The 72,089-nt window shown below is 36.1% G+C and overlaps 1 protein-coding gene and 1 pseudogene across 1 annotated transcript; both read left to right on the plus strand.

The window, feature by feature from the left end:
* The first annotated feature begins 9,184 nt into the window (after nt 1-9,184).
* On the plus strand, nt 9,185-28,494 carry LOC120084629 (uncharacterized; annotated as a pseudogene).
* Nucleotides 28,495-30,608: 2,114 nt separating this feature from the next.
* LOC120084476 (R3H domain protein) lies at nt 30,609-34,772 on the plus strand. Its single transcript, XM_039040264.2, has 7 exons — nt 30,609-31,074; nt 31,205-31,272; nt 31,915-32,023; nt 32,998-33,080; nt 33,220-33,378; nt 33,616-33,717; nt 34,367-34,772. Exons 1-7 carry the CDS (start codon nt 31,002-31,004, stop codon nt 34,517-34,519), a joined length of 747 nt encoding a protein of 248 aa, XP_038896192.2. The 5' UTR covers nt 30,609-31,001; the 3' UTR covers nt 34,520-34,772.
* The last annotated feature ends 37,317 nt before the right edge of the window (nt 34,773-72,089 follow it).

A 72,089-nucleotide genomic window follows, 5' to 3' on the forward strand; every position in this document is an offset into this window, starting at 1 on the left:
ATCACAAGGATTTGTTACACGATCAAGGAGATGCGATCTTCGCCTGGACGGTTCAAGACTCGATACACCTGTTTGAACCGGTAGACTTATTGCTCTTTGTAATAGTTAGCTTTGCTTTTTCTTGAGGATTTGAGGCTAATTATCCCAGTTCATCAACTTTTATTTAATGTACATGAGATGTATGTTTGTTTATATTCCATAGTGTATGATATATGGATTTAAAACCCACCTTAGGTTATGTATTTTATTCATGCATCATATATTATAAGTGTTATAATATAGTAAATGATATGATGAAATTACAAGAAAGCATGCTCATGCATCATAAAATGTAAGAGTTATATTTATGCATGTATTAAGCATATTCATGCACCATCTTTATATTATAAGAGTTATAGTATAAGGGTGTATGAGAGCATGTATGCTTGGTTTATTTCTTTGTTATATAAGTGTTATATACCAGTAGTAATGAATGAACAATGCATGAAGCATGACACTTAAGCTTATTTATAAGAGTTATGAATGCCTTGTATGTGTTGCTTTGCATTGGGGTTGGTTGAAGTTGTTTCCTGTTATAAGTGTTATAATGGAAATTAGAACTAAAATCAATAAGAAAGAGTTATATGTGAAATTAAGTGAACTCATGTTTTAAAAGGGTTTTAAAATTGGATTAAGATAGACCTAAGTTCATAGTTCTAATGAGATTAGATACTTAAGTTTAATCTTTTGAATCGGTTTAATAGGATTAAATTAATTTCCATAGAAGATTAAATTTGTATTAAATCTGTCTATAAAGGACATTTTGTCTAAGGGTAGTTCTGGCTAGGCTGAGGTATTTAAGCTGACGAAAACGGAACACCCCTACCTGGGAACCTACCTGGAAAGGTGAATTAGATAGATTTACTACAAGCATGCAACAGTTGATCAAAGACTTCGTTAAAGAGTTTAATGAATGATGATAAAAAGTTGTTCAACTTTCCAAAGTAAGAGTTACTTTTGGGCAAACCTAAAAAGTCACTTAGTTAAAATCCTTAGCCGTGTTTTTTCTAAGTAAACTAAACCCTAGGTTATAAAATACTCAGTGGGAGGAAAAGATATATATGATATGTCAATTCAACTCACGTTTCTCCCTGAATGTTCACGTCATAAGATTCATGCTTGGCCTCATGGTGCCCTAGGAGCATCCCCCTTCGTGTTTTCATGAGTCAATATCAAGATGGACGGAGAGAGTATTTATAGTAAGTGGGAGAAGGATGTGTGTCAACATGTCCTGCGGTCTCCTTCATTGGTTTGCACCATGAGATCTTCTTGCACGGCCTCGTGGCACCTTGGAAGCATCCCCCTTCAGATGGTTTGTGTGGTTAGTCAATATCAAGGTGAACTCCAGAAATGGATAGGGTCGCTTTAAATTTTGCCCTAATTGAATTTTTTCCCTTCGGAGTGGCTGCTTGGGGTGGAACTCTAAGATCTAAAATGAAAGGTCACATTTATGGGAAATTGTTAAGCAAGCTAATGATTTCTTGACCAAATCAATGATGACTAGTCATTATAAGAAGAGTTGTTCTGGTATTAATGACTGATTAAGAATGTCTCAGTTCAGAGAGGGATAAATTGACTACCCTTCAGTGGCTTTTGTCCTAAACCACTGAAGCGTCATTGAAAAACTAGATGTGACATAGGGTTCATTTAGATTTTGCTAAACCAAATTGGATTATGTTTAAAGAGTATTTGCTAAAATCTAATGTAGATCAATGTGTTCTTTTTTCAGCAACATGTATGATTTTTTGCAAGTTTCCTCTTTTAATTTTACCAATTACATACATTGGAAAGAGTCTCTTAAGACATGTTTCATGGTAAACGACCTCGAATTTGTCATGATTGAGGAGTGTCCTCAAGTCCGACCCTTGATGCATTGTGAAATGTTCATAATGAATATGAGGTATGGATGAAGGCTAACTCGTTAGCCCGACTTCACATCTTGGCTAGCATACCTGATGTATTGGCCAAAAGGGTTGAAAACATGGTCATTGCACGTGAGATCATGGAATCATTGCAAGAATTGTTTGAACGAAAGTTCTCATTTTTTGAGCAAAAGGGGATGGATGACAAAGAAAGCAGTAGTATCAGTTCCCAAGATAACCTCTAGTCTTTCTTGAATGTCAAGGGACTAAGAGAGAAAGCAAGTGTTGCTGACTCAGATAAAATTCATCGACGAGAATTATTTTCTGAAATGGAACTTGGAGCTTATTTGGGTTCTGATATTGATCCCACTACTCTTTAGAAGAGGAAGAAGTCTAAAGACAGTAAATGTGATTCATTTGTCTTGGAGACGTGTTTGGTGGAGAATGATGATTCTGCCTAGATACTTGATTCAGGTGCTACTAATCACGTAAGTTCTTCCTACCAAGGATTTAGTTCCTGGAAAACATTGGAAGATGGAGAGTTGACTCTTCGAGTCGGTACTGGTGAGGTTGTTTTAACTATTGCTGTAGGTAGGCTAAAATTATTTTAGGACAAGAAATGTTATCTATTACTGGATAATCTTTTTATAGTTCCTCATATCAAGAGGAACTTAATCTCGGTTTCTTGTATTATTGAACAAGGTTATATCGTCTTCTTTTCTGAGAGTAAAGTGGTTATTTTCAAGAATGGTATGGAGATTGGTTTTGGTTCAGTGGAAAATAACTTATATGTACCAAGGCTGTTAATCATAAAAGTCTTGCTTAATACTGAAATGTTCAAAAAGGCAACAACTGCAAAAAGACCGAAGGTTTCTCCTAAGGAAAATGCCCATCTTTGGAATCTAAGGTTAGGTCACATCAACCTCAATAGGATTGAGAAGTTGGTGAAATGTGGACTTCTAAAAGGTTTAGAAGAAAACTCCTTATCGGTATGTGAATCATGTCTTAAAGGCAAGATGGCCAAATGACCTTTTACTGGAAAAGGTTATAGAGCCAAGGAAACCTTGGAACTTGTACATCAGATCTCTATGGTCCGATGAGTGTTAGAACTCGAGGTGGGTATGAATATTTCATCTCTTTCATAAATGATTATTCAAGATACGGGTATCTATACCTAATGCAATGTAAGTCTGACATTCTTGAAAAATTCAAGGAGTATAAGGCTGAAGTTGAAAACTTGTTAGGTAAGTAGATAAAAACACTACGATCTGATCGTGGTAGAGAGTATATGAACTTAAAATTCCAGAACTATATGATAGAACATGGAATCACGTCCCAACTCTCGACTCTAGGTACACCTGAGCAAAATGGTGTATCAGAAAGGAGAAACAAAACCCTATTGGACATGGTTTGGTCTATGATGAGTTATGCTCATCTTCCAAACTCGTTTTGAGGATTTGCAGTGGAGACTACATGTTATATTTTGAACAACGTTCCCTCGAAAGTGTTTCTGAAACACCTTTTGAGCTGTGGAGAGGCCGTAAAGGTAGTTTACGCCACTTCAAAATTTGGGGATGTTCGGCCTACGTACTTGTGGCTAACCCTAAAAAGTTGGAACTGCATTCAAAAGTTAGCCTCTTTGTAGGCCACCCCAAGGAAACGAGGGGTGGATACTTCTATGATCCAAGTGAGAACAAAGTATTTGTGTCGACAAATGCTATCTCCTTGGAAGAAGACCACATCATGGATCATAAACCTTGAAGTCATCTTGTTTTACATGAGATTTCTAGTGAGACTACTGAGAGTTCAATAAGATTTGTTGAACAAACTGGTAGATCAACAAGAGTTGTTGATGTCGATTCATCTAGTTAACCATCTCAAGAGTTGAGACTACCTCGACGTAGTGGGAGGGTTGCGAACCCACCGAAACACTACATGGGTTTAACTGAATCCCAAAACATCATGTCTGATGATGGAGTTGAGGATCCATTGTCTTATAAGCAAGCAATGGAGGATGTTGACAAAGATGAGTGGATTAAAGCCATGAGTCAGGAAATGGAGTCTATATACTTCAATTCTGTCTGGGAACTTGTGGATCAGCCTGATGAGGCAAAACCTATAGGGTGTAAGTGGATCTACAAGAGAAAATGAGGTGTAGATGGAAATGTGCAGACCTTTAAGGCTAGACTCGTGGCAAAAGGTTATATCCAGGTTAAGGGAGTGGACTATGAGGAAACTTCCCCACTTGTTGTCATGTTGAAGTCTATTAGGATTCTCTTGTCCATAGCCACATTTTATGATTATGAGATATGTCAAATGGACGTCAAGACTTCCTTTCTGAATGGTAATATTGAGGAGACCATCTACATGGCTCAACCAGAGGGATTCATTGTTCTAGATCAAGAGCAAAGAGTTTCAAGCTTAATAGGTCCATTTATGAGCTGAAACAGACGTCTAGATCATGGAACATTAGATTTGATAGTGCAATCAAATCATTTGGCTTTGATCAGATTGTTGATGAACCTTGTGTTTACAAGAAAATCATCAAATCATCAACAGCTCAGTAGCTTTTCTAGTATTGTATGTAGATGATATTCTACTCATTGTGACTGATGTAGGTTTTCTAACTGACATTAAAAAGTGGCTAGCCGCCCAATTCCAAATGAAATGTTTAGGAGAGACACAGTATATTCTAGGGATCTAGATCATTTGGGATTGTAAGAACAAGAGGTTGGCCTTGTCTCAAGCATCATACATTGACAAGTTATTGATCGAGTACTCGATGCAGAATTTCAAGAGAGGTTTATTACCTAGGCATGGAATTATTTTGTCTAAGGAACAGTGTCCTAAGATACCTTAAGAGGTTGTGGAAATGAGAGGGATTCCCTATGCTTCGATTGTTGGAAGCCTCATGTATGCAATGTTATGTACTAGACCTGACATTTACTATGTAGTAGGGATTGTTAATCGATATCAGTCCAATCGAGGATTAGATCACTGGACGGCAGTAAAAAAGACTACATGTTCGTGTATGGATATAAGGATTTGATCCTTACAGGATACACAGACTCTGACTTTCAGACTGATGGAGATTTTCAAAAATTGACATCAGGGTCAGTGTTCACTCTGAATGGAGAGGTTGTAGTTTGGCGAAGTATCAAGTGAGGATGCATCGCGGACTCCACTATAGAAGTCAAATACATAGCTGCTTGTGAAGATGTTAAAAAGGCTGTTTGGTTTAAGAAGTTCCTTACAGATTTGAAAGTTGTTCCAAATATTTCTTTGTCGATTACTCTCTATTGTGATAACAGCGGGGCTATGGAAAATTCTAAGGAACCTCGAAGTCACCGAAGAGGCAAGCATATTGAACGAAAGTATCATTTGATCAAGGAGATTGTGCATCGCGGTGATGTGATAGTCACGAAAATCGCGTCAGAGCACAACGTTATTGATCCGTTTACAAAGGCTCTCACGGCTAGAGTGTTCGAGAGTCATCTGTAGAGTCTGGGTCTACGGGACATGCGGCACCTTGTCTAGGACAAGTGGGAGATGATACTGGGGTATAGAATATGCCCTAGTTTATTGTATATTGTATTATTTTATGTATTGTACATTAGTGTCTCGAGGCATTAGGACAAGTGGGAGATTGTTGGGACTGGTATTCTAATTCTCCTAGTGGTCTCGTAGTTTGTAAACACCTCTATAAACACATTGTTATTAATAAAATAAGTGTTATTTTATTTGTATTTACTCATATCTAATAAACTAAGATCCATGGTTATTTCATGTAACTTAAGCATGTATGTGAGACATAAAAGTCGATCATGCCTTAAGTAATAACCTAAATGGTCTGTAGTATAAGGATAAAGGAGGGATACTTTATCCTGGTGATACTATGGATATAACCCGCTTTGTAGATATTTACAAGTGTTGTAAAGTGCTACAAATGGTCTGATCTTGACCATTGATGTGGAGACATGCGAGTGGAGGTATCCTATACAAAGAGTTTGTATAAGACCGAACCACGAGATGATTAGTCTCTTTATATAACGTCGTTGATAATTGAGACTTACATTTCACTAATATGATCATAGGTGGCATGACTTTAATCCTGAGTATTTTGGGAACTCCTTCTTATGAAAGCGGTCCATTGATTAGTATGGGTGAGAATGGCCAGATTTCCAACTCAACAAGCCTGTTTTTTTGGGAATTCGTCTGATTGGAGAGCTGGAAACTCTGTTACACAAGACGGAATTCACTTATTTCCCAAAGTAGGGGTAAGTATATAAATTGCTCCCTTAAGGGCTAATTCCGAGTCTTAAACATAGTGGTCATACCCTCTCTTTGGAAGAGATGACTCAGTTATAGTAGGACTACGACTTATTGTTCATTAGAGAAATCAATTGTACTTAAGGAGTTAGATGAAACTATAGGGAAAAAATGGTAAATTGACCCAACTGTACTTATGAGCGATTTGTGAAGGGTTATCGCACTGTTGATTGGTTATATGGACACATAAATATATCTGTAGTGAGAAAAATGCAGTTGTCAGCCTTTAATGGAGTGCCCGGCAGTTAATGGATGGTGGATCTCGTGACTAAAAAGTTTAGTCAGTTATTCACATACCGTTAGAGCTTCAAGTTGCAGGTCCATGGGGTCTTATTGGTAGCTCAATGTGTTCAAGTTGAGAATCATATTTTAGGTTAGTTTGAATTGTTCAAATTAACAAGAGGAAATTCAATTATATGTGATATAATTAATATGATGTATTAGATACATTAATTGGAGAAATTAATATAAATATGATTTATATTAAGTACCATAAAATAGAAAAAGAATTATGGTTTATATGTTTCATATAATGAAATATTAAAACTATAGGTTATAAATATAATATGATAAGTTGGTTATCATATTTATTTATAATATATTGATTATATGATAATTAATTCTTTTTCTCTAATAACCGAATTGAGTGGGAGGCTATTGGAAGTTTATGGTAACCGTGAGATAAAAGAAAATTTGTTTTCCAAAATTAGAAGTTGGTTCCATTCAGAAAAATTCTCACGGGAAAAGGCTATCAAGTAAAAATTGTTTTTACTAAGCGATAGACGTTGAGAGCATACATGATCGCTTAGAATTGACTATACGATAGTTACTCGTTGATCGTTGCTACATGATCAAGTAGAAAAGTCTATGCGATAGGCTTCCGCTTACTAAATGATCGAGTACATCGTCTATGCAACAGACAGTGTTCATATCTCCCACTTACTCAATCATCTACTCGATCGTATACCTCTTGTCTTCCTCAAGCCAAGATCATATAGAGCTTACAACTTCTGGATTCTCACACCGAGAATACTAAGATAACACTTGTGGTGGTGTTCTAACTTAGTTCGTGAATCGAGTTGGACTTGATTGGGTTCGAGGAGCATTCAGACGTTCGTGGAGGTCGTGTGTTGTTCGTTGCGTTCGAGTGTTGATTTGGACGCATTGGATTCTAATCAAGGGATACTTGACGAATGGTTCTTCAAAGATATGCATACTCTATCCTATGTATCCCCTTGTAGCATGCTGTAATTTTTATTGATGCATAGTCTGTTCTTTTCTGGTTAGATTATAATTGTTGTGTTCAATCTGAATGGGATTTGGAACGATCCACTTCCGCTGCTCATGGAGATCTCTGGTTTAGATTTCCTTCAAATTCAACTTTGTACCCCAAACACAGACTTTCTGACTCAACTTAATTCAACTCAGCACCCCAAATACAAATATTTCAGCTTAACTCAATTCAACTCTGCACACCAAACACAGACAATCTAACTCCACAAATAATTTAACATCCCAGATAATAATTACCAATACAACTTTGTTTTGTTCGTCAAACGCCCCTTTAATGTGAAATCCCTAACATTTGAAAAGTAAGACTATGCTATCAAAGAAAATATGAATATGCCTTTAAAAGAAATATGCTCTTCATAAATACTTTTCTATTATAAATATGCTAAATTAGGTGTAATATAGATGACCATTATTAGTGTCTATTGGTCATGTGTCACTTATCCATTACACCATGTGTTGTCCATATATCTCAAGATTACACACTATTAGTATCCACATAATGCACCTTCTACTTGTCAACTTGCCTATAAATAATGACATTTGGTGGGTTTTGAAAGATACACACATATTGGTGATCAATCCAAAAAGACTGAAGAAAGTGAAGAAATTCATTCTTTGTTATTTTATTTACTTTTTGTTATTTATTTATTTATCTTATATATTTATAAATTATATTATATTATATTTATTTTATTATATTTTCTCCATATGCATTTTCTCCTTGTGCGCTGTTGTGTTCCTCAAATTCACATTACGTTATCACCATCAGCTCCTATCATTTTCCTCGCTAAAGATAGGTCCTAAATGTATGTCGATTTTTCTCTCTTCGTTATAATTAATAAATTTAATGTTATTTTTCATATTTAATATCTATTAAATTTCTAATATAAATAAAATATTTTATGATAATGCTGCCATGACAAATATCACAAAATTAGAATTTGTCGCCCTTGATATTAACGGCAGTAATTATTTGTCATGGGTACTTGATGTCGAAATTCACCTGAATGCTATGAATCTTAGAGTGACTATTAAAGAAGAAAATACGACATACAGTCGGGAAAAAACAAAAGCTATGATTTTCCTTTGTCATCATCTCCACGAGAGATTAAAAATCAAGTATCTTATAATAAAAGATCCTCGTTCTTGTGGAAAATTTTGACAAAGAGTTATGATCATAAAAAATCAGTTATTCTTTCTAAAGTTTATTATGAGTGGATACACTTGAGACTACAAGATTTCAAATCAGTAAGTGATTACAACTCAACATTATTTAAAATTAGTTCGAAATTGGAGAGAAAATTATTGATGCTAATATGTTAGAGAAGACATTTTCTACATTTCATGTAGCAGTAATATCGAGAAAAAGGTTTTAAACAATATTCTGAACTAATTTCATGTCTTCTCGTGACCGAACAAAATAATGAGTTATTAATGAAAAATCATGAATCTCGACCAACCAGGACGACATCATTACCTGAAGTGAATACTGTGAATTTTAATAATAATCGTCGAGGTCGTGGTCGTGGTCGAGGCTGTGACCGTGGTAGAGGAAGAAATAATTATTGTTTTCATGGTGGCACTACAAGCAAAGGGGATCTTTATAGCCTTTGAATATAACCTTTTTCATTTTAGGCTATAGAATAGAAAGGGGAAAAAAAATGAGAAGGCAGAGGCAGAAGATGGGAAAAAGAGATAGGCAGGATTTGAAAAGTGTCTTCCCCTCTTTTTCTTCATTTTCATTTTTCCATTTACTTTCTTACTCATTTCTTTCAATTTTCTTCCTCCTTCCCCGTTTCTTTTCTTTTCCTCTTGCTTTTCTTCCTTCACTTCTTTATCTATAGCCAAACACCACCTCAAGATTCTTAAGCTCGTTTGCAAAGAAAATGTTCTTCCTTCTTCCTCCGTTTGCAAAGATCGGTGGTAGAAAAGAAAATTGGCATTGAAATCTATATATTTGCACAAGCAGGACCGTAGCGGCAAAGCACGACTCCTGCAAGGGTGACTATTGATTCTGACTATTGCTTAATGTAGTGTTTTAAACTAGTTGATTCTGACTATTGCTTAATGTAGTGTTTATCTTTTGATCGTTGCTTTGATTTTCTTGTTAAATTTTCTTATTCCTTTGTAGGTTGACTGTTGATTCTAACTATTGCTTAGTGTAGTGTTTTAAACTAGTTTCTTAGTTTTGCTAATCTGTTTAGACATCGAATTGTTGATAGGACGTGTGCCAGAGAAGAGCTTAGACAGGAAAATGCAGAATTGGAGTCCAGAACTTTGAAACTGGAGAAAGAGAAAATTGAGTTGCAGGTAGGACTAGAGAAAGAACTAGACAGGTGGTCAAGTGACTGGTCATTCAAGCTTGAGAAATACCAATTAGAGGAGGAGAGGCTAAGGGGGCGAGTTAGAGAGCTAGCTGAACAGAGTGTCTCATTACAAAGAGAGGTTTCTTCTTTAAACAAGATGGAAGCAGAGAACAAAAGCATGACAACTAATCTCGAGCAAAATATCCTGGATCTAACAGCTAGAATTGATGAAAAAAATGAACAAAATAAATATTTACAGCTAAACCTTTCTAAATTAGAATAACATTATAGGGGAGCAATAGAAGGCATAGATTGCATCAGAAAGAATTTTGAGGAGAAAGAGGAGTGTGGAGGGTTACATAAATCAATCACAAGGTTATCGAGGACCTACAACGAACAATAGAAGACTATTGATGGTTTATGGGAAAGATTAAGTGAGCAATTTGGCAATATTCAACCAGTGGAGAAACTTAATAAGCAATTTGAAAGATTGAAGATGGAACAGGTGAGATTAACGGAAGTGGAACTGGCTTTGAGAAAAGAGTTGGAATCTTGTAGAGTTGAAGTTGATTCTCTTCGACATGAGAATATAAAAATATTAACTCGTTTAAAAGAACATGGAAATGATGTTAGGATTGGTGTCTTAATTCTCCCAGAATCTCATAGTTTGTAGTCTATACACATTGTTATGAATAAAATAAGAGTTAGTTTATTTGGTTTTTACTCATATCCATTAAACAAAGCTCCATGGTCATTGTATGTAAACTTAAGTATGTATATGAGATATACAAGTGGATCATGCCTTAAGTGATAACCTAAATAGGTTTGTAGTATAAGGATTAAGGAGAGATACCTGATCCTAGTGATACTACGGATACTGCCCGCTTTGTAGAGGTATGCAAGTGTTGTGAACTACTACAAATTGTAGATCCTGACCATTCATGTGAAGACATGCGAGCGAGGGTGTCCTATATAAAGAATTTGTATAAGACCGGACCATGAGATGACTAGTCTCTATATATAATGCCGTTGATACTGGAGACTTACATCTCATCTAAACGACCATAGGTGACATGACCTCAATCCTGAGTGTTTTGGAAACTTCTACCTTTGAGGGCGGTCCTTTGATTAGTATGGGTAAGAGTGGCCAGATTGCCAACTCAACATGCCTACCTTTCTGGAGATTTGTCTGATTTGGGAGCTGGGAACTCAGTTATACAAGATGGAATTCACTCATTCCACGAAGCAGGGGTAAGTAGATAGATTGCTCCCTTAAGGGTTGATTTTGGGTCTTGAATATAATGGCCACAGCTTTTCTTTGGAAGAGAGGACTCAGTTATAGTAGGACTATGACTTATGTGTTGGGGATGATGCCCTAAACTATCGTGTCCTGTAGTTTGTAAACACAGTTTTGAACAAACGCTTGTGATGTATAATATATGATATTTTCTTCACTTATTGTCTATAAACATTGGATGTTTTATTTGCTTCACCAAAACCAATAAAATAAGATCCCTGGTTGTCGTTTGTAACTTAAGCATGTATGTGGAGACATACAAGTGGATCGTGTCTTAAGTGATAACCAAAATGGTCTGCAGTATATGGATATAGGAGGGAAACCTTATCCTGGTAACACTATGGATGCGGCCTGCTTTGTAGAATAGTTATAAGTGTTGTGATTTGCTACAGATGGTATGATCCTAATCATTCATGTGGAGACATGCGAGCGGGGGCATCCTATACAAAGAGTTTGTATAAGACCGAACCACGAAGTGTTAACGTCTCGTTATATAACGTTGTTCATGACAGAGACTTCACTTCATTAGAATGACCATAGGTAACATGATCTTAATCCTGAGTGAGTTGGGAACTCCTACCTTTGAGGGTGGTCCTTTGATTTGCATGGGTGCGAGTGGCCAGATCGTTGATTCAAACCTACCACTTTGGAGATTTGTCTGATTTGGGAGCTGGGAACTCAGTTACACAAAATGAAATTCACTTCTTCCCCGAAGCAGAAGTAAGTAGATAGATTGCTCCCTTAAGAGTTGATTTCGGGGCTTGAACAATGTGGCGCCACACACCTTCTCATGGCCCAAGAGGTGTCCACACATAGTAGGACTATGTTGTATTGTTCATTAAAGGGATCAGTGGTACTTAAGGAGTTAGATGTAACTACAGGGGCAAAACGGTAAATTGGCCCAGCTGTACTTATGAGCATTTGTGAAGGGTTATCGTACTGTTGATTGGTTATATCTGATAGACATAGAAATATATCTGTGGTGAGAAGAGTGCAGCTGTCGGTCTCTAGTGGAATGTCTAATAGTTAACAGATGTTGGATCTCGTGGCTAAAGAGTTTAGTCATTCACGTACCGTTGGAGCTTCAAGCCATAGGTCCATAAGGTCCCCCTGGTAGCATAATGGATTCTTGACAAGAGGGAGTTCAATTATATATGATATGATTAAACTGGTTAATTATATATGATATGATTGACATTATGTATGAGATACATTATTTGGAGGAAAATTGATATAAATATGATTTATATCTAGTAGAGGAGAAAAGACTATGGATAATGTATTGCATATGATGTGATATTAAACCATAGGTTAATGAACATAATATGATTATATTTATTATTTTTTAGTTGGACAATTATGGGATAATTGTGCCGACATTTTCTCCGTAACCGTGTGATAGTGGGAGGTTGCTTTCAGTTTTCGCTAATTGAAGAATAAAATGAAAGTAGTTTTCATTTTGCAAGAGATCGGTCATTTGCTGACGTATTGTGTATACAGCCTATCGCATAGCAAACCAAGAGCCTACACAATAGCTCAAGGTTTCTACATGATCGTATACACGCACGCAACTTACTAAACGATCACATAGGATTTGCTAAATGATCGTCTAGCTTTTTCCTAAACGATCGGGTACCCGAGCGTTTATTAAACAATCCTCTATACGATTGTAGCCTATTTACTAAACAATCGTGTACCTCTTCCTAAACGATCAAGCATCGTCTATACAATAGACATCAGCCTTCTCCCACTTGCTTGGTCGTGGTATACGATCTTCTCTTCCTCCTTCTCTCTGCCAAATCCAACAGAGCCCACACCTCTTGGATTCTTACACAAGAATATTGAGGATTCTAAGTGTTGGTGTCCTCCCCGTTGTTGGTTTGTGTGGAGGCCGTTCGTGGGTAGACGACTGTGATTTGGTGAACGACTGAAGTGGACGTTTTCAGCAAGAGCGAGAGGAGCAGTTCATTTAGAGAGAACGAGTTTTCTATGAAGAAGGGTTCTTCAACTGGTACGTTTCTTGTTTTCTTTGTCATTTAAGTTTCAAAGCATGCCGGTAATTTGTTGTTAAATACATATCTATTATGTTTGATTGTGAATGCGTTAATTCTGTCACAATAAGTTTGGAACAATCTCGCTTCTGCTCAAAGGTACTCTTTGTAAAATAATTTTATTTATCTTACAGATTAGGGTAATTCTAGAAGTTTTTTTATTGAATTATGATACAAAGAGCAAAAAGAATCGAATAATTATTCTATGATTCATAAATTTTAACTAGATCTATGTATGGGATAAATTGTTGGTGAAAAATTGAAAATTGTAAAAGTCGAATTTTTATAAAAAAAATGGAATCATAAAGTTCCTTCATTATGTTCATTAGAGGGATCAGTGGTACTTAAGGAGTTAGATGTAACTACAGGGTCATAACGGCTATTGGCTCAGCTGTACTTACAAGTGATTTGTGAAGGGTTATCGCACTGTTAATTAGTTGATATGGACACAGAATATATCTGTAGTAAGGAGAGTTCAGCTGTCAATCTTTAATGGAGTGCCTGGTAGTTAACGGATGGTGGATCTCGTGACTAAAGAGTTTAGTCAGTTATTCATATACCGTTGGAGCTTCGAGCTACAGGTCCATAAGGTCCCCTTGGTAACACAATGGATTCAAGTTGAGAATCAATTCTTGGTGTTGATTTGAAATGTTCAAATTGACAAAAGAAAATTCGATTATATATGATATAATCGGTGTGATGTATGAGATACATCAAATGGAGGATTAATGTAAATAAGATTTACATTAAGTACCATGAAATAGAACAAAAACTATGGTTTATATGTTTCATGAGGTGAAATATTAAAACTATAGGTTATAAATATAATATGGTAAGTTGGTTATCATATATATTTATAATAATATTAATTATCGGATAATTATACATTTTTCTCTAATAACCAATTGAGTGGGAGGTTATGGTGGTTTCATGGTAACCGTGAGATAAAAGGAAAAATGTTTTCCTAAATTTAGTAGTTGTTGGATTGAGATTTTCTATTCTCGGAAAGACTCATGGTTGGCTGTCAAGTGAATAGGATTCACTAAATGATAGCTGAAGAGAGACTAAACGATCGTGGAGTGACACTACACGATAGTTCACTCAGTTGGCCATTAGCTAAACGATTGCGGAGTTTTTGCTAAACAGTCACATAACATTTGTTAAATGATTAGGTATCGTCTATACGATAGACCTTTGTCATCTCCCACTTGCTCAATCGTTTACACGATTGTTATTCCTCCGGTCTCTTCCTCTAACCAAGGCCATACAGAGTCCACACTTTTGGATTCTCACACCAAGAATACCAAGGTAGCCATTGTGGTGGTGTTGTACTCAACTCGACGTAGTTCGAGGATTTTGGAGGCCGTTCGTGTGGTGGTTTCTGATTGATCGTGCTGTGTTGCGGTCGCTGAGTTCGAGCATTCGTGTATTGCAATCTTGGAGATTGAACGAGCATTCGTGATCTAGGGAGTTTGAAAATGAGTCTTTAAAGGTATGTATATTTTATCCCTTGATCTTATTAAAAGCATGTTGTAATTTCGTATGTTGCATGACCAGTAAGTTTCCGTTTCTTGATTGTAATTGTGAATGTTCAAATACAAATGGAATTTGGAACGATCATTCCGTTGCTCATGAAAATCCTCATATCCGATTTCCTTCAAATGAGAGTGGTGCTATAACCTTCAAGTTGGATAATGAAATGTTAGCTCGTGTTTACCATCTTCAAAGTCAAGATTTGGTATTACTAAATGAGAGTACTCAATTTTGTTCCAAGTTATTTGAGTTCATTAAAGAGAAAGTTGGTGAGTTTCATCCAACTAAGCATAGAATGGAGCATATCAAGAATGGTTTAGATGGAAAATTTTATCTTGAACCTAAAATGAAAATTTGGGGCTTCAAGCATGGGATTGAGAGCCTGACAATGAGTTTAAAGAAAATATCTATGTTGTTGCAAGCAAAGTCTAACCCCACTTCTCAAAGTTCGTGTAGACAATGCACTACAACTCAATTGTCAATATCCAAAGGTGAGTAATTTCTGATTTTATCTCTGGAAATGGGACATTATACTGAATCCAAACTCTCGCCTTTGGTTTTCCTCCAAAAAACAAACAAAAAAACAAAAAAACAAAAACCTAAATGTAAACCATAGAGTTGATTTTTAGTTCTTCCCTTTTGTGGGGAAAATATTTCTAAATGATAAATCCATATGGCTTATTCTGGTTTTATAATTTGTTTTTTTTACTATGGCTGCGACGTTTACAGTTTTGTGTTACTTTGTAGGATGGTTTAAGATCTGAACTAAAAGCAGAAACTTTATTTTCAAGCCTATTGAGAGAGAAACTATACTCTAAGAGCTGGTAGTAGAGCAATTGCAAGCTGAACTGGTGACAGTAGTAAGAGGGAATGATATACTAAAATGCGAAGTCCAGAATGGAACGGATAGCCTTTCCTGCCTTACCCATAAAGATGAAAGATCTTGAACTTCAGTTAGTTTTTTTAATTTCAACTTGATCTTGAAGATAAATTTTGTTGAATATGATGGCTTCATCATCATTATGCATGACTGATACTTTATGAAATTTTAGGAATGTTCTAGCATGTGTTATTTTCAACCTATCATGTCTAATATCAGTTCTGTTTGATTATTATGGTTCCACATAACTACTTTTGACCATTAAAAATTTGGAAAATATATAATCTATTGTCTTTTTCTCTATATTTTTCTGCTTCTATCCCTTACATTCATCATCAATTTGTGGTCGATGTGCTCAGAATTATTTTTCACATTACAATTTCTTACAGTCTTCTACTTGATTTTATCCTAGTTTGTTTGAGATATGCAGCTTATAATGACATCAATTTGTGATGTCTTTTCGGCTTATTTTTAGTTTTAATTTATTCACATATCTGTCGGTATGTTCTTATATTTTGAACATTTTTTCGGTGGGTGTGAAAATGATTAGAGAGGAATAAATTGTAATGAAGCCTTGAGAAAACATAAAAATACAAAGAATATATACCATGTAAAGTAGAGGTAGGCTTCAATGGCCAAACTACTATAATCTTTCTTGTTCTTCTTCTTCTTACTTCTCTACTTCTTCTTCTGATATTGAATAATTTATATTTGGATATGTTAGCAATTTGAAAGAGTAAATATAGAGTTTTAGTAAAGAATACGTGTAAAGTCTGAAGTTCTGCCATTTACTTTCATTTAACAATTGTTTTGTTTGAAAAATGAGCTATTTGTGTTGAGTTTATCTCTATTTCTAAGACTTTTATAAATATTTAAAGTTATCTCTATTTCTAAGACTTTTATAAATGAGCTATCAAAATGTTTCAAGTTTGATAATAATAATTACAAATAGTCATTATTTGGTATTACTAGTCTAGATTAGGATTATTAAGGAAAATTTTCAATTTTGACTTTTGTCTCATTAAGTAACTTCATGAGACAAAGTTAAGGATCACGAGACAAAGTTTGTGAAGACATCTCATGAAGTTTGTCTTGTGAAATTACTTCACGATTAGCCATTTTTAATTCAATTATTAGGGGAAACGTGTTCCCTGTAAAGTAAATCTCAATAATAGTATAACATTGTTTACTTTTATTAATTTGTGGATTTCGTTACTAAATAACCTTTCATTATTTGTAGACTTTTTTCCTCGAACAATTTTAACCCTTTTTAATAAATGAGAAATATTTAGAGGTTGTTTGGGTAATATGCAGTTTGTGGTGTCAAATTGAATTAAGAATAGGATAGGAGCTTCTATCTTTTATTTATGAATCAATTATACTATTGTATGAAGTTAGTTGTCTGTCTAGAAGAAGTTTGTGGTGCTGTTGTTTCTAGTACTCGTTTCTTATATACTTATTTTGCTATATCTTTCTTATTATTAGTTAACTTTATTTTGTTTCATATGAAATTATCGTAGGTTGAACCAAGTGATGAACTTTCAAATGCTATTGCAAGTGATTATTGATATGTTATTTTATAAGCTTATTTATCTACATTTGTTAAAGATTTTCTATATTTGATTAATGTACACTATTATTGGTTTGTACAAAGTCATACATTGATATAAATTTTATAAATTTATGTAGGTGAATGAAATGATACCTTACCAGAGGAAAAGAGAACTAACGATAACAACTCAACTATGTGATAATATAATCTTGAATACTTGGTGAATTTTGTATTTCGAGGGCTAACTAATGTTGTTGGTACATTCACTAACTACTTTATCTAGCTTGTATCATTTAGATGACGACTTTATTCTAGAAAATTATTGAATACTTTATTTTGTAATATTAATAGATTATGAATGGAAGTTATTAGTATTTATTGTGCTATGAAGTATTTTATGTGTGTCGATTTTAATTGAAGTAAAAGTTATCAAAATCTAATTAATTCAAAAAATATTTTTGAGAAAAAAGTTACCTCTTTTGTAGCCATGAGTTAAAGCTATAGAAAGATTTATATAGTAAAAACGAAATGCTATCAAAAGGTTATTATAATAATTATAATAATTGAAAATGATTAAATAATATTGTTATAACATACAATTAAAGCTATAAATACTATATTATAGCGTTGAGAAAAAGTTATTATATGTTAAATATAACACATTATTTTAGCTATATAAACATATTATAACTTTAATTAAAAAAAACGCTATCAAATGCTTTTGTAGCAACGTATATAAACTATATCTTCATACTTTATAATAGCATCCATTATAGCTTTAGAAAAACACTATAAAAAGTCACATACGTTTAATAACATGGGTTGTCAGGACTTTTAAAAAATGCTATAAAAAGTCTACTATAGCTTTTTTCATTAGCTATCGTATATGTCATTTCTTATATTATGGTCATTCTAATCATTCAAATTTCAAAAGAACCACACAAAATGATGATCAAAAAAGAAAAGCTACATAAGAAAAAAGTTCAAAAAGTGTTGAAAATAAATGTTTCTGATACGGAATGACTAAGTATTGGTCACATACCTGTTGTACGTCAAACCACTTAGTTGATCTCTATATAGCATCCCTAAAGGAAAAAGAGAAAAATGTAGAAATAAATTTTTCATACCAAGATAATGACATATTTGACCCATCCCATATGACAAATTTGGATGTGGCAGACTTTTTTGAATCTCCTAAAGAGAAAATCGGCATAATTGATGGAACGTCAAGTGTTTCCTTTGACTTTGAAAATATCTAGACTTAATGTTTTTTTTTATTCATCTCCATGTTTTTTTTTCCTCGATGTTAACATTTGTATATTTCAAATATTGTTTTTCTCATTGTAATGATTTCTTTTAATAAAGAAATTTGGATCATTTTCATATGTCGGGTGACTAAAACATGAGTAAAGAATATCTATATTTGGCAAGCAGTGCAACTACACATACAATATTTACAAATAGAAAATATTTTTCCAAACAGACAATACTGGAAGCAAAAGTCAATACAATATAAGGTTCTACAAATCTAATTGAAGGGTTTGGAAAAACAAATATTATTTTTCCTAAAGGAACAAAATTTACAATTGACAATGCTTTGTTCTCTAGTCAATCAAAGAGAAATCTACTTAGTTTTAAAGATATAAGTCGCAATGGTTATTATATTGAGACTGAGAAAGAATAATATGGAGTATTTTTATATCATATCTACTGTCTCATATGAAAAACTTATACTAGAAGAGTTGTCTACTTTATTTTCTCGATTATAATATACTCATATACGAGTAATTGAAACATATGCAACAATGAACCTGAAGTTCATGAATCCTGACATATTTACAATTTGGCATAATAAATTAAGTCATCCAGGGTCGATAATGATGAGAAAAATTATTGAGAATTCAAATGGACATTCATTGAAGAGCCAGAAGATTCTTCAATCTAATGAATTATCATGTGATGCTTGCTCTCAAATCAAATTAATCATTAGACCATCACTTATTAAAGTGGAGACTAAATTGCCTACTTTTTTAGAATAAATTCATGGTGATATATGTGGATCTATTAACCCACAAAATGGATCATTTAGATATTTTATGGTATTAATAGACATATCTAGCAGATGGTCACACTGTACTTAGTATCAATTCGAAATCTTGTGTTTGCAAGATTTCTTACTCAAATAATTAAGTTTAGAGTACAATTTTCTGTTAACAATTAAGACTATTTGTCTTGATAAAGCTGGTGAATTTACATCCCAAGCTTTTGAAAATTATTGTATGTCAATTGGGATAAGTGTTGAACATCTTGTAGCTCATGTTCATACACAAAATAATTTAGCATAAACATTCATAAAACGTTTGCAGTTAATTTCTAGACCATTGCTTATGAGAGCTAAGCTTCCTACATCTATATGGAGACAAGCTATTTTGTATGCAGTGTCATTTGTACGCATTAGGCCAGTATTTTATCATATGTACTTGCCATTACAATTAACTTATGGCCATGAGCCAAATATTTCACATCTGAGAATTTTTGGATATGTAGTATATGTTCCAATTGCTCCACCACAACGTACTAAGATGAGTCCTCAAAAGAGATTAGAAATATATATTCATATGATTTCCCATCAATTATCAAATATCTTGAACCCCTGACGAGTGATGTATTTACTGCACGATTTGCTGATTGTCATTTTAATGAGACAAATTTTCCAACATTAGAGGGAGGAATTAAGAAGTTTGAAAAAGAAATTACATGAAATACATCGTTATTGTCTCATTTAGATTCCCGTATAGATCAATGTGAACTTAAAGTTCAGAAAATAATTCATTTGCAAAATATAGTAAATCAGTTACCAGATACATTTATAGATGCAAAGAAAGTAACTAAATCACATATATCAACTGCAAATGTTATAAAATTGATATCCTAACATAGCAAATTGTCACTAATAAGTCTGGAACATGTAGAAGCATGGTAGACCAATGTGTTCCGAAGATAAAAATCCTCGAAAAAGAAAAATAATTAATAGGTAAGAAGACTTGGTTGAGGATGTAAATACCATAAAGAAATTTATGACATGACTAATGAAAAAGGTGGAATACATAAATATAATAATAAGATTTCAATAAATTATGTCATGATAGAAAAAAGATGGAACCAAACTCATGTAGTTATTGACATCATTTTTGCGTATAATGTTACTTTTGATATTATATCTAAAAATGAGGATTCTGAACCAAAATCTATTGAAGAGTGTCAACATAGAAAAAATTGGCTTAAATGGAAAGAAGCGATCGAGGCAGTATTAAACTCACTTTGAAAATGTTAGGTTTTTGGACCAGTAGTCCAAACACCAGAAGATGTCAAATCTGTGGAATACAAATGGATATTTGTGAGGAAAAGAAACAAAAATAATGAAATCCCAAGATATAAAGCAAGACTAGTTGCATAAGGTTTTTCACAAACACCTGATATTGATTATGATGAGACGTATTCTCTGATGGTGGATGCAATTACACTAAGATATTTAATTGGTCCGATTATGTATGAAAGTCTGGACATGCATCTTATGGATGTAGTCACAATATATTTATATGGACCTCTTAATAATGATATTTATATGAGAATCCCATAAGGATTTAAGATACCTAAAATATAAACAAATTCCTGGGAATTGTAATCAATAAAGTTATAGAGATCGCTATATGGACTGAAACAATCAGGACGAATGTGATATAATCGCCTGAGTGGATATTTATTGAAAAAATGATATCAAAATAATTCAATATGTCCATATATTTTCATAAATAAATCATAGTAATGATATCAAAACAATTCAATATGTCCATATGTTTTCATAAATAAATCACAGTAAGGATTTGTTATTATAACTGTATATGTTGATGACTTAAATATGATTGGAACTCCTGAAGAGTTTTTAAAGACAATAGAATATCTTAAGAAAAAAAGTTGAGATGAAAGATCTTGGAAGAACAAAATTTTGCCTTGGTTTGCAAATTGAGCATTTAGCAGATGAGATCTTTGTTCATCGGTCAACTTATACAAGAAAATTTTTGAAAAGGTTCTATATGGACAAAACACATCCATTGAACATTCCAATGGAAGTTCGTTTACTAGATGTGAAGAAAGATATATTTCGACCTCGAGATGATGATAATGAAGAACTTCTTGACCCTGAAGTACTATATCTTACTATAATTGGTGCATTTATGTATCTTGCTAATAATACAAGACTAGATATTACATTTTCAGTAAATTTATTGGCAAGATATAGTTCTTTTTCAACAAAAAAAAAAACATTGGAATGGAATTAAGCATATACTCTATTATCTCCAATGAACGATCAACATGGGTTTGCTTTATTTAAATAAATCAAATTTTGATCTAGTTGGTTATGCAGATTTTGGATATTTATCTGATTTACACAAAGTCTCAAATAGGTTATTTGTTTCCATGTGGAGGAACTACTATATTATTACGATCGGTGAAACAAACCAAAACAACCACTTCCTCATATCATGCTGAAATTCTTGCAATTCACGATGCAAGTCGAGAATGTATATGGCCAAGATCAATGATTCAACACATTCGTGGAATATGTGATTTGTCTTCTAGTAAAAATATTCCAACGATATTATACGAAGACAACACAACATGTATATCCCAAATAAAAAGATGATATATTAAAGAAGATAGAACAAAACATATTTCATTGAAGCTTTTCTACATTCACGATCTTGAAGAAAATGATGACATCACTGTACAACAAATTTGTTCGAAAGATAACCTAGCATACTTATTTATAAAGATATTACCTACCGCAAACTTTGAAAAATTGGTGCATAACATTGAAATGCGGCGACTCAAAGATCTCAAGTGATGTTTCCATGAGTGAAAGTAAATATATTTTTTAAGAGTATTAGATTATGTGAAATATGTTTTTCCTTCACTAAGATTTTTTTCCAGTGGATTTTTTCCTAATAAGGTTTTAAGAAGCATATTTTATATATAATGGGCATCTAAGAGGGAGTATTATAAATATGTTAAATTAGATGTAAAAGTGTAATGACCATGTGTCACTTATCCATTATCTCATGTGTTGTCCATGTGTCTCAAGATTACATACTATTAGTGTCCATGTAATCCACCTCCTACTTGCTAAATTGCCATAAATCGTGAAATTTGGTGGATTTTGAAAGATACGCATATATTGGTGATCAATCTAAAAATATTGGAGAAAGTGGAGAAATCTTATTCTTTGTTATTTTATTTACTTTTTGTTATTTATTTATCTTATACATTAATATATTATCTTATATTTATTTTCTTATATATTATTATTAAATTATATTTTCTCTATACCCGTGTTCTTGTTGTGTGTCATTGTACTCCTCAAATTTACAACATTTTCAAAATATTACTTTTTACACCCCATTACTTTTTAATTAATAATTTTGAACAACCTATATTTGTTTTTTTTTTTTTTAGTATAACTAAGCATGAGGATATGAACTCATGATCTCAAAAGAATAAATTATGTCAATTACTAGTAAATACTCATGCTAATACTGAATTTTTTTACAAACTTGAAACTCGACGTATTATATGTGACGTTAAATTTTGATATTTTCATTATAATTATATTTTGTAACAACTAAACGTAACAAGTTGCCATTTTATAGGTGAAATTTTTCGATTTCTTTCAACAATATATGAGGTGGGATCAAACACTAGACTTCGAAATTGATAATATGCCGGTTGAGCTAAAGGCATTAGCTTAACTTTGAGTTCGGAATGAAAGTGATTTAATTTTAACGTGTTCTATGTTTCTTTCTCTCTGGCCTTCCAAAAAAGTATCCAAAATGGTGAATGATTTTTTTTTTTTAACCTAATGGAACTAAAAACTATCCAAAATGTGTGATAACCATTGTTTGGGTTTTTTTTTTAATTTTAATTTTTAAAAAATTAAATTTAGAAAGTATACATAAAATAGTTTTCTTGCTTTTTTTTTTTTTTAATAAAGCCGAATTTTAATTAAAAGCTACTTTGAACTAAACAAACTTTATACTTGGGACTATACACACCTTTTTTTTTTTTTTTTTTTAACTTCAGAACTAAAAAGCACATTTAAAAATTTAGGTATCAAATATACCTATTCATAAAATTTAGAGAATAAGAATATATATTTTGAAAATTCAGGAATGCAATATGTCGCAATTATAATTGAAGATAGTAGATTGTGACCCCGTTAGTACAGACAATGTAGTAGCGACACGCTATTGTCAACACATCAGATAAAGACAGAGGGATGAGAGAAATATCGTGATGTGACTGAAGAGGACGGTAGACCATTCAACACAGCAAGATAAGTTGGCAAGCAAGCCATGTTGAGCAACAAGCAAGAAGACAAACATTAATGCCATCAAAAGTGTTGGTGACAAGCTCATTGGGGGCCAGATAGATCCTCGGGCCATGGTTTTGAAAATTGGGGTTCTATCTGGAATTTGGATGAGCGACTCTGGAGTTTGGTGCATATTGATGAAATATGCAAACACGTCAAAATTTTGTATGAATCAAAGTTCAAACGAGCACTCTAAGCTGGCAAGGGACGTTTCGTCACATTCCATTTGTAAGGGTGTCAAAGAAGATTTTGCTTAGAATGTATTATAGGGGAAGGCATGGTGTCAACTTTTTACCACCCCTAGGCCTCATGAAGCTATCACATGGCACATGCGTGTGTCATGACGTGGGCAAGTATTACAAGACAAGTGTCTTGGACATCTTCCATCAAGAATGGGATCTCGTGAACAATGTTGGATGGCACTCGTGTACTGGGATGACACCCATGCCCATGGGTCGAAGGTTTTGGTATAGCACCGAACAAGCACATGGTATGTAGTTTTTTACTCAACATGGACAAAGGAAGGTGAAGGAAACTCGATATGAGGAGATCCTTGAGCAAAAGTGGATCGTCCAAATTTCATTAATTATTGAATACAAAATTTATAGTAAGCAATAAGAGATATGCATTCAATAATTAAATTACTACATGATTTTAGAAAGAAAATTAGGTTTCAAGAAACCTCACCTTTAAAGAACTTTTCTTCAAGTAATCCCCCGTACGAGCCACGTACAGACCTCCTTCCTCGCGAATCTCCTTCTTCACACACGGACGCTACCAAGCGAGAACCCTTTGTATCTCTTTTGGGATTCAAAGACTCAAGCAGAAGTTGTGGGTTTTGCTTGAGTCCTAGGAAGAGGGAAGGAGATGGAGAGGATGAGAGGGAAGATTTCTCAGAGAACTTTTCTCTTAGATTGTAAAATCGATAAAGAAGATGGCCCCCTTTAACTTCTTTTATCACTTGTTAGTTTTCTTTGAGAGAATGTGGGGAGAGAGTTATAACTCCATCACTTTTATTATTTCCAAATGAATTAATAAAATAGAATATATAATAACGTAGTTATTATATGTACACTATATGTTATATCAAATATAATATATAGCCTATAATTTTATATTGCATCATACAACATAAACTATAGATTTTATTCTCTCTTAACTATACATGACATTTAATATAAATCACATTTATATTAAATCCATTTATAGGAATTTCATCCATATAAATGATATTTGGACCATATCCAAATATTATATTCCTCTCAATATAAATCATATTTATATTTAATTACATGAATCTCATTCATATAATTGGTATTTGAATCATATTCAAATTCCTCTCATAATGTATCAAATATATTATAATTAATTATATCATATATAATTAATTCTCTCAATTAATTTGAACACTTCAAATTAATCCAAATAATAAATCTCTGTTGAGCTACAGTGGGGACCATATAGACCGATAGATTGAAGCTCCAACGATACTCAGATAATCAACTAAACTCTTTAATTAAATTACCCAACATCTGTTAACTACTGATCACTCCACTAAAGACCGACAACTGCACTCTATGCACTACAGATAAATTTCTATGTCCATTGGATATAATTAATCAATAGGGTGATGACCCTTCACAAATTGCTCTTAAATATAGCTGTGCCAAAATACCGTTTTGCCTCTGTAGTTACATCTAACTCCTTATGTACTACTGATTTCTCTAATGAACAATAAGTCATAGTCACACTATGACCAAGTCCTCTCAGACCAGGAGAGGGTGTGGCCACTATGTTCAAGACCTGGAATCAGCCTTTAAGGGAGCAATTTATCTACTTGTCCCTACATCGAGGAATGAGTGAATTCCGTCTTGTGTAGCTGAGTTCCCAGCTCCTTAGTTAGGAAAATCCTCAAAATGGTAAGCTTGTTGAGTTGACAATCTAGCTACTCTCACCCATACAAATCAAAGGGTCGTCTTCATGAGCAGGAGTTCACAACTCACTCAGGATTCAGGTCATGTCACCTATGGTCATCTTAGTGAAATGTAAGCTTCTATTATTAACGATGTTATATAAAGAGACTAATCATTTCGTGATCCGGTCTTATACAAACTCTTTGCATAGGATACCCTCGCTGGCATGTCTCCACATGAATGATCAAGATTAGATCATTTGTAGCACTTTACAACACTTATAACACCTACAAAGTGGGTCGTATCCGTAGTGTCACAAGGATAAGATACCTAACCTTATTCATCTACTACAAACCATTTAGTTTATTATTTAAACAAGATTCACTTGTATGTCCCTACATACTTGTTTAAATTACATGAAATAATCTCGGATCTTAGTTTATTGGATTGAGTATATCTTACAAAATAACACTTATTTTATTAACAACAATATGCTTATACAGAGTTTACAAACTACGAGATTACAAGGAGATTTAGGACACCATTCCTAACAGAAGGTTCATGCCTCAATATGTCTGGATGGATGGATGTCGGGGAAGTCTCGATTTAGAAAGTTGCCCATGGGTTAGTTTACGACGGTCCTCAATAAGTGTGTCTGAGTAGGAGAGAGAAAGCTGATGACATCCCGACACCCGGGATGACATCCAAAAGCATCAGTGAGACTTGATAGTTCCCAATTGGCGCAGTACTTATTCGAGTTATCCTAATAAGCATCATGTGGCCTGGTAAAGCTTGGTAGGCGAACATTTAGCCGATAGGAACCCGATAGACATGGAAATAGGTCGGTAGGGCCTGGTAAGCGTTATTATGCCCCGGCAAGTCCCGATAAGTGCTCAAATAACCTAAAAAGCCATGGTGAAGCATTTAAGCCTATTTTGACCCAACAGAGGGTCCGAACTCATTTCAATGAAGTATCGAAGTTATTTAAAGGTATGTGGGTCATGTTGTTGGGAATCAATATGGTAAAGAGAGATGCGACGTTGTATTTTGATGACCTTAGTCTCGCATATGGGTAAAGTCGAGTGCAGGACTTGGCCTAGAGTAAAGATAAGCTGATTAGAGTTGTATATGAGAGAAAATACACATATGGACAACATGTATGGCCGGATGAAGTTCAGTTCTACATGAATTTAGTTTAGTTGAGGATGAAAGAACCTTACCTAAGACTCGGCAAAAGTAGATCGGAACTTGAGTTTTTCTTAAGGCTAACCATGATCGTGTGTTAATCATGGTGTCGTACGGTTGGAGAAGTATATGACCGTGATAAGACATATCCTTCTTTCCACAAAACTTAGAGATAAAAAGGTAATTTTATTCTAAAATATAATATTTAACAGTTTAGAAATCAAAGTAAATTAAATTTATGATGGTCAATTTAGGATGGACGGCTTGGGCTCGGTTTTAATTGGATTATTTTAACTTTTAAAGTTGAGAATATAATAAAAACTGACTATTCGATTTAGAAAAAGAAAGAAACCGACTCTATTTATTTATTTATAATTTTTTGTAAAGGAAAACAACTTTACTCAATTGGTCAATTTTGATTATTAATTGAAAAGGCTTTACATTTGAAAACATACATATATATTAAAATATTACACAGATGCTTCTAAATCAAATCTAACTGATTTAAAATTCAAATGAATATTTAAATCAAATCCACACCCCTAATTAAAATCTAAACTAATGAGAGAAATATATTTAAATTTTAGGAAGAAAAAAACATTGAATGGAATTTTTCACTTAATTAAAATATTATTTATCTGTATAGATTTGAATGGCATATCTTCAAGATATGTTATATTATGTTTCATTTTAAAATATTGTGTAGTGTCTTCCAACAAACAAATGAGGGATAGTTCATTAAGGTTTAAAATATTGATTTGGACGACAAAAATGAGAGATAGTTTATTAAGGTTTAAAATATTGATTTGGACGAAAATATTAATATCATAATTTTATGAAAATTTAATTAGAAATATCGATAAAATATCGATTTTGATAAATATTTCTTAAAAACTATAAAAACAAAAATATTAAAAAAATTAAATTAATAAATAACCATTTATAATTTTTAAACAAGTTAACATGTTTATTATTTATATTATATTTACATTAATGATATTTTGTTGTTTATTTTCTTTTTATGTTTCATGTCGATATCAAACTTATATAAACATAGAAATATTGATGAAAATATTGATACGTTGATGAAAATCTAATCATATGTTGATAACATATGATACAAATGGAATATTTCATATTTAAAATATTGTTTTTATGATAAATTTGAATGACTTCGTTCAATATATATATATATCACCCATTTGAATATTTTAGATACGTAAATCACCATCTCAAAAGTTGATAGTTCAATTTTCTTACTTCACATGAATAAACACTTACGGGGTGTTAGGGGGTGTTTGACAATCAAGGAGAGTTGGTTTAGTTGGTATTTTTTACCAACTCAATGTTTGATAACCAACTTTAAATGTTGGTGGGGTTAAGTTGGTTATTTTACCAACTCACCCAAACTTATTAACTCTCCCCAATTCTCTCTCCGTCCAATGTTTTTAATGGTTCCACTCATCTGTCTCTGTTAGCGATTACCGCTACCACATTCTGACGACATACTCCGATGACCACCTTTACGTGGCAAACTCCGATGACCAACTTCGAGTTTCGGAAACCACCTCTGACAATACTCCGACAACCAATTCCGCCACCTCCGACAACACTCCGACAACCAATTCCGACAACCATCTTGGTAAAGAAAACTACTTCCAGATTCACACGACCAACTTCAACGAAGAAGTTTTGGCTCCACCAACCACCTCCGACGACAACTCTAGCGACTACCTTCGCACAAGCAACTTCGGCGACATACTCTGCCTACCACCTTCGTGTACCCAACTTCGACAACTACTGATAAAAATAAGACGGTGGGTTTAATTACCCACCATTTTATCACTCTCACTCTCACCCATTTTCCCACTTGTTTTCATTACTTTCCCAACTCCTTCAATTACTTTGTCGTTTTTCTCTCTCTCATGCTCACTTTACATTTACTCCCCTTCTCTCATCTTCTCTCTTCTTTCGCCGTCCGGTTCGTTCTCATTTTCTCTCTTCTTTCTCTGTTTCGCTCGTATGAGTTTTATTTTCTCTTTTCTTTCTCAACTCCTCCTTTCTCTTTTTTTTATTTTCTTTCTATGACTATTCTTTTAGATCTAATTATTCTTCTTCTATTTCATTTTTTTCTTAGATCTAAAAAAAATTACATACGACATCTTATTATTGTTTCACTAAACAAAAGTTCATCGATACGTTTTAAACAACTTATCCCTTGATTTTTTAAATATTAAATAATTCTAATGAAATAGTGGAATTTAAAATTATGGCTCAAGGGTTTATTTATTTATTTATTTTATTTTTATTAAAAAAAGATAGTTTGTACACTGATGCAACATAATAGTAGAAAAAAAGACATCAATATTTCTAGCATCATTTCACCGGATTTAGAAAAAAGGTAAATCCATATTCCACAAATTGATAAAAAAAGTATCTAATAGTTGATTTTATGATTTAAATTATAAGATTTGATTTTTTTTTTCAAGATTAACATTTAAGTGTCATCCCATCTATCTAAAATAATGTCAGTAGTTTCATTTGATGACACTAATCCTTTTTGTTCTTTTTAATTTTTACGGTAATTAATGATTAAGTTAGGTTTTTGAATTGAATAACCACTTCTATTTGAGTGTTTAAAAAATTGAATTCAAAATTTTGTATTTTGTATATGAGTACTTTGTAGAGAATTTATGTTTTGAGAATGGAAAAGAATTGAAAGTTTTTTTGTTTTTATCTTAGAAAAGTTAGAAAAATGTGTATAGTTGAAAATTATAATCAACAATAGAAAAAAAAAAAACAAATTCATTGACAAAAACAACACCAGATACCAACTTAACTCAACTCTGCATTCAAATACAAACAATAATTACCAACTCAACTTAACTTTACATACCAAACACAGACGATATAACTCTCTAGATAATTTAATTCTCTAGATAATAGTTATTAACTCAACTCAACACTTTGTTTTTATCGTGCGTCAAACGGTCCTTTATAAAAATTTATAACACCTCCAAAAATCAAATAGGGTGAAGAAATTTATAACATTACAATTTAAGAAGAGTAGAATATTTTGGGATTCTCAATAAAAAAAGAATACATCGATAGAATGACTTTAATAATATAATAATTTTTTCTCTAATAGCATATCAAATTACTATGAATTCGGAGACTTAAACTAATAAGTTACACTAAATTTAATGTGCTAACAATATCTGAACAATTATTAACCTCTTTTTTAATTATCCCATTTATTATTCAGGTCTTATTTAGTCTTATTTGATAACAATTTAGATTATTCTAATTTTTTATTATTTAATACAATGTCTTATTTCGAAATTACTGTCTAGTAATGATAAGTTTTAAAATTACTATATTATTAAGAAGAACATCCTTATAAACATTAATAAAAATTGTTGATACTAAAAAAAAAGTAATAAAAAAATAAAGGCTAAATTATAAAAAAAATGTTTCTAAACTTTTTACTTTAGGTAAAAAAAATATACCTGAACTTTAAAAGTTTTAAAAAATACCTTTAAACTTTCAACAAGAGTTTAAAAGGCTAAAAATAAGTTTTGGATGGAAATCGTAAAAGTTTTGTTTAAAAAATACCTTAAAACTTTAAAAAGATCCTTAACTTAAAAAGAAAATTTTAAAAAATACCTTTACCGTTAGTATATAAACAAAAATCATTAATATTTTGTTGGAAAAATAACTTTAAAATTAAACATTTTTAAAGTAAGAATATTTTAAAACATATTCAAAGTTTAAGAATATATTTTGATACAGAACACTAATTTCCGTATAAAATTAACGATAAAGTATTTTTAAATTTATTTTGGAATTTTAAGAATATTTTTAAAATTTTTAAAAATTCAAAAGTGTTTCTGACACAAAGTAGAACATTTAAGTGTATTTTATATAATTTAGGATAAAATAAAATTTGTTGAAGCTAAGGTCGGATGGGGTCGGGTCTCCAAGGGTAGTTTTGTCATTTCAGGAATCGGTCTCGGTGGCGGTGTGCTGCGGAGAAAGACGTCGTCTCTCAATCCCATCTGAAACAGAATATTCTTCCCAATCTAATCCTTCTCTCTGTTCCTCTTTGCAATTTCCAAGGTCCTGTTTCTTCCTTCTTTCCCAAGCCTTGGATTCGATTTTGCCCTACTTTTTCCGATCACCATCTCCCTCATCTTCACCTTTCGTCGATTCTCCCCTTTCCATCAGCTCAACCACCTCAAATCACCCTCCGATCAAGATTTCCAATCCCATCCATCCACAGGGAAAAACCACGACTGGGGCTTCGATCGGATTCTCTGTTTTCCTCTCCAATCATGGCGTCCACTGATGTTCTTAAACGAGAAGCGAATCGCTTCACCTTTTCCCCTCTCAACGATCCACTCAATGGTACTTCTTATCTTTTATTTAGATTTAGTAATACCTCATTTGAATGATTTTTCTGTTTCTGTTATAAGATTTTGAAAATTTCTTTTGGGATTTATATCTCTTGGTTGTCTTATTGGGTTAATTTCCACAGGTGATACAGATTCTCGGAGTATGTCAATCGAGAAGAAGATAGAATTTTTGGAGAGCTTGACTGGGAAGGTGGGGTGTTTGGAAATGTTATGTTCTTCTTGGGTCATTAATGGTTTCCATCAGGACTGGTCTGTGATCTGCTTACTTGTATTGATTGTAGTTCTGTTAATGCGATGCGATGCTTTTGCAATGTGCTTTGGACGAAATGGAAGTGTACCTTCTTAATTGGAATATTGGTAGTTTACTACTTGATTATCTGATGAGGAATAATTACTAAAACATATGGATGTCAATCTAGGTTTTTGTTTTGTTCTGATTTGTTTTGCATGCTAATGTCATTGGCTTCATTTTAATGGAGAACTAGTAACCATCTGGTCATTTTTTCAGTGCTCACCTTTTCAATATTATTTGGAGTAGTTTTGATGTGGTAAAGTTGTCTAGCATTTACTCTCTTTTCTCTAATTGGAAACTGGAATTCCATTGAGAATATCCATCTCAATGCTATAATGTGCTACCTGAGTGATACAAATGACTACTCTCTTATTATATGAATCACCTCCCAAAATTTTGCTCAAATGCTCCAGTTTAAGTAAATTAACTTTTCCTCGAGGATAAATTAATACTGTACTTTCCTATTTAATTTTTGCCAATATTTGTCCACGGCACTTCTCTTTTTTGTTAACTCTTAATTTTCTCCCCAACTCTTCTCAGGTTACCAATAGGAAGTCTCGCAGATGGTTAAATGATCGTCTTTTGATGGAGCTTGTTCCTCGTTTAAATGCTGAAGAAATTAGAGGCTTGTTTGCTCCACCACCTTGGGGTGTGATACTTCTAAAGACTTTGTCCTTTTTGTAATCATGCGAGCTATGATAAGAGTTATTTCTGAGTAATATAAATGCTAGATGTTTTAGAAGGTAGAGCCTTCTTGTGTTCATCATCTTGTGTTATGTTATGCTATACAACTCTAGGTAAGACATCAAAGTAGCTGTTCTTCTGATAAGCCCCCTAAAGAATGTATATTAGGAAAGGAAAGGAAAGGAGTGATTAGGGGAAAGAGAGAGCTGTGAGAGGTACATTTTAGAATAAGTCTGTAATTTGGGCGTCCTTGGGAGAGACGGAAGCTTTTCAAGTCTTCTCTCCATATTGTACCTTATTGATAAATAAAATCTAGCTCTTGTCATCTTTCATATGCCCTCAAGCATCTCCTTAAGACTGAGGAGAATTCAAGAGCTCCTCCTGTCTTTGAAGACCACCAGAACCTTTCTATCATATACTTTTTCTAATAGGAAATAGAAACCATTTCATTGATATGGTGAAATGCATTATAAAAACCCTATAATTATGGTGATCTAGACTATGATGTTTGGTGTAATTCGTTTTTTATTTCTTTTAGAAGAATGATGTTTAGGATGATTGGATACTGGAAAGTGATCTAGACTATAGTCTCATAGATATCTAAACCTAGGAGTTTGCTGTAAATGTCCAATTTATCGGTTATTAAACTTGGCACCAGTTAGAATTAGTAGCTTGTTTGAATTGTTTAGCAATCTAAGTTTTGCATTTGCCAAGTCATATGCTGTTTTAAATCAATTTATTTTTGGTGTTATTCTGGCCATGATCATGCTGTTTGTGCAAGGTTTTCTTCGGTTGTATCTAGTGGCTTTATTGTTCATTCTTAGAGGGATGACTATATCTGCCCATCTCTCATGCTAATGTTTACTGATCCTTTTACCCGAGCCTAGAAATTCCTCACACCGGTGAAAGGATTCATCATGGTTTGAGGTTTATTTGCAGGTGATGATGTACGGCCCACAACATTCTCCATGACTAATGCAGGAGACTGGGACAAGTTCAGGAGTATTGACATGGATAAAGAGGTCTTTCTACTTTTCACTTTAATGTTACCATTTTGGTATTTTTTGAACTTCAAGACAGCCAAATGTCTTGGACATTGAAGAATGGCAAAGCAGATGTCTAATTTAAGAACATAATCCAACTACGTAATTTTCTTGTTAGGCTAAGATCATTGGAGTCTTCGAGAACTCATCCGCTAAGAGAAAGGGTCATATTGATGCAGACAAAATGGCTTTCTTGAATGCCTGGCGCAGAATTGAGTGTCGAACGAGAGAGGCACTTCGCCGTAGCTTTCTTCCGGAGCTTATTGAAGGTTTTGAGGTATGTATGTGCAGAAAAATTCAGATCCATTCCGTTCATTTCCTAAATGTGGTTTAATTACAAGTTTCAAATCTCTTCCTCTGCATTTACTGGATGATTAACATGGTAGGTTAAGCTTTTCCTCCATCTGTAGAAGTAGATCATTGTTTTTACTTAATCACAAAGCTGAATGGCATCAATCAGCTTAACTTATATTATAACTTGATATGAAGTTTCTTTGCATTTGTGTTATTTCAGGAGTGCATAAGATCATTCATTTCAGAAACTGGTAAAGAAGATGTCTTAATGTTGCGGGTTCAAGATCCGTTTCACAGATTATTGCTACATGGAGTTTGTGAGGTATTTCCTCCGGTTTTAATTCAAGGAAATAAACTTGCTCAATCATAAACTTCTATAGTTTACACAACCTGCTTTTATATACATCAATACATTAAAGGAATAGGTTAAAATACCACTTTGGTTATTGTACTTTGGTCTTTTTAAATGTCTAAATTTAGCCATTGCACTTTCAATAAATCCTAGCATTAGTCCTTATAGTTTGTTTGAAGTTACTTTTTATTTATTTATTTATTTATTTTATTATTATTATCATCAAACTTAGTAAAATAATAACAATAATAATAATCTTCATTCAAGTAAAGATATAATGTGAGTATGTTTCTCAAATGTATAGATGCGAAACTAACAGAAATGAGATGTTTTTGAAGAAGTTAATGATAAACTAAGGGAATGAACTAATTTTATGACTTTTTGAAAGTATAAGGACTAAATTTAGACATTTAAAGGAACAGGACTAAAGTAGAACAATCCTTAAAATACAGGAATCAAAACCAATTCAATATATAAAGGTGAAATTGCAACTTTCACAAGAATAGAGATGAAATTGAAGTGACTCAAATATTAAAAACTAGATTGTACATTTTACTCAAAATTAAGCTGCATATTTTGCTGACTTCTTTTGACATCATACGAATTGTTTTCTTGGTAGTTCTACAATTTGGATTCTGTGACTGTTCCCGAGTCGAAGAACGGTGGCTCTATAAAGATGACTCGGATAACAAGGAAGAAGAAGGCCATGGTTGAGGTCCCAAATATAACTCTGACCCATTTCCTTAAAATGTCCAAAGAAGGAACATGGTAACTTCAATTCATTAGATGAAGAAACTTGATAGGACTATATTTCATTAATGTTCGTTACAATAATATCAAGGATTCAATATAGGGTAAAATATCTAGTGTGTAGGTACTGTACAGTTGCTCAAATCCGGCTGCTGGACTGATGTACTGTAAATTATTTTCTCGTTTCCTCCCTTTAGAACTAACTGTACCATTTGTATCATTTGAACAAGGAAATGCCCTGTTTACATTATTCAACAAATGTCTTCCTTTTCTAAGTTTGATTGGATTTCAACCGTGTATTATCGTGTTGATCAATAAGTCTCTTCTCGATCTGCTTGATCATGGTTAGGTGAAATTGTGGATAAATGATAAGTTTTTGTAATGAAAGATTGTAACAAATTTAGTAGACGAGATGGAATTGTCATGAAGTTTTATTTTTTCAAGCTAATCTAATTTACATGGCCAAAACGCTATTTATATAGTGGGAATGTGACATCAAATTTGTCAATTTATTTTGTTTCTCTTGATAAATATGACCATTAGATAGTTATTGATATCTTTCTGAGTGATTCTCGAGTATTTAAGGCCATTTTTTTTTTTTTGTTTTATAACAAAATGTCATTTGGGAAAAAATTGGTGAATACCTTTAGATCATGAGATTTTTTCGTGGTGAAGTGAGCAGAGCTCAGCTTTTCTATTGAGAGTTATTCACATCTATATTGTAAAATATGGTAAAAATGTGTATTCTTTAAAAGCCCTAGACTTTGCTCCTTTGAACAAATTTCAGCCTAAAATTGTGTGCAAATCAACCATCTGCCTTCTATTGTTTCCCTGTTCTTCTGAATAACTTTCGCTCACCCCTGTAACAAGTTATTATGTCATAATTTTATTCCACTTCGGCAACGCGTCGAGAATTCCTATTTTTACCAAGAAACAGTGCTTTCTTGGATAGAAATGAAAGAATGCAAAAGGGCCCACAAAAGGCTGGCCTACAAAAATGGAGGATCCAAATATCACCAAATAAGAGAGAGAGAAAAAAAAAGGCTCAATCCAAAAGAATAAGGCCTAACGAATACTTTCGAAGTCTTTAGGGACATGTCTCCAAAGAGAGCCATTAAATCGCTAGGAATCAAATCTCCTTCAAAGACCTCTTTAACACCAAAAGATTTTGTTGTTTCTCTTAATCATGATACTTGGTCGTGGCCGTTAGGACATTGTGAAAATCCCACGATTCGAATCAAATAAATTCTCTGTCTTACTTTACTAAATATAGTAAAGGAAAGTACAAAGTTTATCCACAGGGAGACGACAAGATTTCTAGACCACAAAGCTTGTCGGAAGTAACTCGGAGGGGGAAGGGGGGGGGGGGTTGTGATTGGTGATGCTAAATAAATGTAAATTGTACGAAATAAAATAATGTGGAGTAAATTAATGCATGGAGTGTGAGTTGAGTGAATTGAGTGTGAATTAATCAATTAAACAAACACCTAGCTTGGGTCGGTCTAGTTTTTCCCATTTCTTATAATTCTATCATAGACTTGATCATAGAATGAGCATGAGATCTTCCAATTAAAACTTAACCAACTCACTTAGAATCCTAAGTGATAGTCGGTAAGATCGAATTAATTTAAAGTTTAAGCAAGAATTCTCATCTAAACAATAAAATAACAAGCATAAGCTTAAGAGCATGCTAAGTTGAATAATCAATTTCCATCGTCTAATTGATCACTCAAGGTGAGATTCATCTAGATTAGAAAAAGAATGCTTATTAATTGGAACCCTAAATTAACATCACGACTTACTTAATCTTTGCTTCTATGTGATTAAGTAACTAACGATTACAAATTAGGGCTAATTGAAAGCAATCAATTAAACTAACACGACCAATTTGTTAGATATTCCCATGAAAGAAAGATTGAAGAATAATTGTAAGATGAATTCTCTTTTATATCAGAAAATCTCAGCAAAATACAAACCCAAGTCTCAAGAATCCTAAAGGAATGGACATAAACCAAAAGACCCAAGCTAAGTTCTTACCTCTTAGCCCTTAATCATCTTCAAAGTCAAGTTCTTCAAGTTCAATCTTCCCAAAAAATGGAATAAACTAACGTTTATAGTGAAGAGGTGGAGATTACAAGTGAAAAAAAATGGAAAAATGGCGTGTTAACACTTAAAATCGACCAAAATGATGATATAAAGCAACCCCACAGTGTAATGCTATGCAAGAGCGTTGCAATGCTGGGCGAGGAGTTGTCGTAGCGTTGCGGCACAACGTTGTGATGCTACCGCAACGTTTGCTTGTGCATGATGTTCCTTAAAATCCAAAACATCGCAATGTTGCATGCAACGTTGGGATGCTATCCTATTTTGCCTAAAAAGCATTACTTTTGTCTTCAAGCGTTGCACAACGCTTCTTTTGAGCGTTGCAATGCTACACCTAGGGGCAGAATGGTAATTTTCTTGATCTTCTTTCATCCTTAATGCATTTTAGCTCCAAACTCGGCCATTTTGACATCTTTTTGCACCGAACGCCTCACTCTACCTCTTATGCGTCCAAGACTTATAAAAACATCAATTAAACTCATTAAAATGAACTAACGATCTCGAATTAGGAAGAGAAAGATAACACATTTTTGGTGCTATCAAACACCCCCAACTTAATTCTTGATCATCCTCGAGCAAGGTAGAACATGCAATCACTCAAATATTAGCTTGCTAAGTTGCCTAGTTCCCTACTCAAGCCTTAATGGTCAAGCAAAGTTATGCACACAATCGAATGGATAATCGAAAAGCATTCAACCAATTTAAGGCAAATTTGAAGATTCTATTCAAATTTTATCATGCATGGATGAGTACAAGCCTATCAATTTCAAGCACAAGCAGACTCGAAAAACCTTTATGAAGCCTCAATTCATTTTCCCCTACTTTGGCTCAAAAGGTCAAGAATTAGATTTCCTAAACTCAAAGTGGTGATACCATGTAATTAGAGTAATCAAAATCGTTCAACACTCAATCCTTGCTTCTTTTTCTTTAGTTCTTTCTCCTTTTTTTTTTTTTTTCCTTTTTTTAAAGATAATGGAGAGGAAATTTTATCAAGAAAGACTACTTTTGTTTTGGCTTGCCCACACGGTTTACGTGAATGACATCCAACTATGGACCAACTTTCTTTAAAAAATTCCTAAGCTTACTAATTTCTCTAGAGTGCTTTAGCTCAGAGGGAAACTACGGGTGTCATAGATGCCCTAGGTTAATCATACCCTTTGAAAAAGAGGAGTAAACTTCTCCTTAAACTTTCTAACCATTATTTTTAGATAAGTGCCAACTTCAATCGATTGATTCTTAAAGTATGCATCATTTAATTGACTTTCTGAAATTATAATGTCTATCCTTAAGGCCTTTTGGAGTGACAACAATCTTATGGCCTGATAATTAGATTCAAGATGAGAAACAAGTGAGATAAATAGACAAAGAACTTAAAGATGCATGATAGAGATGAAGAAATTTTTTCAAAAATGTCTTAAAAATTGCAAATCATTTTCTTTCACCCTATCTCATGCACACAAAACTCAAAGGAGTGCATCATAGACCGATCATAGTAGGGAACACAACAAAGAAGCAAAAGATCAAAGCTTGGTTGCCTCAAGGAAGTGCAAATTTTTAGGTTCCGTTGCTCGACCATGGTGACTCGTTTTTTAGACATAAACCGGTGAGTCAACTGGTAGGCGGGATCAAAGCATTCTAGTGAATCTCCCTCACGGAAGACCTTCAAACGATGCCCATTCACCTTTAAAATTTTTCCTATCTCAAGATTCAAAATGTCCACTGCACCATAGGGATAGACGTGAGAAACACCAAGGGGTCCAATCCAGTTGGACCAAAGTTTTCCAGGCATAAATTTTAAATGAGAATTGTATAGAAGAACTTTCTGGCCTATCTGGGATTCTTTTGGTGCAATCATTTTGTCATGGAATTCCTTCTTCCTCTCTTTGTAAATCAAAGAATTCTCAAAGCACTCCAACATTAGCTCTTCAAGCTCCTGAAGGTGCATAAGTGTAGCCTCGTCTGTGCCTTGAGATCCCTATTGCATTTCTTTACTGCCCAGTATGCATGGTGCTGGATCTCCACAGGAAGGTGGCAGGCCTTTCAATAAATCATCCTATTCGGGGACATTCAGATAGAAATCCTAAAGGACATTCTATAAGCCTACAATGCATCATCGAGTCAAAGACTCCAATCCTTCCTCCCAGGGTTGACCACTTTCTTAAGAATGGTCTTCACCTCTCTGTTTGAGACTTCTATCTACCCATTCGTCTAGGGATGATATGGAGTAGCGATACGGTACTGCATGTCGTATTTCTTTAATAGGGAGGCGATGATTCTATTATAGAAATGAGTCCCCTGGTCATTGATGATAGCTTTGAAAAAGCCAAATTTTCTCGAGATGTTAGACTTTAGGAATCTTGCAACAGTTGTAGCATTGTCAGTAACAATGAGCTTTGCTTCCACCAATTTGGAAACATAGTCCACAACTAACAAAATATACTTAAATCCACACCTAGAAGGAAAGGGTCCCATGAAATCTACCTTCCATACATCAAATATTTCACAAAAAAGAATAGAGACCTAAGACATTTCATTTTCATGGGACAGACCACTAGATTTTTGATAATGCTCGCAAGTTTTACAAAAGATGTATGCATCTCTAAAGAGAGTATCCCAATACAATTTAGAATCCAAGACTTTTTTAGCAGTTTGCATATGACTAAAGTGCCCCCCACAAGCATGCTCGTGACAAAAAGCTAAGACAGAAAAGAATTCATCGTTTGGGACACAACTCCTATTCATTTGATCTGAGCAAAATTTCTACAGATAAGGATCTTCCCATTCATAGTATTTTGATTCACTTTTAATCTTATCAAGTTTACACTTTTTGAGATCAGAGGGAAGATCACTCGAGATCAAATAATTTACTAGATCTGCATACCATGGGGTCATGGGAAGACCATCTGCTGACATCAATGTATGGTCTAAGAAGTCTCCATTAGAATGATGACAACTCTCAGTTGTAGTCAGTCTGCTTAGATGATAGGCAACAACATTTTCAAATCCTTTTCTTGATGAAGTTGACATTCAACATGCAGAAGTAAAATGATCTAAGCACTCTAACTATATCAATTTTAGTTAATCAACATGCATGTTCATAGTTTTTCAGTATATTAGGGTTTCAAAAAGTTATCTTTGAAGAACTCTTTAATTGCTCTAAATGACCTCAAATTTCTTCTTGTAATCTTGAAGTAGACTACCACAAGATCTTCTCTACTAATTTCAGACCTTAGATTGAGTGGTGGAACTCAAATTGAGAGGGAATTTATGTGATTTTTAGTGTTAAAGTCAAGAGAAAAAAATTCCAGAAATTTTCTCTTTAAAATTTCAGATTGCATAGCTTGAAAATGAATTCAAAACCTCATATTATAGTTATTTAGCATGAAAATCAAACTTCACATGAAATTGCCACTTCATTTTTCATTCAAATAAGTGGCATGAGGTGTTTTTGATAATGGAAAATGTGGGATTTTCCCACTTTCCATTTAATCCAAATATTAATTCATGAAATTGAATTAATTTAAATATAAAAATTATTTCAAAACTAAATTTCAAAGTCAATTTAAATTAAATAAATTTTATATAAATTCAAAATTTAATCAACTAATTTCATAATTTTGAATTTCATAAATTCAAAATTTAATAAACTAATTTGGATAATTAATTAATCTAATTTAATCATTTAATTTAATATCAAATATTAAATTAATATGACACTTCATTAAAATATTTAAATCATATTTAAATATTATCATTCTCTAAAATTGTAATGTTTAATTCGATAATTAAATATCAATTATATCAAATATAATAATCCAAACTCTAAACCGAGTTTGAACATTTCAAATTCTCTCAACAGGCTATTCTAAGATTTAATTCTTTTATTAGCTAGTAAAGGGATCTAATGGACCTATAGATCATGAGCTCCAACGATTTGAGACTAATTGGCTAAACTCTTTAAACCAAATTAATCAATATTTGTTAACGACCGAGACATACCATTATAGCTCAATAGTTGAACTCTCCTCATTGTAGATATATTTTTGTCCATTTGATTTAACCATAATCAGTAAGTCAATCCTTCACAGATCGTTCGTATTGACAGCTAGGTTAAAATTACCATTTATCCCTATAATACATCTTGCTCATTAAGTCTCCACTGATCCTCTAATGAACAATTGGTTTATGATACTACTGAAAGAAATCGGAATCGAGATTTCCATGAGCAGTGAAACAAGATTTTTCCAAATTATAATCATGAATAAACAATGCATTTACAATCGACTTCAATACAAACAGTTATACACTTCATACAGAGAAATTACAACATGAATAAACTCAAATGAACAGAGATCAAACTCTACGCACATATGAGGATGTGTCTCCACGCTTCGTTGCGCGACCGCTCGAACAATCAGTGACGACGAATGCTCGATCTACACGACCCTAACACAGCAGCAACACAGCACGAACACTTCACACTCGTCCTCAACGATCTCCTCGATCACGAACTCCTCCGCAACAGCACGAACTCCTCCACAGCACCACGAACGGCCTCCAAAAAACCTCGACGGTGTCGAGTTGAGTCTGACACCACTAACAAGGCGACCTTAGTATTCTCGGTGTGAGAATTCAGAGGGTGGGCTCTGTTTGGACTTGGTGTGAGGCAGACGAAAGAGAAAACACCGATCATGTACACGACTGGGTAAGTGGGAGATGGCAGAGACCTATCGCATAGGTCGATGCCCAATCGTTTAGATAAAGCTAAGCGATCGTCTAGCAAAAACTATGCGATCGTTTAGCTCATTGTTTAGCTCGGTTTATCGCCTACAGACTCTACACGATCGTTTATCTTGGGCCAGCGATCGTTTAGCAAAACTATGTGATCGTTTAGTAAATACTGCACGATCATTTAGCTCTACTATCACGATTGTTCAGCTAGCCCAGCCGTCGTTTAGTAAATCCAAATTTACTTGATGATTTTGTGAGTTTCTTTACTCAAGAGAGAAAACTCAAAAAACCTTTTCAATCTTTTGTAAAACTTCTTTTTAAAATAGAAAACTATTTTCCTTTTAAATTCACGGTTACCATGATCTAATAACCACCCACTCATATGGTTATTTAAAAGAAAAAGAATTAATTTCCAATAATTAATATTATTATAAACATAAATGATAACCAACTTATCATACTATATTTATAACCTATAGTTTTAATATTTCATCTCATGAAACATATAAACCATAGTTTTTGTTCTATTTCATGGTACTTAATGTAAATCTCATTTACATTAATCCTCCACTTGATGTATCTCATACATCACACCGATTATATCATATATAATCGAATTTTCTTTTGTCAATTTGAACATTTCAAATCAACACCAAGAATTGATTCTCAACTTGAATCCATTGTATTACCAAGGGAACCTTATGGACCTGTAGCTCGAAACTCCAACGGTACGTGAATAACTGACTAAACTCTTTAGTCATGGGATCCACCATCCGTTAATTGCCAGGCACTCCACTAAAGACCGACAGTTGAACTCTCCTTACCACAGATATATTATGTGTCCGTCTTAACCAATCAATAGTGTGACAACCCTTCACAGATTGTTCGTAAGTACAGCTGGGTCAATAACCGTTATGCCCCTGTAGTTACATCTGTCTCCTTAAGTACCATTGATCCCTCTAATGAACATAAGTCATAGTCCTACTATGATTGAGTCTTCTCTTCCAAAGAGAAGCTGTGGCCACTATGTTCAAGCCCCAGAATCAGTTCTTAAGGGAGCAATCTCTCTACTTATCCCTGCTTCGGATAAAGAGTGAATTCCATCTTGTGAATTGAGTTCCCAGCTCCCAGATCGGACAAGTCACCAAAAAGATAGGCATGTTGAGTTGGCAATTTGGCCACTCTCACCTATACTAATCAAAGGACCTCCCTCAAAGGTAGGAGTTCCCAAAACACTCAGGATTGAGGTCGTGTTACCTATGGTCGTTTAGGTGAGATACAAGTCTCTAGTATCAACGACGTTATATACAGAGTCTAGTCATCTCGTGGTCCATGTCTTATACAAACTCTTTGTATAGGACACCCTCGTTCCACGTCTCCACACGAATGGTTAAGATCTACCATCTATAGTAGTTTATAATACTTGCAAACCTCTACAAAGCAGGCCGTATCCGTAGTGTCACTAAGATCAGGTATCCCACCTTAATCCTTATACTACAGATCTATTTAGGTTATCACTTAAGGCATGATCCACTTGTATATCACATATACACGCTTAATTTCACATAAATTAATCAAGGAGCTTTATTTATTGGATATGAGTAAATGCCAAAATTAAATAACACTTATTTTATTCATTGAACAATGTGCATCTTTACAAAACAACGAGACTCCTGGAGAATTAGGACACCAATCCCAAAAATCTCCCACTTGTCCTAATGACTCGAGAGGCTAATGTACAATACAATATAAAAATGTACAATATATAATAAACTAGGGCATACCCCAGTAACATCTCCCACTTGCCCTAGACAAGATGCCACGTGTCCCGTAGACCCAGACACTCCAGGTGACCCTCGAACACTTTAGCCGTGAGGGTTTTTGTAAAGGGATCAACAACGTTGTATGCTATAAGGATCAGATCCTTATGTCCATACACAAGCATGTAGACCCTCGTTCTTCGAAGATACTTGAGGATCATCTTGATTGTTGTCCAGTGATCAAATCCTGGATTGGACTGATACCGACTGGAAAATCCTTACTACATAGCAAATGTCGGGTCTGGTACACAACATCGCATACATCAAACTTCCTACAGCAGAAGCATAGGGAAAACGTCTCATCTCCTCAACTTCTTGAGGTGTCTTAGGATATTGATCCTTAGACAAAATGATTTCATGCCTGAAGGGTAGCAAACCCTTCTTGGAATCCTGAATTCTGTACTTGATCAACATTTGATCAATGTACGATGCCTGAGACAGGGCTAACCGTTTGTTCTTGCAATCCCGAATGATCTGGATCCTGAGAACATACTGTGCCTCACCCAAATCTTTCATTTGGAATTGGGCAGGTAGCCACTTCTTAATGTCAGTCAAATACCCTACATCATTCCCAATGAGTAGGATATCATCCACATACAGTACCAGGAAAGTTACTGAGCTGTTGATGATCTTTTTGTAAACACAAGACTCATCAATGTTCTAGTCAAAGCCAAACGACATGACAACAATGTCAAATCTGATGTGTCTAAAATCTAGATGCTTGTTTCAGCCCATAAATGGACATATTAAACTTGCAAAATCTTTGCTCTTGATCTGGAACTCCAAACCCCTCTAGTTGAGTCATATAGATGGTCTCCTCAAGATTACCATTAAGAAAGGCAGTCTTGACATCCATTTTCCATATCTCATAATCATAAAATGTGGCTATGGATAGGAGAATCCGGATAGACATCAGCATGACAATAGGTGAGAAAGTTTCCTCATAGTCAACTCCCTCAAACTGAGTATAACCATTTGCCACGAGTCTAGCCTTAAATGTTTGTACCTTCTATCTACACCTCTCTTTCGCTTATAGATCCACTTATACCCAATAGGTCTTACCCCATCAGGTGGATCAATAAGCTTCCAGACATTATTGAAGTACATAGACTCCATTTCCTGGTTCATGGTCGTAACCCATTCATCTTTGTCAACATCCTCCATTGCTTTCTTAAAAGACAATGGATCCTCGACCCCATCATTCGTAATGACGTTTGGGCTTCAGTCAACCCATGTAGCGATCCAGTGGGTTCATAACCCTCCCACTACGTCGAGGTAGTCTCAACTCTTGAGCTGGTTGATTAGACGTTTCAACCTCAATAACTTTTGTTGATCTGTCGGCCTGTTCAACAACTCTTGTTGAACCCTTAGCAGTCTCAGTCTCACTTGAGATCTCATGTAAAACGAGCTTACTTCGTGGCTTATGATCCCTCATGTGATCTTCTTCCAAGAAAATAGCATTTGTGGAAACAAACACTTTATTCTCACTCGGATCATAGAAGTATCCTCCTCTCGTTTCCTTGGGGTAACCTACAAAGAGGCAAACCTTCGAACGCGGTTCCAACTTCTTTGGGTTAGTCACTACCACATGTGCCAGACAACCCCAAATTTTAAAGTGGCATAAACTACCTTTACGACCTCTCCAAAACTCAAAAGATGTTTTAGAAACACTTTTTGAGGGAACATTGTTCAGGATATAACATGTATTTTGCACTGCATAACCCCAAAACGAGTCTGAAAGAAGAGCATAACTCATCATAGACCGAACCATGTCCAACAAGGCCCTGTTTCTCCTTTCTGATTGATAACTGGCAGAAATGCCAGTTATTATAAGCCTTTTATTTAGAATCATGAGGGTTAATAAGTAGAAAATGCAGTGATAATACTTAGAATTTGTGAAAAATTGAGTTTTGCGTCGATTAGCACCTAAATCCTCACTGACCTCAATATTATGCGTTACTCCATGCCAAAGTGTCTATTTTTGTAGCTATCGCAGAAATCAAACGCATGTGTTTGAAATAAGCAATTGTAGAAAAACGCATGCACTGAAGCCAGGTGATCACGAAGACAAATGCATGCGCTGAAAGTTGGATCGCATGCGTCCATCGCATGGAAGTTGCAGTGATCGAATGCGTCCATCGCATGGAAGTTGTGGTGATCGAATGCGTCCATCGTACGGAAGTTGCAGCGATCAAGCGAATGCGGTGATCAATTGGAAATTGCGGCATGGAGTGACAACCATAATAGAAGAATGATGGAAAGATGGGTAGAACACGTTGATACTTCATTTGAATCAATCTCGGACGCATACCTTGGGAGTATCAACAAGATAAGACGATGTGACATTGCCCATACCACGATAAAAGCAGCAGTGAGCCATAACGCAATCATGATAGCTGCTGGCATTTAGACTCTATAAATAGCCTTTTGGACCTTCATTTCAAGACATCTGAACTTCTGCCTCAAGACAGATGTTTGCGATCACAGATGAGAGCTTGAACAAGATTTTCAGTGAGAATTTTTCACCTCTACAAACCAGACCGAGTGACGACCATGGAACCACCGGCAGCCTTGTCGCAGAGTCCTTCATTTCTCTTCTAACCTCTGAATTGTATTACATTTTAGCTTAAGATATTAAGATATTTTGTGATTAATGCAAATCTTGATTCCTTCATTGTCGTCTTCTTCATCATCTTTATCTCTATCATTGTTTATATTCAGCGTTTATTTATCAAAGGCGATCACATACTTAATCGTGTAGCCTAGAGATAGAACGCATGTAGCAACCCACTGAGAGGTGTGCGTTGTGTAAGTATAGTGAGTTAATCCTCTTTGCTTGGTAAAAAGCTGTAGCAATGCTTGTCTATGGGATGTTGCAATGCTTGTCTATAAGTTAAATAGCCGCGTCTAACTGCCTAAGAAGGTAAGAGATGGAACGCACTAAAGCAAAGTATGTATTGTTCCTAGAGATAGGCACAATCTTATGCTCGACGCAACCATGCACTATAGAGATATAGTCATGCGGCTGACCACTGAGAGGTGTGCGATGCGTTAGTGTGATGATCTGGGATTACTCGGGCGATTTAAAATAATAAACATTACTATGCGTTAATGGTTGTTGTGTATCTACCTATTCTAATCGCAAGTCTTCTATTGCTAAATCTGTTTAGTTAGAAGTAGGAGTAGTTTGTAAATCCATTAAACTTCTTCTTTTTATTTTTATTCATTGCCTTAAACGCATTGCTTCACAAGCATTATTGAGTGACAAGTCCCTGTGTTTGACCTCGGATTACCCGAGAAACTTGCGTTCACGTTATATTTGGCGCGAGCGTAAGAAAACTTGTGATAGGAACGCATGGTCATTGCATACTAGATTAACACATTTTCATTCTGATGCATGACCTCAGACGCACGGGCGTAAATGCATAGCTTAAGCCATGTCTAACGCATGACTGTATGTACAACCCCATCCATCCCCTAATATTTTTTCCTAACCCAAACACTGATACACCATTCTGCTGATGTGTACCTGGGGCCGAGAGTTGGGACGCAATTCCAAGTTCAATCATATTGTTCTGGAATTGGAGGTCCATATACTCTCCACCACGATCAGATCGTAGTGTTTTTATCTTCTTACTTAACAAGTTTTCAACTTCAGTCTTATACTCCTTGAACTTGTCAAGGGCTTCAGACTTACTTGCATTAGAAAGAGATACCCAAACCTTCAATAATCATCTATAAAAGAGATTAAAAATTCATACCCACCTCGAACTCTAACATTCAACGGACCACAGAGGTCTGAATGTACAAGCTCCAAGGTTTCCTTGGCTCTGTAACCTTTACCAGTTAAAGGGCATTTGATGATCTTGCCTTCGAGACATGATTCACATACCGGCAAAGAGTTTTCTTCTAAACTCTTTAGAAGTTCACTTTGCACCAACTTCTTAATCCTATTGAGGTTGATGTGACCTAACCTAAGATGCCAAAGATGGATGTTTTCCTTTAGAGAAACCTTTGGTCTTTTAGCTGTTGTTGTCGATACTGAACATTTTAGTGTTAAACAAGGCTTTTATGACTAACGACCTTAGTATATATAAGTTATTTTCTATTGAATCATAACTAATCTCCATTCCATGCTTGAAAATAAATACTTTATTCTCAGAAAAGGAGACGGTATAGCCTTGTTCAATGAGACAAGAAACCAAGATTAAGTTCCTCTTAATATGAGGAACTATAAAAACATTATCCAGTAATAGATAACGTTTCTTGTCAACAAATAACTTCAGCCTGCCTACAGCAATAGTTGAAACCACCTCACCAGTACCAACTCGAAGAGTCATCTTTCCCTGTGGCAACGTTTGCCAGGAACTGAATCCTTGGTAAGAGGAACTGACATGATTGGTAGCACCTGAATCAAGGATCTAGGCAGAATCATCATTCTCTACCAGACATGTCTCCAAGACCAATAAATCATATTTATTGTCATGTCTCCTCTTTTGGAGAGTAGTAGGATGAAGGTCGTTTGCCACGGAATTCGTTTCACACGATTCTTTCCATTGTAAGTAATCAGTCATTATTAAAAACTTTAAACGGAAATACTAATGAGTTGCTGAAAAGAAAAACACATTGACCTACATTAGGTTTTAAGCAAATACCCGTTGTAAAACAAAACATCATACAATAAGGTTTTAGTAAAACTAACATGAACCCCGTTTGACATCTAGTTTCGCAATGATGCTTCAAAGGTTTAGGACAAAAGCTGCCGAAGGGTTAGTTATCCCTCATCTGAATTGAGAAGTTCTCAACCAGTCATTAATACCAGAACAACTCTTGCTCCTATAAAGATAAGCCATCATTGATTTAGCCAAGATATCATTAACTTACTTAACAATCTTCTGTAAGTGTGACTCGAAATTTTAAGCCTTAGAGGTCCGTCCCAAAAGGCCAATCTGAAGGGAAAAATCCGATTGGGGAAAAACCTAAAGCGACCATATCCATTTCTGGAGTTCACCTTGATATTGACCAACTACACAAACCCATCTGAAGGGGGACACTTCGAAGGCGACACGGGGCCGTACAGAATGATCTCACGGTGTGAACCAATGACAGAGACCATAGGACGTGTTAACACACACCCTTCACCCACTTACTATAAACACTCTCTCTGTCCATCTTGATATTGACTCATGAAAACACCATCCGAAGGGGGATGCATCCTGGGCATCTCGAGACCAAGCATGAATCTCACGGTGTGAACATAAAGGGAGGAACGCGAGAGGAATCATAGACATATCTAATATGCCTCTTCCTCCCACTGAGTATTTTATAACCTAGGGTTTAGCTTACTTAGAAAAAAACACGACTAAGGATTTTAACTAAGTGACTTTTAGGTTTTCCCAAGAGTAACTTTTACTTTGGATAGTGAAACAACTTTTGATCATCATCCATTAAATTCTTTAACGGAGTCATGACCAAAATGTCGCATGCTTGTTGAAAATCTATCTAATTCACCTTTCCAGGTAGGTTCCCAGGTAGGGATGTTACGTTTCCGTCAACTTAAGAACCCTAACCTAGCCAGAACCCACCTTAGACAAAAGGTCCCTTATAGATAGGTTTACAACAAATTTAATCTTTTATTCCAACCAATTTAATCCTATTAAACCGATTTTAAAAGATTAATCTAGGTTACTAAACTCTTTAGAATCACTTGAATTTAGGTCTATCTCAATCCAAATTTAAAACCTTTTAAAAACTTGAGTTCACCCTAAGCCTGCATGCAACTCTGAATTATTGATTTTAGGTCTAATTTCCTTTATAATACTTATAAATGGAAACAACCACAATGCTAAGCTAACACATGCAAGGCATTCATAACGCTTATAAACCGTCTAAGTGTCATGCTCAATGCATTGTCCATTCATTGCTACTTCTTTTATATAACACTTATACAAAACCGCAATGAAACAAGCAAAACATGCTTCCATTCACCCTTAGACTATAACATTTATAATAAAAGGATGATGCAGGATAATGCTTACTGCATGCATAATATAACTCTTATATTTCATGATGCATGCGCAAGCTTTCAAGTAATTTCTTCGTGCAATGTTATAACATTTATAATACATGATGCATGAAAATTGTACAACCTAAGGTGGGTTTTAACTATATGACAAACACTTTGACATATAAGCACCATACATCACATGTATAAGCAATAAAAGTTAATGAACCGGGTAACATTACCTTAAAATTCAAAAAGGAAAGCTAACTAAGACAAAGATAAGGAGTCTCTGGTTTGAATAGGCGAACCAGGTCTTGAGCCGCTCGGCAAAGCATCGCTTCTCCAACCATCGTATACAAAGCACCCCGCGATCGTCTACACGATATAACAAACACTTTTTCTATCGCTTACCAGCGCTCCTAGAGTTAAACGATTGTTTAGCAGTCACTATATGATCGTCTAGAAAAATCCAAGCGATCATTTAGCTATTACTACACGATCGTGTACCTGTAGAAAGCGATGAAGCCTGAAGTACACGATCGCTTAGTGCACTCTACAAAATGCCCGCCTTCTGTGATCGTCTAAGCGACTATGATGCTGCGAAGCATTATAGCCTAAGCGATCGCTTAGCTAACGTCTCCGTATTGCATACGTGTGATCGCATAGGTAGTAACTAAACGATGAAGCTTGCTAACTACGCGATCGTCTAGCGCGCGCCTTATACTAAACGACGAGCATCGCATGCTCCCACTAGAATCGCCTACCTCTAGTGCCTACACGATCGTGCAACCAACGTTACGCGATATGGTAAACGATTTACCCCATCGCTTAGCATTAGCTAAATGATCGATTAGAAAATACTACACGATCATTTAGAAAAAAATATCTAAATGATCGTTTAGTTAAATCCCAACGATCGTTTACCTGAGGCTACACAATCCGACAATTGCTTGGTCGTCTTCTTTGTTGAGAACTGCATCGCCATGTGCCGAAGCTTCATCACGAACGACTCGACGAACTCAAACCTTTTGAATTACAGACTCGATTTCGATGTTAATTTCGCCAAAAAACATAGTGGCCCTTACAATTAACACTTTGTAAAAACTAAAGCTTTAACAAAAAGGTAATTTAAACTCGAAACATTCATCAAATGTATCCACAAATGCAGAAAACGGTTAACTACAAATGCAGAAACCCACCGCTACTGAAAAATGCGTTCAAATTCAGATCTGTAATTTTTAATATCAGAGAACTTGGTTCTGATACCAATTGAAGGAAATCGGAATCAAGATTTCCATGAGCAGCGAAACAAGATTATTCTAAATTACAATCATAAATAAACTGCATTTACAATCGACTCCAATACAAACGGTTATACAATTCATACAGAGAAATTACAACATGAATAAACTTAAATGAATAGAGATTCCACGGTATTTAATGTATTATTATACTATATTTATAACCAACTTATCATACTATTTTTTCGATTCCATGGTATTTAATGTAAATCTCATTTACATCAATCCTCTACTAGATGTATCTCATACATCAAACCGATTATATCATATATAATCAAAATACCTCTTGTCAATTTGAACATTTCAAATCAACACCAAAAACTGATCCTCAACTGAATCCATTGAGCTACCTAGGGGACCTCATGAACCTATAGTTCGAAACTCTAACGGTACGTGAATAACTGACTAAAATCTTTAGTCACGGGATCCACCATTAGTTAACTGCCAAGCACTCTACTAAAGACCGACAGTTGAACTCTCCTTACCACAGATATATTATGTGTCCTTCTTAACCAATCAGCAGTGCGTCAACCCTTCACAGATTTTTCGTAAGTACAGCTGGGTCAATAACCGTTATGCTTCTGTAGTTACACCTGTCTTCTTAAGTACCATTGATTCCTCTAATGAACATAAGTCATAGTCCTACTATGACTGAGTCTTTTCTTCCAAAGAGAAGCTCTGGCCATTATGTTCAAGCCCCAGAATCAGCCCTTAAGGGAGCAATCTCTCTACTTATCCCTGTTTCGAGAAAAGAAGTGAATTTCATCTTGTGGATTGAGTTCCCAGCTCCCAGATCAAACAAGTCCCCACAAAGGTAGGCAGTTGAGTTGACAATCTTGCCACTCTCACCCATACTAATCAAAGAACTGCCCTCAAAGGCAGGAATTCCCAAAACACTCAAGATTGAGGTCATGTCACCAATGATCGTGTAGGTGAGATGCAAGTCTCTAGTATCAACGACGTTATATATAGAGTCACCAATGATCGTGTAGGTGAGATGCAAGTCTCTAGTATCAACGACGTTATATATAGAGTCTAGTCATCTCGTGGTCCATGTCTTATACAAAGTCTTTGTATAGGACACCTCCGCTCGCACGTCTCCACATGAATGGTTAGGATCTACCATCTGTAGTAGTTTACAACACTTGTAAACTTCTACAAAGCGGGTCGTATCCGTAGTGTCACCAGGATCAGGTATCCCACCTCAATCCTTATACTACAGACCTATTTAGGTTATCACTTAAGGCTGATCCACTTGTATATGACATATACATGCTTAAGTTTACATAAGATAACCAAGGAACTTTGTTTATTGGATATGAGTAAATGCCAGAATTAAATAACATTTATTTATTCATTAAACAATGTGTATCTTTACCAACGAGACTTCGAGAGAATTAGGACACCAATCCCAACAATCTCCCACTTGTCCTAATGACTCGGGCGACTAATGTATAATACAATGTAAAAATGTACAATAAACTAGGGCATACCCCAGTATCATCTCCCATCTGCCCTAGAGAAGACTCTCCAAGTGACCCTTGAACACTTTAGCTGTGAGGGCCTTTGTAAAGGGATTAGCAACATTGTGCTCCGATGCGATCTTCGTGACTATCACATCACCGCAATGCACAATCTCCCTGATCTGGTAATATTTTCGTTCTATGTTCTTACCCCGATGATGTCTCCAAGGCTCCTTCAAATTTGCCATAGCCCCGCTGTTATCACAATAGAGAGTGATAGGCAAATCCATATTTGGAACAACTTCCAAATCTGAAAGGAAATTCCTCATCCAAAAAACCTCTTTAGCTGTTTCACAAGAGGCTACGTATTTGGCTTCCATAGTGGAGTCCACGATGCATCCTTGCTTGATGCTTCGTCAGACTAATGCCCTTCCATTCAGAATAAACATTGACCCCGATGTTGATTTGCGAGAATCTCTATCGGTTTGAAAGTTAGAGTCCGTGTATCCTGTAAGGATCAGATCCTTATCTCCATACACGAGCATGTAGTCCCTCGTTCTTCGAAGATACTTGAGGATCGTCTTGATTGCCATCCAGTGATCAAATCCTGAATTGAACTGATACCGATTGACAATCCCTACTGCATAGCCAATGTCGGGTCTGGTACACAACATTGTATATATCAAGCTTCCTACAACAGAAGCATAGGGAATTCGTTTCATCTCCTCAACCTTTTGAGGTGTCTTAGGACATTGATCCTTAGACAATATGATTCCATGCCTGAAGGGTAAAAGAAACCCCTCTAGGAATCCTGCATCCTGTACCTTATCAACATTTGATCAATGTACAATGCCTGAGACAGGGCTAATCGTTTGTTCTTGCAATCCTGAAAGATCTGGATCCCGAGAACATAATGCGCCTCACCCAAATCTTTCATTTGGAACTAGGTAGCTAGCCACTTCTTAATGTCAGTCAGATACCCTACATCATTCTCAATGAGTAGAATATCATCCATATATAGTACCAGGAAAGCTACTGAGCTATTGATGATCTTCTTGTAAACAGAAGGCTCATCAACGAATTGGTTAAAGCCAAATGACTTGACAGCAGTGTCAAATCTGATGTTCCAAGATCGAGATTCTTTTTTTAGCCCATAAATGGACCTATTTTTGCAAACTCTTTGCTCTTGATCTGGTACTACGAACCCTTCTGGTTGAGTCATATAGTGTGAACCTTGAATCCTAATTTCTCTACTTAAGTATGTTCCTTACTAAGACTAGTGTGGTGAGTAGGTTGATGTGGAAATTAGTGTGTAATGGTAGAGAAAAGAGTAGAGATTTGAAGAAAAGAGGAAATTTGGAAGTTTAACTCTTGGGGAAAATTTGGAAAATTTGGCTAAGTATAGAATTTTGTGTGGAATGCGTTGGAAGGGACCAATGCATTGAAAGGGTGTGTTGATGATGGCATGCAGCTAAAGAAGGAAAAATGGAGATGATGCGTTGAAAGGCAACCCATGCGTCGAGTAGCCTCGACCAGCGCCCATGCAATGCATCGAGCAGCCTCGGCCAGACGCCCTGTCAATGCGTCAAGCAATGCCGCCCATGCGTTGAGCACTCTGCCAAGCAGCCATACCCGTGTGTCGAGGTGCCCTGCCATGCAGCCAAGCACGCAGCCCATGCGGCCGATTGAGAGAGCGATGACCAGCCTATGTCGCACGCCCATGCGTCGAAGCAGCACGTCCATGCGTTGAACCAGCAGCCTATGCCGCACGCCCATGCGTCGGTGGCCAACACCATGCGCCCATGCCAAGCAAGCCGTGCGATGCTGCCTAGTGAGCCAGGCATCGAGGATGGACGGTCACCCTATGCGTTGGTGATGGTTAGCTCGTTGGGATGGCTAAATTGGATTGATATGACTAAGTTGAATTGTAATGGTAGTGAATTGGCTTGCTATGTATTGATGATAGGCTAGGCATTGAGTATGGACTATGCATTGAATATCCAAGAGTTGGACGCATACAAAGGATGAGATCACCTGGGAAACGTCATTAAACTATATGTCTTCTTGGGAGGAAAGCCTTAAGCCTTAAGAATTTGAGGTGGTGGCATCAGATTGGAAGCTCATGCGTTGGCTACACAGGAGGAAGACACTTAGGTTGCGCTGATCAAAATGATGTGTTGGTAGTGTGTGGGAGAAACACTTGGCCATGCAGCCAAGTAGGTGGTGTCAACTCTGAGGAAGGTTTGGACGCCTATAAATAGAGCCAAGAGACTTCATTTTAGATCACAATTAAAAAATACCGTAAAAAGGGTGGGAAAGTTGAGTAAACCTTGCGTTGGAGCCAAAATCCATGCGTTGGTCATAGTATTTCAAAGAGGACACATTGGACAGTGAAGTATGGAAAGTAGCATCAACTTGGGACGAGGCGTTCTCCCAATTTACTCATGCGTTTGGAGTGATTCTAAAGCCACCTGAAAGCTCTGAGAGTCTAGTTTTCAGGGTAGGGCTGCCAGAGGAAAAGCACGAAGGGATCAGGCTGGAAACTGAGAAGAATACAGAAGGGTTAGGCTATCGGATAAGCTTGAGCCAGTCTTGAAGATTCTGTGATTTCGGTCAAACCCCGAGAGGTTCGGAGCTCAAATTTTAGGGTAATCTGCCTAAGACATTTAGAATATGTTTGTAGAAGGAAGTATCTCAAAATAAGATTTAGAACTATGAGTAATTTGAGCTGTAAATTGAATCTGGATTCTAGGGGTGAAAAGGGAGTCCGAGGTAGAAAAGGGAGCTACTAGAGTGAAAAGCTCCTAAGCAATCAAGGTGAGTGGCTAAAACGTTTTGACTAAAAAATTTTCTTAAAATGTTTGATTATAATATGTTATAGAAAGCATGTTTTAAAGAAGATTATTCTCATGCCAACTAGTTTTACAAAGTGATTTCCAAGCAAACCGTGAGTTATGTTTTAAACGCATGCATGTGTGAGAAATTGTTGAAAAATGATTTATATGTGTTAAATATACTCAACATGTGTTAGTACCTTTAAAGCCATGTTTTTATATGTGTTATACTTTATATGCTTTAAAGAGAGAAAGTCATTTATGACTAGTTTTACTTAAAACATGATACCGAAGGACATTGGAAAAGGTATTCGCCCAACTAGATACCGAAGGACTTTGAGAAGGTATCTATTAGTATTGAAGGATGTTTGAGAAGGTACCAAACCAACCAGATACTGAAGGACATTTGAGAAGGTATCTGAACAGAAGTACCCATGGTATGACCGTACTTAGTATGGCCATGTGCATGTAGGTAGAGTCAGAGATTGAGCAAAAGGGTTCTCTCTTGACTAGTAGTTGGTGTTGGGATTGTTTTTACCCACAGTAGGGTTATCCTTAACTGAGAAACGGTTTTACTGTTTTATGATTAAAATAGCTTTATATGTTTCATGCTTGGAAAATGTTTATACTGCAGTATAAGTACTGTAGAAGCTTATATTTCAGTTAAACTCTTTATTGAGATTTTGCATGAGAATCAATTATCTTTCTTAAGTCACTCACTGGGCGCAAGCTCACCCCGTTTTAAAATGTTTTCCTTCCCCCCCCCCCCCCCCCGCCCTGAAGATAGCTCTTCGATTTGCTCTTCCACAAAGGACAAAGAGATTTGTAACCCGTTTGTTTAGGTGGTTTTTGTTAATATTATACATATGTTACTATTATTCATATAAGGACTAGGGTTTTTGGGTTTTGGGACTTGTAAATCTAGTGTTGTAATGGCTCTAAATATGTTATGTTTCTAAATTAATAAATTTTTGGCCTAAAGACATTCCGTTGTATGTAAGTTATATTTTGGTATCAGAGTTATTCTGCAAGAATTATTAGGCAGTATGTGTCAGCCAATAGGTTGATAACTGCTGCAGTCATGCCCTTCTCTAGGCTAAGAGGGTGGTCTGGGGTGGGGTGTGATAGCTTGGTATCAGAGTAAAGGTATAAGTAAACTTGGGAAAGGTTTGAGCTAGTTGTATTAAAGCATAAGGTATTGGGTGAAAGAGAGAGTTCATGCATTAGATTAAGTCCCATAGATAAATTCCTAACCTGTGTACCTAATAATTAGGCAAAGATGCTGAGAAAAAGTGGCAAGCGGAGCAAGCAGACTAAGGAGAAGAATGTTGACCCTACCAGCGGAGGTCCTGAAGTTAGACAGGACCCAGATCCGAAGGGGAAAAGAGTTAGAGACTCAGTAGAGCAGAAAGCAACTTCTGCAAACGAGTCGAGTACACCAAGGGTAGATGTAGAGCCCTAGATGGAGGATCGAATATTTGATAGAATCACTCAAAGATTGGCGGCGAGTGTAGGATCGATTCAGAACGATCCAAAAAAGAAATTCAATGTCGAGAGGCTAAAAACTTTAGAAGCCACGACGTTTGATGGAGCCACAAATACATTAGATGCTGAGATTTGGTTGGATTTGATTGAGAAATGTTTTAAGGTTATGAGTTGCCCTGAGGATCGTAAAGTCGAGTTAGTGGCATTCTTGCTACAGGAAGGGGTTGAGAAGTGGTGGAAAGTGATAGAGGCTAGAAGGAATAGTTTAGAAACTATGACTTGGTCTGAGTTCAGACAAGTATTTGAGGATAAATACTACCCTAGTTCTTTTAAAGAAGCAAAGAGGAAGGAATTCCTTTGCCTAACTCAGGGAGTGATGACGGTTACTGAGAATGAACAAAGATTTACTGAGTTATCTCAGTATGCCCTTCCGATCATCGTGAAAGAGAATGAGAGGTGTAGAAGATTTGAAAATGGCCTAAGAAGAAAGATACTACACCCGTTACCTCTACATCCAATTGGGTGAATTTCACTCAGTTAGTTGAGACCACTATCTGAGTAGAGCAGAGTGTAGCGAGGGAAGATGTACACCAGCCAGGTGAAAGATAGTTTAGAATGCTTGAAGAAACGAGAAGTAAGAGATTTAGACCCCCGTTCTCTGGACAGTCGGGTATAAGGAGTTTTGGAGGCTCGAGCCAGCAAAGTTCAGGTCGAAAAAGGTCAAGACCTGCAACTGGACCGAGTGGTAGATCAGTATCAGGTCGTGCTAGCGATCGGTAGCTAGTACAGGGAGGAAACCACTTTGTGTAAATTGTGGTAGGCCTCATATAAGAGTATGTTATGGTAATAGGAGTGTGTGCTTCCAGTGCAGACAAGCTGGGCATTTCAAGAGAGATTGTCCTCAACTAGGTCATAGAGCACAGAGTGACCAAAGAGGAGTTACACAGACTGTAAACCAACTTAGAACGATCGAAACTAGAGGTGAGGGATCTGGTATAGCTAAGCAGAAAGAGGTAGCTGGACGGCCCCAACAGCAGCAGCAGAGTAGAGTATACGCTATGACACACCAGGAAGCGGAAGAGGCTTCAGATGTCTTAACTGGTACGATAACTTTATGTAATCAATCCGTTTATGCATTATTTGATCCTGGTGCTACGCACTGATTTATATCTAGCATGTGTGCATTACATATAGATAGAATGCCTGAGAATATGAATGAGAATTTATTTATCTATACGCCTGTAGGAGATACTCTAGATGTACATGAGTATTATAAGAATTGTGAAGTAATTCTTGGAAATCAGAGTTTTTGGGTTGACTTGATTCCATTAGAATTACTAGAGTTTGATGTTATCCTAGGTATGGATTTCCTAAGTAAACACTATGCCACTATGGATTGTTTTAAGAGAGAAATAGTGTTTAGGAAACCAGGTGAAAAAGAAATATCCTTGGTGGGAAGTAAAAGAATATTTCTAAGAAGTTTAATATCTGTAGTGAAGGCTAGGAAATTGTTGAGTAAAGGATGCGAAGCCTATTTAGCCTATGTAGCAGCTTCACAGGATAAGAAACTGAAACCTAAGGATGTACCTATGGCACAAGAATTCTTAGATGTATTCCCTGAAGAGTTACCAGGCTTACCCCTTGATAGGGAAATAAAGTTTACTATTGAGTTAGCTCCAGGTACAGCACCTATATCCCAGGCACCATATAGGATGGCACCAACAGAACTGAAGGAGTACAAAGTTCAGTTATAGGAACTTGTGGATAAAGGGTACATTAGACCCAGTGTGTCGCCTTGCGGAGCGCCAATCTTGTTTGATAAGAAGAAAGACAGTACTCTTAGATTATGCATAGACTATAAACAGTTGAATAAGGTGACCATTAAGAATAAGTACCCATTACCTCGTATAGATGATCTCTTCGATCAGTTAAAGGGAGCCACGGTGTTCTCTAAGATAGATTTGAGATCGGGTTATCACCAGTTGAAGGTGAAAGACACTGATGTTCCAAAGACTGCATTCAGAACTAGGTATGGACATTATGAGTTCTTAGTAATGCCGTTTGGATTGACAAATGCTCCTGCGATATTTATGGACTTGATGAATAGGATATTTCATCATTATTTAGATCAGTTTGTGATAGTTTTCATAGATGATATACTAGTATATTCTAATAGTGCAGAGAAGCACAAAGAACATCTGAGGATGGAGTTATAGATTCTAAGAGAAAAGGAGTTATATGCCAAATTTAGTAAGTTTGATTTTTGGTTGAATCAAGTCGTATTCCTTGGGCATATAGTTTCAGCTGATGGAGTTACCGTTGATTCCCAAAAGATAGAAGCAATAGTTAACTGGGAACGACCTCTGAATGTAACCGAAGTACGCTGTTTTTTGGGTTTAGCAGGTTATTATAGGAGATTCGTGGAGGGCTTTTCTAAGATAGCTCTGCCATTGACAAACCTGACCATAAAAGATGCGAAGTTTGAGTGGTCGCCAAAATGTGAGCATAGTTTTCAGGTGTTGAAACAGAGGTTAATAACAGCACCAGTATTAACTCTACTTACACTAGATAAGGAGTTTGAGGTTTATTGTGATGCATCCCGATAAGGGTTAGGATGTGTGCTAATGTAGGAGGGAAAGGTAGTAGCTTATGCTTCTCGACAGTTAAAGAAGCTTGAATATAACTACCATACACATGATTTGGAGTTAGCGGCAGTTGTGTTAGCTCTAAAGTTGTGGAGACATTACCGGTTTGGTGAGCGGTGCCATATATTTACGAATCATAAAAGTCTAAAGCATATCTTTGATCAAAAGGAACTGAACTTGAGACAAAGAAGATGGCTCAAGTTGATCAAGGATTATGACTGTACCATTGACTATCACCCATGTAAAGCAAATGTGGTAGCTGATGCTTTAAGTCGAAAAACTAGATCAGCTAGAGCTAGTATCAATTCAATGAAGGGTACACTGATTCATGAGTTGTATAATGCTAGGGCTGCATTATCAATCGGTCTAAAAGGAGGGTTACTAGCTTCATTTCAAGTGCGTCCTACGCTCGTAGAAGATATTCTACGTGAACAATTAAAGGATTTCGATCTTTAGAAGTTAGCTGAAGAAGTAAATAAAGGATTGAGGACGGACTACCAATTAAGAGCTGACAAAGTGCTATTGAAAGAAGGTAGGATATGCATACCTAAGGACTTATCACTTAAACAAGCTATTATAGAAGAAGCATATAGTTCGGCTTATGCTATGCATCTGGGCAGTACGAAAATGTATAGAACATTAAAGAGATCGTACTGGTGGCCTAGTATGAAAAGAGAGATAACAGAGTATGTTGACAGATGCCTAATATGTCAACAAGTTAAACCAGAAAGACAAAGGCTAGCAGGATTACTTAATCCACTCCCAGTACCAGAGTGGAAATGAAAGCATATTAAGATGGATTTCCTATTTGGATTACCTAAGACACCAGCGAGCTATGATGGTATATGGGTAATTATGGATAGATTGATAAAAACAGCTAAGTTTTTACCTGTTAAGATTACTTATACCCTAGACCAATTAGCCAAGTTGGATGTTGATCGAGTCGTAAGTCAGTTTGGAGCTTCAGTTTCAATTGTATCAGATCGAGACTCCAGATTTACATTAAAGTTTTGGCCTAGTTTGCAAAAAGCTATGGGAACCAAGTTATATTTTAGTACTGCTTTTCATCCACAGACGGATGGTCAGTCTGAACGGACCATCCAGACATTAGAGGACATGCTAAGAGCATGTATATTGCAATTCAAAGGCAGTTGGGATACACATCCGTCGTTAATCGAATTTACGTATAACAACAGTTACCATTCGAGTATCGGGATGGCACCATATGAGGCACTATACAGTAGGCCATGTAGGACTCGGATATGCTAGAATGAACTCAGTGAAAGAAAATTACTAGGTCCAGAACTTGTACAACAGACATCAGACAACGTTAAGATTATAAGAGATAATCTTAAGACGACTCGAGATAGGCAAAAGAGTTACGCTGATAAGCGAAGAAGAGAATTAGAATTTGAAGTTTATGATAAAGTATTTATGAAGTTATCTTCGTGGAAAGGAATACTCATATTCGGTAGGAAAGGGAAATTAAACCCCAGATATATTGAACCTTACGAGATAATAGAAAGAGTTGGCCCAATGCCATATCGATTGAATTTACCTTCAGAATTATCTTGTATTCATGACGTGTTTCATGTGGCAATGCTTAGAAAGTATGTGCCAGATCCTACCCATGTGTTGCCTGAGCAAAAGGTACAGTTGAAAGATAATTTGTCTTATGAAGAGGAACCAGTGGAGATTCTTGATAGAAAAGAATAGGTCTTAAGGAATAAGACAATTCCATTGGTAAAGGTACTATGGTGAAACCATAGCACGGAAGAAGCAACGTGGGAAATCGAAGAGTAAATCAGAAACAGGTATCCACAGTAGTTTAATTGACAAACTTGTATCGAAATTTCGAGGACGAAATGTTTATAAGGGGGAGGTAAATGGGAACCCCGAATCCTAATTTCTCTACTTAAGTATGTTCCCTACTAAGACTAGTGTGGTGAGTAGGTTGATGTGGAAATTAGTGTGTAATGGTAGAGAAAAAAGTGGAGATTTGAAGAAAATAGGAAATTTGGAAGTTTAACTCTTGGGAAAAACTTAGAAAATTTGGCTAAGTATAGAATTTTATGTGGGATGCGTTGGAAGGGACCAATGCGTTAGAAGGGTGTGTTGATGATGGCATACGACTGAAGAAGGAAAAATGGAGATCACGTGTTGAAAGGCAACCCATGCGTCGAGCAGCCTCGACCAGCGCCCATGCAATGCGTTGAGCAGCCACACCCATGCATTGAGTGCCCTACGGAGCAGCCATACCCATGCGTCGAGGTGCCCTACCATGCAGTCAAGTGCGTAGCCCATGCGGCTGAGCGAGTGAGTGATGGCCAGCCTATGCCGCACACCCATGCGTCGAAGTAGCACGCCCATGCATCAAAGTAGCAGCCTATGTCACACGCCCATGAATCGGTGGCCAGCACCATGCGTCCATGCCAAGCAAGCCGTGCGATGCTGCCTAATGAGCCAGACGTCGAGGATGGACGGTCACCCTATGCGTTGGTGATGGTTAGCTCGTTGCGATGGCTAAATTGGATTGTGATGGCTAAGTTGAATTGTAATGGTAGTGAATTGGCTTGCTATGCGTTGATGATAGGCTAGGCATTGAGTATGGACTATGCGTTGAACATCTAAGAGTTTGACGCATATAAAGGATGGGATCACCTGAGAAACAACATCAAACCATGTGTCTTCTTGGGAGGAAAGACTTAAGCCTTAAGAATTTGAGGTGGTGGCATCAGATTGGAAGCTCATGCGTCGGCTACACAAGAGGAAGACACTTAGGTTGTGCTGATCAAAATGATGTGTTGGTAGTGTGTGGGAGAAACACTTGGCCATGTAGCCACTTGGTGTCAACTCTGGGGAAGGTTTGGACACCTATAAATAGAGCCAAAAGACTTCATTTTACATCACAATTAAAAAATACCATAAAAAGAGTGGGAAAGTGGAGCAAACCTTGCGTTGGAGCCAAAATCCATGCGTTGGTCATAGTATTTCAAAGAGGACACATTGGACATTGAAGTCTGGAAAGTAGCAACAATTTGGAACGACGAGTTCTCCCAAATGTTCCCCCCCCCCCCCCCCACCACCCACAGGTAGCGGTCAAATCCTCTAAAGATAACTCTGGATCTGCTCTGCCACTAAAGGACAAAGCGATTTATAACCCGTCTGTTTAGGTAGTTTCTGTTAATATTGTACACATGTTACTGTTGTTCATATAAGGACTAGGGTTTTTGGGTTTTAGAACTTGTAAATCTAGTGTTGTAATGACTCTAAATATGTTATGTTTCTAAATTAAAAAATTTTTGGCCTAAAGACATTCCGCTGTATATAAGTTATATTTTGGTATCAGAGTTATTCCGCAAGAACTATTAAGCAGTAAGTGTCAGCCAATGGGTTGATAACTTCTGCAGTCACGCCCTTCTCTAGGCTAAGAGGGTGGTCTGGGGTGGGGTGTGACATATAGAAGGTCTCCTCAAGATTACCATTAAGAAAGGCAGTCTTGACGTCCATTTTCCATATTTCAAAATCATAAAATGTGGTAATGGACAAGAGATTCCTGATAGACTTTAGCATGATAACAGGTGAGAAAGTTTCCTCATAGTAACTCCCTCAACCTGGGTATAACCCTTTGCCACGAGTCTAGCTTTAAAGATTTGCACCTTTCCATTTACACCTCTATTTCACTTATAGATCCACTTACACCCAATAGGTCTTACCCCATCTGTTGGATCAACAAGCTCCTAGACGTTATTGAAGTACATAGACTCCATTTCCTAGTTCATGGCCTTAACCCATTCATCTTTGTCAACATCCTCTATTGCTTCAATCAAACCCATGTAGCGTTTCGGTGGGTTCATAACTCTTCAACTACGTTGAGGCAGTCTCAACTCTTTAGCTGGTTGACTAGACGTTCCGACCTCAACAAGTCTTGTTGATCTGTTGGCATGTTCAACAACTCTTGTTGAACCCTCGACAGTCTCAGTCTCACTAAATATTTCAAGTAAAATGAGCTTACTTTGTGGCTTATGATTCTTCATGTGGTCTTCTTCCAAGAAGATAGCATTTGTAGAAACAAACACTTTGTTCTCACTCGAATCATAGAAGTATCCTCTTTCCTTTGGGTAGCCTACAAAGAGAAAAACCTTTGAATGCAGTTCCAACTTCTTTGGGTTAGTCGCTAGCACATGTGCCAGATAGCCCCAAGAAGTGGCATAAACTACCTTTACGGCCACTCCATAACTCAAAAGGTGTTTCAGAAACACTTTTCGAGGGAACGTTGTTCATGATATAACATGCAGTTTCCACTGTATAACACCAAAACGAGTCTAGAAGATGAGCATTACTCATCATAAATCGAACCATGTCCAACAAGGTCTTGTTTCTTCTTTCTGATACACCATTCTGCTGAGGTGTACTAGGGGCTGAGAGTTGGGACACAATCCCATGTTCTATCATATAGTTCTGGAATTGGAAGTCTATATACTCTTTATCATGATCAAATCGTAGTGTATTTATCTTCTTACCTAACAAGTTTTCAACTTCAGCCTTATACTCCTTGAACTTGTCAAGGACTTCAGACTTACGTTGCATTAGGTAGAGATACCCGAACCTTGAATAATCATCTATGAAAGAGATGAAATATTCATATCCGCCTTGAGCTTTAACATTCATCAGACCACAGAGATCTGAATGTACAAGCTCCAAGGCTTCCTTGGCTCTGCAACCTTTTCCAGTAAAAGGTCGTTTGGTCATCTTGCCTTCAAGGCATGATTCACATATCGACAAGGAGTTTTCTTCTAAACTCTTTAGAAGTCCACATTGCACCAACTTCTCAATCCTATTGAGATTGATGTGACCTAACCTCAGATGCCAAAGATGGACGTTTTCCTTAGGAGAAACCTTTGATCTTGCTGTTATTGCCATACTGAACATTTCAGTGTTAAACAAGGATTTTATGACTAACGACCTTAGTACATATAACTTATTTTCTATTGAACCATAGCCAATCTCCATTCCATTCTTGAAAATAAACACTTTATTCTCAGAAAAGGAGACAGTATAGCCTTGTTCAATGAGACAAGAAACTGAGATTAAGTTTCTCTTAATATGAGGAACTACAAAAACATTATCCAGTAACAGATAAAGTTTCTTGTCAACAAATAACTTCAGCCTACCTATAGCAACAGCTGAAACAACCTCACCAATACCGACTCGAAGAGTCATCTCTTCCTGTGGCAACGTTTTTCAGGAGCTGAATCCTTGATAAGAGGAGCTGACATGATTAGTAGCACCTTAATCAAGGATCTAGGCAGAATCATCATTCTCCACCAGACACGTCTCCAAGACCAATAAATCATATTTACTTTCTTGTTTCCTCTTTTGGAGAGTAGTGGGATCGAGGTTGTTTTCCACGAAATTCGTTTCACACGATTCTTTCCACTGTAAACAGTTGGTCATTTTAAAAGCATTAAACGGAAATACTAACGAGTTGCTGAAAAGAAAAACACAGAAACCTACGTTAGGTTTTAAGCAAATACCAATTGTAAAAAAAAACCAACATCCAATAAGGTTTAAGCAAAAACTAACATGAACCCCATGTGACATCTAGTTTTGCAATGATGCTTCAAAGGTTTAGGATAAATGCCGTCGAAAGAAGGCCAGTTATCTCTCCTCTGAATTGAGAAGATCTCAACCAGTCATTAATACCAGAAAAAATCTTGCTTCTATAATGACTAGCCATCATTGATTTGGTCAAGAAATCATTAACTTACTTAATAATCTCCTCTAAGTGTGACTCGCCATTTTAAGCTCTAGAGGTCCGTCCCAAAAGGCCAATTCGAAGGGAAAAAATCCGACTGGGGAAAAACCTAAAGCAACCCTATCCATTTCTAGAGTTCACCTTGATATTGACCAATTGCACAAAACCCATCTGAAGGGAGACACTCAAAAGCGACACGAGGGAGTACAAAATGATCTCACGATGTGAACCAATGACAGAGACCATAGGACGTGTTGACATACACCCTTCACCTACTTACTATAAATACTCTCTCCATCCACTTTGATATTAACTCATGCAAACACCATTCGAAGGGGGATGCTCCCAAGGCACCACGAGGCCAAGCATGAATCTCACGATGTGAATATACAGGGAGAAACATGAGTGGAATCATAAACATATCAGATACCCTCTTCCTCCCACTGAGTATTTTATAACCTAGGGTTTAGGTTACTTAGAAAAAACATGGCTAAGAATTTTAACTAAGTGAGTTTTAAGTTTTTCCAAGAGTAACTTTTATCTCTGATAGCTAAACAACTTTTGATCATCATCCATTAAACTCTTTAACGGAGTCTTTGACCAAATCGTCGCATGCTTGTTGAAAATCTATCTAATTCACCTTTCTAGGTAGGTTTCTAGGTAGGGGTGTTACGTTTCCGTCAATTTAAGAACCCCAGTCTAGCCAGAACCCGCCTTAGACAAAAGGTCCCTTATAGATAGGTTTACACCAAATTTAATCTTTTATTCCATCCAATATAATCCTATTAAACTGATTTTAAAAGATTAATCTAGGTTACAAAACTCTTTAGAACCATGTGAACTTAGGTCTATCTCAATCCAAATTTAAAACCCTTTTTAAAAACTTGAGTTCACCCTAAGTCCGCATGCAACTCTAAATTATTGATTTTAGGTCTAATTTCCTTTACAACACTTATAAATGGAAATCAATACCACAATGCTAAGCTAACACATGCAAGGTATTCATAACGCTTATAAACAGCCTAAGTGTCATGCACAATGCATTGTCCATTCATTGCTACTTCTTTTATAAAACACTTATACAAAACAATAATGAAACAAGCAAAACATGCTTGCATTCACCCTTAGACTATAACATTTATAATAAAAGGATGATGCATGATAATGCTCACTGCATGCAAAATATAACTCCTATATTTCATGATGCATGCACATGCTTTCAAGTAATTTCTTCATGTAATATTATAACATTTATAATACAAGATGCATGAATAATTGCACATCCTAAGGTGGGTTTTAACTATATAACAAACACTTTGGCATATAAGTATCATACATCACATGTATAAAAACCAAAGTTGATGAATCGAGTGAAATTGTCGTAAAAACACAAAAGGAAAGCTAACTATTACAAAGACAAGAAGTCACTGGTTCAAACAGGTAAACTGGCTCTTGAATCGCTCAGGCATAGCATCGCTTCTCCAACCATCATGTACTAAGCACCCTGCGATCATCTACACGATTAAACAAACGCTTTGCTCTATCGCTTACCAGCACTCCCAGAGCTAAACGATCGTTTAGCATTTACGATCGTCTAGAAAAATCTAAACGATCGTTTAGCTATTACTACACGATCGCGTAACTTTACTAAGCGATGAAGCTTGAGGTACACGATCGCTTAGCACGCTCCGAAAAACGCCCGCCTTCCACGATTGTCTAAACGACTACGATGCCGCGAAGCACCATCGCCTAAGTGATTGCTTAGCTAGCACCTCCGTATCACATAACGTGCGATCGCGTAGGTAGTAACTAAGCAATGAAGCTTGCTAACTACACAATCTTCTAGCGCGCGCCTTCTTCTAAACGATGAGCATCGCATGATCCTACTACGATCATCTACCTCCAGCGCTTACGGGATTGCGCAACCAACGCTACGTGATAGAGTACACGATTTACCCCATCGTTTAGTATTAGCTAAACGATTGTTTAGAAAATACTACACGATCGTCTAGAAAAACTAAATTGATCGTTTAATGAAATCCCAATGATCGTTTACCTGAAGCTACTTGATACGACCAACGCTTGGACTTCTTCTTCGTTGAGAACCACATCTCCATGCTTTGAAGCTTCATCACGAACAACTCAACGAACTCAAACTTTTTGCAAAGTTAATTATGACTAAAAACACAGGGGCCCTTACAAATTAACAATTTGTAATACCAGAAAGCTTAACAAAAGGCAATTAAACTCGAAATATTCATCAACGCAACCATAGAAATAAGATTTGTAATTTGGAATATGAGAAAACTTAGCTCTGATACCAATTGAAGAAAATCAAACTCGAGATCTCCATGAGCAACGGAAATAAGATCATTCCAAATTACAATCATAAATGAACATTACAAATTATAGTCATATACAAAACATGCGGTTATGCAATCGATACAGAAATTACAGCATGAACAACTACAATGGACAAGGAGAAAACTCTACGAACATTTGTAGACTCATCTCCACGCTCCTTGCTCATGAACGCTCGAACACAGCAACCTCGAATGCTCAAACAACACGACCACAACTCTGCATGAACACTTTGCGATCGTCCTCAATGATCGCCTCGGTCACGAACTCCTCAGTAACACGAACGGCCCCCACAGAATCTCGAAAATGTCGAGTTGAGTATGACACCACCAAAAAGGTTACCTTCGTATTCTCGGTGTAAGAATCTAAAGGGTGGGCTCTGTTCGGACTTGGTATGAGGCAGGCGAAGGAGGTAAGAACAATAGCGTACACGATCGGGCAAATGGGAGATGGAAAAGACCTATCGTATAGGTCGATGCCCAATCATTTAGCTAAATCGTGTAGGTGAGATGCAAGTCTCTAGTATCAACGAAGTTATATACAGATTTTAGTCATCTCGTGATCCATGTCTTATACAAACTCTTTGTATAGGACACCCTCGCTCGCACGTCTCCACATGAATGGTTAGGATTTACCATCTGTAGTAGTTTACAACACTTGCAAACTTTTACAAAGCGGGTCGTATCCGTAGTGTCATAGGATCAGGTATCCCACCTTAATCCTTATACTACAGACCTATTTAGGTTATCACTTAAGACATGATCCACTTGTATATCACATATCCGTAGTATCACCAAGGAGCTTTGTTTATTGAATATGAGTAAATGCCAGAATTAAATAATATTTATTTTATTCATTAAACAATGTGTATCTTTACAAAACAATGAGAGTCCGGGAGAATTAGGACACCAATCCCAACAGTCTATCTAAAATGCTTAAGATAGTGCTAGCATTCTATTATTGTGATTTCGAACTATTTGGATTCCTCGAACATACTATGCATCTCCTAAATCTTTCATTTGAAATCGCGATGCTAGCCATCTCTTGACGTCAGCAAGGAATCCTACCTCATTCCCAATGGGTAGGATATCATCAACATATAGTACCAGAAATGCTACAGTCTTGTTGACTATTTTCTTGTAAACACAAGGTCATCAAGATTCTGTTCAAAGCCATAAGATTTGATCGTAGTGTAAAATCTTATATTCTAGGATCGAGATGCTTGTTTTAAACATCTCTATATTTAAAATAGCCTATTCATTAGTTGGTTTTAACACATATATGTTATTTTCAAGTTTAGCAGAGCATATTTGAACACCTCTTGAACTAATGAACAATTCATTATATCAAAAGTAACTTTGTACACATGCTCTAATAAACAGGAGATAGAGATTAAGTTCCTTTTCATATTAGGTATATAGTATACATTTTGCAATAAAATGTAGGCATATCCAAAAAATAACTTAAGATCTCCCACTACTTGAGCTGAAATGATTTCACCTATTCCACCTTGAAAGTCATTTTGTTTTCTGTTAGCTGCCTCCAAGAACTAGTTTCTTGAATGAAAGTGAAAATATGATTAGCTGTGTCTAAATCTAGTATCAAGGTTAAATGAAAAATTTCCACTAAATATGTTTCAATTACAAGTAAATCATATTTACCTTGGTTTGTGATAACTTGTAGAAATATAAGTTATTTATGCTGCCTTATTCAGATATTGTGGCCAAAAGAGAGTAAATATGCGTCGATTGTATGAAAATTAGCTTAGAAATATAATAATTAAGAATTATCGCAATTACACCCACTAACATCATCAAGATGGTAGAAGAGGATATTTTTACTCTGTTTTGCAGGAAACCAAGTCACCGCTTGCAATCAAGGCTCAACGAGAAACTGAACAACGCATCTCTGTCACATTGCTCCCGTCAATCCACAATGAAGAGACGATTAAAGCAATGACGGCGCAATGCGACAGTCGATCCCAGGCTGAATGTCAACCGCATGTGGTAATAAAAACAACACTGCATGCGAGCAACCGATCGAAAGATGCAGCTGAGCAATACAAACGCGGAGGATTGTGACACGTGTACAACTAACCGTTGTGCAGATTTGATAGTCTGATTGCATAACAGAAGTAATATTTATTCCTCCATCTTCGGAATTTCCATAACAAGAGGTGGGGTCCACAAGCCAAGATTCAAAGCTTTTCACCTATAAATAACCCCATAGAATTCAGATAGGAGATACTTGATACGGGTATATTTGATACGAGGGCTAATTAATGCTAGATTATTGAGAGAAAGGCTGAGCTGAGTACTGATCGGAAGAAATCCAGGAAGAGAAGAGACAAGGCCGAGAGGTGAGTCTCAGTGTGATTCTGCCAGATCCCCGCCATGAAGCTCTATGCTTAGATCCCTGCTACCGGTTGAGCAAGCCTGAGAGGGAAGCTCATCCTTCCGCACGATCCATCCACGTCGACAAGCAAATCTCCATCCAGATTAGCGCTAAGACATTGGCGCTTATTTGTATTTGTTTCTAACTCTATTTCATCAAGTGTATTTTATCTTCTTAATCTCTTCATTCACAAATCATGTATCAAACGCTAAATAGTTTTATTGAATGTCTTGATCACTTTCATTTCAACTTTTCTGTCTATTTCCATTACTCCATTAATCGTTTTCTCCATGAAAATTTCTTAATACCTTGGTAATTAATATGGATTAAACGAGTAACTTAATCTGTGTCAAAGAGATAAATGCGTTTAGCTAAGGCATGCTAGACGACATCTTCATTTGTGAGAGAAAAAGTGAAAATGTCATCTGATCTGTCGAGAGAAGGTTAGAAGAATGCGTTAACTAAAGCGAGTAGTACTTCCAGAGATGGAAGCAACCTTGCGTTTATTACGTTCTTCCCTGTTTCACCATAGAGATGTGAGAATGCGGTCGATCACCGAGAGGTGTACGCCAAGGGAAAAGCGGAACAATACTTATATCTTTAACGCAATTAAGGAACTTGCACTATTTATATTAGTTATCTTTTCTTTTTCTGATTCGCACATAAGACTTGTCATTGCATTACACGATCTTTGCATAATCTTCACAGCTAACATTGACCTCAGTATCTTGTATCATGAAACCTGTATCTTGTATCACCTTAGCTTATATTTAATTTATCACAATTTACTTTAATGCAATTTATGTTATTATCGCATTTTTCTTTACCGATTTACTTTACTTTATCACAATTTACTTTAACGCAATTTATGTTATTATCGCACTTTTCTTTACCGATTTACTTTACTTTATCACATGTTTAATTAATTGTACACAAAAATCTTTTATAATTTGAAAAACCCCTGGTCGCGTGTATCACAAACATAACGCAATAACCTCAAACAGTCCCAGTGTTCGACCTCGGATCACATCGAGAAACTTTCGGTGAAATTATACTTGGTTTCAATGCAAGGAAACTTGTGACAACGCACAGTATACTACAAGAAAATTTGTTAATAATGCATATCTAGAAGTATATCACATATCATTGCATAAAATCTGTCTTCAAGTTTATGGCATGGACTTGCATCATAGTACAACAATTGCGTTACAAGTTTATGGCATTTGACTAATTTTGTAGACATGTGCAGCGCATTCTCCATGCCTGATGTGACTCAAGAAAGACTTAGGTTATATCTTTTCCCGTACACACTGTGGGATGAAGCAAAGAGGTGTGCTCAGTCATTAGATCTGAATGAGATTAAAGCATGGGAACAGTTGGTTGATAGGTTCATGAATAGATTCTTCCCTCCAGCCGTCAACGCAAGGAGACGGAGGGATGTGCTGAATTTTGAGTAAAAAGGTTATGAAACCTTGAGCACCACATGGGTGCGATTCCAACAGTTGGTGAAGAGTTGTCCGCATATCGGGATTCCCGATAGTATTCTGATGGAAACCTTTTACAATGGCTTAGACCAATCAACACAAGCAGTTGCTGATGCCTCCGCAGAAGGAGGATTAATGAACAGATCATATACGGAAGCAAAGAATATCTTGGATCGTATCTCACGACATTCTGATGAGTGGATCGATACCGGGCTTAAGGTAAGAGGTCTAGAGCAAGAAAGAGTGGAAAGTGTCGATGTGTCAACTGATACAATGAGCGAACTGGTCGATCAAATGACCACAATGACCTCACCTCTCTAGACGGTGGCTAACTAACAGAGAACTCTCTCTCAAGGATCAGCGCAAGTTAATACGGTGACTCACGTGGCCGCAATGAATTACGTCCAATGTTGAGAGGGACATCTAGTAGAAATCTGCCCATGGAATCAACGTATATTCTGTCTACGATGAATCGGTTGGCAACATCTACAATCCTGGTTGGTGGGATCACCCAACTTCAAGTTGGGATGGGAATCACAACAGGGGGCCCATAATTTCTATCTGAATAGTTATCAAGGGGATAGAGGCAACCCTCCGGTCTTCATTACTCCGGACTGTAACCCAGGTAAATCTCAAGGTATACCACCCTGTGACCAACCGTTCTTATATGATACCTCTTGCAGCACCTCTTCTCTAGAGAAATCGTTAAAACATTACATTGAAAAGAGTGAGGCAATGAGGCAATCTTACGCTGACTCCCTTAAAGAACTAGAAGAGCAGATAGATTAGCTTACAAGAGAATTAAAAAAAAAAAGCGCCTGGTACGCGACACAGCATCTCAGGAGCATCGGGGCAGCGAGATAAAGAACAATGTCACGTAGTGACATTGAGAAGTGGTAAAACAACAACCCCTATGCCATCAGTACCAGATGCGATAATAACACCAGTAGATTTGACTATTGATGATGATCAATCAACTAATAGTGGAAAAATTACTAGTTCAGAAGCAAGTTCACCTACAAAAGATAAAGCTCCTCAAGGCTTGAATTCTCAATCAACGCAACCTCCAGGTAATGAAACACAGCAAAAACAGGACCTCAACAAACAGCCAATGCAACAAGAAGTAAGGCGGGATCCTCCACCTTTCCCATCCAGGCTAAAGAAGAAAGACGATAGTAAGCAATTTCAGAGGTTCTTGGACGTTCTTCG

Source organism: Benincasa hispida, chromosome 9 (assembly GCF_027475165.1).
Source record: "Benincasa hispida cultivar pf3 chromosome 9, pf3_genome.v1.1, whole genome shotgun sequence".
Lineage (NCBI taxonomy): Eukaryota > Viridiplantae > Streptophyta > Magnoliopsida > Cucurbitales > Cucurbitaceae > Benincasa > Benincasa hispida.

Coding starts and splice junctions, on each gene's coding strand:
- LOC120084476 (XM_039040264.2), top strand. CDS start 31,002: ATGGCGTCCACTGATGTTCTTAAACGAGAAGCGAATCGCTTCACCTTT. Junction 31,075..31,204: donor TCTCAACGATCCACTCAATG/GTACTTCTTATC, acceptor TAATTTCCACAG/GTGATACAGATTCTCGGAGT. Junction 33,081..33,219: donor GTATTGACATGGATAAAGAG/GTCTTTCTACTT, acceptor TTTTCTTGTTAG/GCTAAGATCATTGGAGTCTT.